Genomic DNA, 65,887 nt, shown 5'->3' on the forward strand with positions numbered 1-65,887 from the left:
AATTAGCAAGACACCCCCAAAAAAGGAGTGGTTCTGCAGGTGGTGACCACAGACCACTTCTCAGTTCCTATGCTTCCTGGCTGATGTTTTGGTCACTTTTGAATGCTGGCGGTGCTTTCACTCTAGTGGTAGCATGAGACGGAGTCTACAACCCACACAAGTGGCTCAGGTAGTGCAGCTCATCCAGGATGGCACATAAATGCGGGCTGTGGCAAGAAGGTTTGCTGTGTCTGTCAGCGTAGTGTCCAGAGCATGGAGGCGCTACCAGGAGACAGGCCAGTACATCAGGAGACGTGGAGGAGGCCGTAGGAGGGCAACAACCCAGCAGCAGGACCGCTACCTCCGCCTTTGTGCAAGGAGGAGCAGGAGGAGCACTGCCAGAGCCCTGCAAAATGACCTCCAGCATGCCACAAATGTGCATGTGTCTGCTCAAACGGTCAGAAACAGACTCCATGAGGGTGGTATGAGGGCCCGACGTCCACAGGTGGGGGTTGCGCTTACAGCCCAACACCGTGCAGGATGTTTGGCATTTGCCAGAGAACACCAAGATTGGCAAATTCGCCACTGGCGCCCTGTGCTCTTCACAGATGAAAGCAGGTTCACACTGAGCACATGTGACAGACGTGACAGAGTCTGGAGACGCCGTGGAGAACGTTCTGCTGCCTGCAACATCCTCCAGCATGACTGGTTTGGCGGTGGGTCAGTCATGGTGTGGGGTGGCATTTTTTGGGGGGGCCGCACAGCCCTCCATGTGCTCGCCAGAGGTAGCCTGACTGCCATTAGGTACCGAGATGAGATCCTCAGACCCCTTGTGAGACCATATGCTGGTGCGGTTGGCCCTGGGTTCCTCCTAATGCAAGACAATGCTAGACCTCATGTGGCTGGAGTGTGTCAGCAGTTCCTGCAAGAGGAAGGTATTGATGCTATGGACTGGCCCGTCCGTTCCCCAGACCTGAATCCAATTGAGCACATCTGGGACATCATGTCTCGCTCCATCCACCAATGCCACGTTGCACCACAGACTGTCCAGGAGTTGGTGGATGCTTTAGTCCAGGTCTGGGAAGAGATCCCTCAGGAGACCATCCACCACCTCATCAGGAGCATGCCCAGGCGTTGTAGGGAGGTCATACAGGCACGTGGAGGCCACACACACTACTGAGCCTCATTTTGACTTGTTTTAAGGACATTACATCAAAGTTGGATCAGCCTGTAGTGTGGTTTTCCACTTTAATTTTGAGTGTGACTCCAAATCCAGACCTCCATGTGTTGATACATTTGATTTCCATTGATCATTTTTGTGTGATTTTGTTGTCAGCAAATTCAACTATGTAAAGGAAAAAGTATTTAATAAGAATATTTCATTCATTCAGATCTAGGATGTGTTATTTTAGTGTTCCCTTTATTTTTTTGAGCAGTGTATATATATATACAAAAATTGGCCGATTAATCGGTATAGGCTTTTTTTGGTCCTTCAATAATTGGTATCGGTATCGGTGTTGAAAAATCATAATCGGTCGACCTCTAATCTACACACAATACCCCATAATGACAAAGTGAAAACAGGTTTTTAGACATTTTAGCAAATGCATTAAAAATAAGAAACGAAAATACCTTATTTACATAAGTATTCAGACCTTTTGCTATGAGACTCAAAATTGAGCTCAGTTGCATCCTGTTTCCAATGATCATCCATGAGAAGTTTCTACAACTTGATTGGAGTCCACCTGTGGTAAATTAAATTGATTGAACATGATTTGGAAAGGCACACACCTATCTATATTAGGTCCCACAGTTGACAGTGCATGTCAGAGCAAAAATCAAGCCTTGAGGTCGAAGTAATTGTCCGTAGGTCTCCGGCAAAGGATTGTGTCGAGGCACAGATCTGGGGAAGGGTACCAAAAAAATGTCTGCAGCATTGAATGTCCCCAAGAACACAGTGGCCTCCATCATCAAGAGTCTTCCTAGAGCTGGCCCGCCCAGCCAAACTGAGCAATCTGTTTAAGGGCTATTTTACCAAGGAGAGTGATGGAGTGCTGCATCAGATGACCTGGCATCCACAATCACCCGACCTCAACCCAACTGAGATGGTTTGGGATTAGTTGGACCGCAGAGTGAAGGAAAAGCAGCCAACAAGTGCTAAGCATATGTGGGAACTCATTCAAGACTGTTGGAAAAGCATTCCAGGTGAAGCTGGTTGAGAGAATGCCAAGAGTGTGCAAAGCTGTCATCAAGGCAAAGGGTGGCTACTTTGAAGAATCTAAAATCTAAAATATATTTTGATGTGTTTAACACTTTTTGGGTTACTACATGATTCCATATGTTTTATTTCATCGTTTTGATGTCTTCACTATTATTCAACAATGTAGAAAATAGTCAAAATAAATAAAAACCCTTGAATGAGTAGGTGTGTCCAAACTTTGACTGGTACTGTATACATTTCATAAAATGGTTTAATAACCCTGAACTAAATGACTTAATGCCACTACCATGATGGCTTACCTCATTATTCACTTATTTCAAGGGAAAAGGGAGAGAATATTTTTTCTAAAATAAAACAATTCTCCAACTACGCCATGTCTGCATATTTGTCCTCTCTTTCTTTTAAATAAACACAAAGACACTAGCCAAATATACTCTGCAGCTTGTCTAGAATTGCAGCAGCAAATATAGGCAGATTTCATGCCCTCAGCAAATTTCCCATTTTCTAATTCTGTTTTTGTTGAAGGTTTTAATCTAGAATGACTTAAAGGGGTTACCATTCTGTGAGATAACAACTTACACTTGGCCAGGAGTCAATATCCATTTTGGGAGACATGACTAGCGTGGAGGAATCTAACAGTGGCGCTGTAATGTATAAGGCCAGACGTACTGCAATTGAATTTCAAACCATTAACAAATTAAGCTATGACCTACTTGTTGCATTTTCCAGTGAATACTTGTGATAAATGCTAACTAATAAAAAAAATATTACCGTCAATCATCAATGGAGCTGGTTTCATTTTTGGGTTAGAAAAGTGTCCTTCTGGCCTCCCGAGTGGCGTAGCGGTCTAAGTCACTGCATCGCAGTGCTTGAGGCGTCACTACAGACCCGGGTTCGATCCCGGGCTGTGTCACAACCGTCCGTGACCGGGTGTCCCATAGAGCGGCACACAATTGGCCTAGTGTCGTCCGGGTTAGGGGAGGGTTTGGCCGGGGGGGGCTTTACTTGGCTCATTGCACTCTAGCGACTCCTTGTGGCGGGCCGGGCGCCTGCAGGCTGACTGCGCTCGTCAGTTGAACGGTGTTTCCTCTGACACATTGGTGCAGCTGGCTTCCGGGTTAAGCTGGCAGGTGTTAAGAAGCGTGGTTTGGTGGGTCATGTTTCGGGGGACACATGATTTGACCTTTGCCTCTCCTGAGCCCTTTGGGGAGTTGCAGTGATGAAACAAGATCGTAATTGGATCGCAATTGTATATCACAAAATTGGGGAGAAAAAGGGGGTAAAATACAACAACAAAAATTATACAAAAAAAAGTGTCCTTCTAGAGCTTAGTTTAAACAGAGAACCTAAATGAATGGGCCTGTGTGGTTTTTAAGGAAGCAGTGTGGCAGACAATTGGAAACATGACGTACATGGTGCAGAGGTTAAGCATAGGAAATACACAATCAGTGCCTTGTTCTGCATGACAAGCCATGGACACTCTGGGTATTTACGTCCAAGCCTAAATGGGATTGGTCTGGCTGAGGAGTGGTGGGGTTAGGGTTAGGGAGTTGGCGCATGGCTCTCTGTCTCTGAAGTTGATTTGTGAGAGCAGGGTTCAAGTTTAGCAGGGCCACTGCCCTGGTGTGTGGGTCAGGTTAGAAGGCGCCCTCCCCACTGTATGGAACAGCTCATTGAATTGGTCCTTTACCTGTTTGAGTGAGGCACCAGGACTGGAAATGTTGAAGCACTTTCACAGTTCAGGATAGGGAATAATACAATATGATAGTAATAATAACATACTGCAATCATACTGTATATTCAGGATAAACATTTACACATTTAAACATGTCCATTTATGTCAAACAGAATAGAAGAAAGTAGTCGACCCGATCTCTGCTCACCTTGTGACTGGGTGAACTTTTCAGCAGTCTGACTTTCTGCGACCTCGGTGGCAACCATGACGATGATGACAACAATGCAGGCCAAGGTCCTCCATAGTATTTCCATGGTTACTACAGCAAGCTTCAGTGCGGTTCCCAGGCCTCTGTCCCAACATGTCTTCTGCCCTCTGATGCCCCTCGCTCACCAATGGGACGCAGTGCACTCAAGGGCCATGGCAGCAGGATAGACCTCTAGAGACTGGACTGGAGAGCTCTGGACACACAGCCTCTCTGCTTCTATCTCTCTGGTAGAACCACGGTCAGGAGAAGATTCTGATAGAGAGACTGTCTCTGAGTACAGCAGCAGCAACAGCAGACTCTATAATGTACTGTGGCCTCTCTGTGGAAGAGAAACAGGTTAGTGTGAGGGGAGAGTGGGGAGGGAGAGAGAGAGAGCATGAGATCCACCTGACCCTAATGGCCCCCCTCTGACAACACAAATATATCTAGTCTGTAGTCAGTGCCTCATAAACAGCCATCTCCCACTGCGTCTTCAGCTAATCAATAATTTCTCCTGTCACAGGAAAACTGTGGCTGACAATCTGACGACTAGGGTTTGCAAGTCTTGACCTGGGGGCCACTGTGTCTATTTTTGTGGTCTGAAATGAGTTAAAGCAGAAAGGAAGACATTGATCTTTTAAAACGCTGTGCTTAGGCTGAGCAGGGTTGGAAGTGGGTGCTATGTCAGTGGCTGTGGCTGTGGAGGAAAATGACCCAATTTGAGAGAAGCAGCGGGTTTCTTCCACACTCACTCTGGGCCTAATGTGGCCTGGCCCCATAGAGGCAGACACACAGCGAGAATAGGCCATTAGCCACAGATCAGGCTTTTGTTGGGAGATCAAAATGGCCTTTGAAAAAGCAACATTGGTTATTATTACATTAAAACACTGAAGATTTCCTTTTCGCCATTGCACTTTGAAGTGTACAGAGGAGTTAAAAGCCTGGATGAAGAGGAGTCCTATTTACAGTAACATTGTGACTTTTGTTCCTAAGCCTTTTTGGCAATGTCATTGAGAGGCCCAAACCCAATCTTTGATACCGTTCCCTGCCACACTGCCCACCTCCCTCCCTCCATTCCCCCTCTATCGCTCTCTCAGTGTGTCTGAGTAAAGAACAGAGAGCAGACACACTGGCTCAGATGGGATGGCTGGCGGCAAACCAACTGTAGGCAAAGGTAATCGGAAGCAGATGGGAAATTATTTGGTGACGAGCGTGAGGGAACAAGTTGCTTGCCTCCTGACAAAAACATTACTAACAGGGAATTCAAAGCTCAAGGGGCTGAAAGAGAGATGGGAGAGAGTGTGCTGTTCAGTCCAGCTGGGAGAGCCATTCTTGAATACCAACACACTGGTTATGAATACGTGTAGGTGTGTGTGTTTGTATTTGTATGTGTAGGTGTGTATTTGTATTTGTGTGTGTGTGTATGTGTGTTTGGTTTTACTATCCTTGTTGGGACCAGAAGCCCTCACAAGGATAGTAAAACAAGGAAAGCTATTTTAGGGTTAGGTGTTAGGGTTAGGAGTTAGGGGTTAGGTTAAGGGTTAGGGAAAATATGATTTTGAATGAAAATGAATTGTTTGGTCCCCACAAGGATAGTAAAAAAAGTGTGTGTGTGAGAGAGAGGGAGAGGGGGGGGCAGCCGACACAGAGAAGTAAGTGGGATAGATGTATGCTTAATGTGCCTCTGGTTCCCTGAGTCCCAGTGCAGCAGTGCAGCAGTGCAGCAGTTCATGGTATAATACAGTCCTAAAACACTAAGGGGGCTTTGTGTTCCAACTTAAATGTGGAGCAACTGTAAACCCCTCTCCTCTCTCCATCTCCACAGCCCTCCCTTGCTCCCTCTCTTCGCCCCTTCCGACCCCTCCCTCCAGGCTTTTTTCAGTAATTTCCTGCTTGGCCAAACTCTCTTTTATTTTCATTACTTCTTGTTGGAGTCTAATTCTATTGTGGGGTTATTACACTTGCAGCAATATATCAAATGTGTCCATTAAAACTATTTCTCATCTTGTTTACTTAATCGGACCCCCTATGATTGCCTTTGTGTTTTTAAACAAGGCTACTTAAAAGCTTTACTGACTGTCTTCAAGTTCTCCCTACACTAACTAAATCCTTGCTCAGTTAGGAAACATAACAACAATTTGGTTGAATGGGGATTTTCACAATCTCTTGAAAGTGATTTTGTCATTTGTCTTTGGGGGTCTGTTTTGCAACAGTTTTCCTTTCAGAAAGATAATATTGATGTGTTAAGCTTTTCAACATATCTACTGCATTGGAAAAGGCAGTGACAAGTATGTTTTTGCAGACTATCTATAGTGATGCTGCCAGGAAGCGTCCAGACAGAATTTAAAATACTAAACAAACCCATATGACACGCTCAATGTAAAGGCTCTCAGTCTCTCTAAGAATCGCAGATGCTAAGTGTCCCCTGCTCAGCTCCTAACACCACCCTCACTGTGCTCCTCTGAAGAAACCACTATGATTGTCCACTCCCCCCCTCTCTCCTTTCTGATATCAGACTGACTCATCACTCCCTCATAGTATGTAATTTCTGAGTTATATTCAAGTAGGGGAGAGTGTGGCCTCGCCTCTTCACTATACTGTAAACACATCAACACTAAGTGAAAACTGGGAGCTCATGCAACACATAGCCTAGATACTTGTATCACCCTGACAGCAGTCATTCCCTCAGAAGTGGCTTCGAAAAGCAAGCTCAATTCACATGACTCCTCCATGTTAAGCCTTCCACAACAAACAACAGATGAGGTGATACAAATAATAGGGAGAATAAAGTAAGGGATCTGAGTCTAAACACTAGTGGCATTCCTCCTTCAATCCCCCCCCCCCCCCCAAAAAAAACTATCTGGAGGTGAAAAGTGTGAACATAAACAATTTGGCTTGTCAGACAGCCAAGGATGCGCACTCTGAAAATGAGCCGTAGTCTAAGACAATATTTTCTGAGAGCTGACTTCAGGTGAGCTGAGTCAGTCAGCAACTCTAGACCGTACAGAAGAGAGGCAGTTTAAGCATTGAGTTCTTGAGTTTCATATTTCTCATGCTACATACTCACAGACAAAGACAGACTACAGATTTGTCCATTCTCCTCAGTCAGTTGAGAGAGACCTAGGAACCTCACATGCAGCTCAAACACTGGGCAGACCTACCATGGTGAAGCTACTGGATGTGAAAGGCATTCACAATATGACCAAAACATCAATACGTTTTGTGACACAAATCCTTTCCATACATTTTTTTATTTAACCAAGCAACACCAACATTGGATTTTGTTACAAAAGATGCCACAAGCCTAATATCAGCACTAGTTCACTTCTGGGTCAGTCTCATAAATCTGATCATTGGCTGAGGAAGAAGAGCACTATGGGAGGGGGGGGGGGGGGGGGTATCTGTATGGACTGCTTGTACCAGATATACAACTCTATGTTCAATGTTCAATGAATCACTATGCAACTCCTTCAAGGTACTTGATTTGTGTTTTTTTTGTAAAATATTTGTTTGAGGTGTGTGTGTGCGTGTGTATGAGAGAGAGACAGAGAGAGTGACAGACAGACAGATATCACCCAAACACACAAATATTCATCAAACACTTTTAAACAGTGCAGTAGTTCACTGATGTCTTGAAGAATCCACTTCTGCCTATTCTTTCTCCAACTCTTGCAGGAGCATTGCTTGCTCCCTCGCCCGTCAGAAACCCTCATAAGACTATGGGCATGTGCCATGTGACACTACATGCTGCTGCTCCCAGGCATCAGACCAGCACCATCTCTCATCGCCCACAACCTATGGGTTCAGCTTTTCAAATAACAGTATCCATTTCACTCAACTATATGGGGAAAGTGTTTTGGATCCATGACAGTTTCTTCATTAAACTCAACGCAATTAAACAAAGAAATGACAACGACAATGGTGTTAATATACAATTCAAAATATTCTACTTTACTGAGAAATCAACCCCATCACAAAATATCATGGTCTGACTCTACCTGATAATTCCATGGTCATTTTCGAGTTGTGAAAAATTACTTTAAATAGCTGTAAAATCGATATGGAAGACTTCTAAAGAAGTCGTCAAGCATTTTTGCGGAATGGACTTTGCTCTCATAATTCAGCCTACAGAGAAGTGCACAATAGGTTAACGAAAGATGCGTTTAAAATAAGTTTAAAAATGAGAGTCCAGTACCTTTTTCATATCCCTGTCCAGGTTCACTATGGTTGCCTCTCAGGGTTTACGATGTCTTTCTCCTGTTCTCCTTTAAGACGTGTCAGTTGCCTTGAAAAGTTATGTCTGTATTGAGCCGAGGATCGTAGATGAGTGGACCTCTCCTGCTCCCAGGGTCCCACTGCCAAAGCGACGCGGTGGATGCCTGCTCGTTCGCCCGCTCTCACTTCTGCGTACTAGACCAGGAAGTGAAAATGGTAATGGTAGCGTCTATACGCACGGAGGAGCTACACCAAAGGTTTTTGGCTACAGAAAACAGAGGGGGCCCAATGTGATGTTTATAACACAACTACAACCAAACTTATGCAACAACATATAAAGACATACATGTTGTTCCAATGGACGTTTACAATATGATATTTCGATGAAAAAGTTCAGCTATACATCATGCTTGCAAGAAAAGCGACTTCCATAATAACCTGGTTTAAGAGACGGGAGAGAGGCTGGTTCTTATGGGAATTTTAATAAAAATAAACGTTTTATCAAAGACAACGTTATTTTTGATAAGCCAAATTCATTTTGTGAAAAACATTCTATAATATGTAGGATTTCCTACTTTCAGATTTTTCGAACTCACTTCTTCGTTTTCACTGGTGCAGTTTGCTATAGAACATTCACAGATTAAACACTGCAGAAACTCCGATTAGCTAGATAAAAGGATATGTTTTAATCGGAGTACTCATCAACTACGACTTTACCCAAAATAGGCCTATGGCATTTACATGACTAATGCAGGCATACATATAAACCCAGAATGAGGTTGCACTGTCAGGTCTGGTGTGGAGACGTTGCTGTAGTAGGTTCTATTTGACCTAGTAGTACCAGTGGGTTATTATGATGACAGTGTAGTTACCTGAATAGTTAAAGTAGAAGTTCACTTTATTTTAACCAAATTTCTATTTTTAATGTACATTTATCTGCAATGTATATTTGATCTGCAATGTAATGAAAAATATGAAAAATATCTGAATTGTAAATGTATCCGCAATGTAAATTTATCTGCAATGTTTTATTCCATTTCGCTGCACAGCTGGTAGGGGAAAACATTTGATTTGCACAGAGTGGATCATTGCATTACGAATAAAGTCAGAGTGACACAATTTCATGTGGACAACATCTAAAGACCTGCATCACTAAACTGGTTGCGTTGTAATTTCTAAAAGGAAGTATTTGGGTGTTTTTGGAGCCTTTGTTCATGTTTTTCTGTGCAACTGCAGAACAAGCATGAGGAGTATATCACTGGTAGGGTAAGTTTCTCAAAAACAATTAAGATCACAAAGATCTAGGCACTTCTATAATGCCATTAACATCAAAAATAGAGATTTGGTTCAAATATAGTGAACGTCTCCTTTAATCCAGACCGCCCTCTGTAGTTGATTTTGAGCATGGCCTTCTTCAAACTTTATTTTGTAAAGTATGGTAGGCAATGCATTGGCCCTGTTTTGAAATGTGGCCTCCAACATACAGTGCATTCGGAAAGCATTCAGACCCCTTTACATTTTCCACATTTTCCCTCATCAATCTACACACAATACGACATAATGACAAAGCGAAAACAAGGCAAAAAAACAAAACAGAAATACCTTATTTACATAACTATTCAGACCTTTTGCTATGAGACTCGAAATTGAGCTCAGGTGCATCCTGTTTCCATTGATCATTCTTGAGATGTTTCTACAACTTGAAACAACTTGAAACATGTGGTAAATTCAATTGATTGGACATGATTTGGAAAGGCACACACCTGTCTATATAAGGTCCCACAGTTGGCAATGCATGTCAGAGCAAAAACCAAGTCATGAGGTCGAAGGAATTTTTAAAATTGTATTTATTTATTTCACCTTTATTTAACCAGGTAGGCCAGTTGAGAACAAGTTCTCATTTACAACTGCTACCTGGTCAAGATAAAGCAAAGCAGTGCGACACAAACAACACAGAGTTACACATGGGATAAACGAACGTATAGTTAATAACACAATCGAAAAATCTAAATACAGTGTGTGCAAATGTAGTAAGATTAGGAAGTAAGGCAAGAAATAGGCCATAGTGGCGAAATAATTACAATTTAGCAATTAAACAATGGAGTGATGGATAGGGCAGAAGATGAATGTGCAAGTAGAGATACTGGGGTGCAAAAGAGCAAAACAATAAATAACAATATGGGGATGAGGTAGTTGGGTGGGCTATTTACAGACGGGCTGTGTACAGATAAACTGCTCTGACAGTTGATGCTTAAAGTTAGTGAGAGAGATATAAGACTCCAGCTTCAGTGATTTTTGCAATTTGTTCCAGTCATTGGCAGCAGAGAACTGGAAGGAAAGGCGGCCAAAGGGGAGTTGGCTTTGGGGATGACCAGTGAAATATACCTGCTATGGGTGGGTGCTGCTATGGTGACCAGTGAGCTGAGATTAGGCGGGGCTTTACCTAGCAAAGACTTATAGATGACCTGGAGCCAGTGGGTTTGGCGACGAATATGTAGTGAGGGCCAGCCAACGAGAGCATACAGGTCGCAGTGGTGGGTAATATATGGGGCTTTGGTGACAAAACGGATGGCACTGTGATAGACTACATTGAATTTGCTGAGTAGAGTGTTGGAGGCTATTTTGTAAATTACATCGCCGAAGTCAAGGATCGGTAGGATGGTCAGTTATACGAGGGTATGTTTGGCAGCATGAGTGAAGGATGCTTTGTTGTGGAATAGGAAGCCGATTCTAGATTTAATTTTGGATTGGAGATGCTTAATGTGAGTCTGGAAGGAGAGTTTACAGTCTAACCAGACACCTATGTATTTGTAGTTGTCCACATATTCTAGGTCAGAACCGTCCAGAGTAGTGATGCTAGACGGGCGGGTGCAGGCAGCGATCGGTTGAAGAGCATGCATTTAGTTTGACTTGCATTTAAGAGTAGTTGGAGGCCACGGAAGGAGTGTTGTATGGCATTGAAGCTCGTCTGGAGGTTTGTTAACACAGTGTCCAAAGAAGGGCCAGAAGTATACAGAATGATGTCATCTGTGTAGAGGTGGATCAGAGAATCACCAGCAGCAGAGCTCCAAGAGCTCCAAGAAAGGATTGTGTCGGGGCACAGATCTGGGGAAGGGTAGCAAAACATTTCGGCTGCATTGAAGATCCCCAAGAACACAGTGGCCTCCATCATTCTTAAATGGAAGAAGTTTGGAACCACGAAGACTCTTCCTGGAGCTGGCCGCCCGGCCAAACTGAGCAATCCTGGGCAGTGGGCCGGGAGGTGACCAGGAACCCGATGGTCACTCTGACAGAGCACCAGAGTTCCTCTGTGGAGATGGGAGAACCTTCCAGATGGACAACCATCTCTGCAGCACTCCATCAATCAGGCCTTTATGGTAGAGTGGCCAGAAGGAAGCCACTCCTCAGTAAAAGGCACATGACAGCCCGGTTGGATTTTGCCAAAAGGCACCTAAAGGACTCTCAGACCATGAGAAACAAGATTCTGTGGTCTGATGAAACCAAGATTGAACTCTTTGGCCTGAATGCCAAGCATCACGTCTGGAGGAAACCTGGCACCAGCCCTACGGTGAAGAACGGTGGTGGCAGCATCATGTTGTGGGGATGTTTTTCAGCAGCAGGGACTGGGAGACTAGTCAGGATCGATGGAAAGAGGAACTGCGCAAAGTACAGAGAGATCCTTGATGAAAACCTGCTCAGGACCTCAGACTGGGGTGAAGGTTCACCTTCCAACAGGACAACGACACTATGCACACACCCAAGACAATGCAGGAGTGGCTTCGGGACAAGTCTCTGAATGTCCTTGAGTGGCCCAGCCAGAGCCCATACTTGAACCCGATCGACAATCTCTGGAGAGACCTGAAAATAGCTGTGCAGTGACGCTCCCCATCCAACCTGACAGAGCTGGAGAGGATCTGCAGAGAAGAATGGGAGAAACTCCCAAAATACAGATGTTTCAAGCTGGTAGCGTCATACCCAAGAGGACTCAAGGCTGTAATCGCTGCCAAAGGTGCTTCAACAAAGTACTGAGTAAAGGGTCTGAATACTTATGTAAATGTGATATTTCACTTTTTTTGTTTTATATAAATTAGCAAAAATGTCTAAACCAATTTTTGCTTCATCATTATGGGGTATTGCGTGTAGATCGATGAGTGAAAAAACGAATTAATCAATTTTAGAATAAGGCTGTAACGTTAACAAAATGTGGAAAAAGTCAAGGGGTCTGAATACTTTCCGAATGCACTGTATTTGAATGTTCCATCTAACCATTAAAACCTCTGTCATAGCCTCACTGCTGGAAGGTCGTGGTGGCAGGCTACAGGTGGAGACAGAAGATTGGGGCTGCTGTTTCAGATGGCTGTATAGAGAACTGCTGTCACTTCATGTAGCTGAGGTAAGGATGTAGGTTAGTTTCTCTGTGAAGATTCCTGGACTGTATCGATCAACCGACATAGTTTTCCTGCACCCTCACACTATCACTGATGCCTCTGCTCTGTCACCAGACTCAGCTACTCTCTCTCTGAGGCCAACCTGTCTAGCTCTGACTTCTCTTCCCTTGGTTCCAGTGAAATAGTTTATGGTGAGTGCATCTTAAGTCAGTCCTGTGTTTTTTATATACTTATTTGCAATAGAATAAATAGGATTATATTTTTATATTTATATAACAAGGCTTTTGTCTTTCGGAGATGGAAAAAATCTAAAGTTGAAATGCTGTTACTTTAATCTACTTTGAAGTATACTAATACAATATTTTAGACTGAATTTATATCAATGATATATATAAAAGACTGTTCTGGAAATGTCTGTTCCCTTGTAACCAGTGCCTTGAACACATTTAAGTGTTAATACGTTTCTATTAGCAGAGTTTATGCTGTAACAAATGCTAAATGTGTTCACCACAGTGTGGCAAAGACATTCTAGCTGTGGCTTCAAAAGTAGAGATTATATTTATAAATAGTTGTTTTCATTGTGTATATGAATAGAAAGCCAAAAGGGGGTACGGTTTTCAAGTGGACACACCCAAGGGTTCTATGTGTGTTGTTTATTGCTTGTAACTTTCTATTTTATTTTGAGACTTGTTGGCACATGTAATCAGATAATTATTATAAAATAGATTACCAATACTGTGCTTTGTATGAAAATAAGGTGCTGTCTTTTTATATTATTTTTAAGAGACTCGTTCTCGTCTAGATGACAGACCAACCTTCTGTGACATGTACGGACCTACTGTAAACCAGTTGAACCAATGCAATGGAATATCTATAAAATACAACATGATTTGCCTGTTGAGATAGGTCCCTGGCTTAAACATGACTGGCTAAACTAGTGTCCTGAGGATCTGAGGACTTCTGGGCCCATGTGTAGCTCAACTCTTTACAGAGATGCCACAACCCAGATCACTGAGACTGATGCGTTGTCGTTCCAGGGAAAGAGTTAGGGTTTACAAATACTTAATTATACTCTTAGGTTTGGTCTTAAGCTCGACTGGCTAAATATAGTTGGATGAGGGGCCACTGTCAGAAACCCAACAAGGCAACAGTAAGCACTTTGCGGGTTGCATGTTCATAAAACAAAAGCAGGAAACAAAATTCAAAAAGCTTTATTTGAAATCGACAATAATCTTCTACGTAGGCCCATAGGAAAAATATGCGCATTGGAGTCTCTTCGATTTTCCATTGACGTAAGTAATTTATAAGGTAGCAGTCTGGCCCACTGACTTCATTTGTAAATTAACCTCTTACTAGAGACCTCCCATCATTTTAATGTAGACCTACGCTTGATGTTTGTAGGCCTATTTGTGTGGTTGTTTCTACAAAACACTGCAGGCGTTATTAAGCAACATGGTGTGGTTTATCTGTTCTAGAGGCCTAGAATTATAACAACATAAAGAATTGCTGCATTGAACACGTGTATATATTTGGACATGTTTTGATAAGCCTAACTTATTAGATGTTCGCCTGATTTAAAAAATGTTGTAGCCAAAGTAATGTAATGATTTAGGAATGTTTATGTTAGCGTAACTTACAAAACCGATACCCCTCCTGATATATAAAGTGTTTTGAATGATCATTTGAATCCAATTCAAAGACAAATAATAACCCACACTTTGTTTTATCTTACTATGATTATATTAAATACAAGGCAAATATGCATTATTATTGTTACAGTTCATGGCCATGAGCCAATGAACTAATTTAGCAACCCTGAGTCAACTGTTAATAGTTGATGAATGTCATGTCTTATAGCCAAACCAAAGACCCTCCATGTTATCCTCTGTGCCGCAGTGGATAGGGCATTCCATCTGTAGAGCTCACAGCCACTTGTACCTGCATTGGAAAAGCTGTGAGTCAGAACACAGGAGGGTTGCTATCTCCCCGCTCTTTAAAGCTACAGCCTTCAGCCTGCCGAGGCTGGTACTGTATGCCCTGTACTGGCTCAGCTGTTAACCACAACCAACCTCCAGGCAAAGCCCAGTATGAGAATACATGGCCTTCCATTGGAGAGTATAGACCTACAGCTGTTTTCGATGTGGTCCTAATGTCTGTTCTGAGGTGGAAGGAAAGCAAGATGAGGGAAGAGAATTGGGGTGTTCAAAAGCAAACAGCGTATTTATGCTCCAATTATTAAGTAGTGGTGAGACCTTTATGGTTTTGTCTGTGTTCACTCATAAATTCACGAAACTAGAAAATAAAATGTGGACATTTCCTAGTCAACAACTCTCTTGTTGACAATGCGTCTTCTTCTCTGACATTGGTTTTTATGCTTAACATCTTTCAATTTTCATGGTAACTGACTTTTATGGTTACTTTCAAGTACTTTATTCTGTCATTCAGGGTTTTAGCTGTTCAATTCAGCTCATATAATACCAGGATAAAAAGACAGGAAATAAAACTAAACACTAGTCAGTTCAGTGTGAGCCATTCACAACATGTAAAGACCACTGTCCTTTAACCGTGTGGTGAGGGGGGGGTTTGAAGTTCTCAGGCCATGGTGGAGTCTAAGTGCGTTGTGGCTCATTGCGGCTCTCTGTGGCTCTGTCTGTGTGTCCGCCGTGGATGTGGGCAGTCTGTCACAGGTACGCCCAGGAAACTGTGGTTGAATCACACTACACTTTTAAGCATAGACACAAGCTTCAGGTGATAGTCCTTACAATCTCCCCTTTTGACATACCCCCACCTCAGAGAATCATTTCACCAAGCACAGGACTTCAGATCGCTGAAACAAAAATCAAATTTTGGCCATGAAGAGTTCCCATAAGGAGCTAGTAATAATTGTGTAACATGTAATAAACTGAAGTTTAATTTTGGCAGGTCATTAACTGCAAAGCAAACCAAGGAAAACCCCCCTAACCTATGACTCACACCAACAGATTGGAAAGCATGTTAAGCTAAAGCTTTCTTTTTCCAAAATGGGGGTGTCAATTGAAAAGAAAAAGGGGAAGTTATATGACGACCGCAAATAGAAAACTACATCAAAGTATCACTATGTTAACTGATTCAATGCCTATCTTTATTTTGTCTACCAAGCTCCTTTTTGTAATTGTGTGTGATATGGTATCATGGTATCCATGTTTTGAAAGTTATCACGATACTCGTCTGTGTATTTCCCATCAACAGGCTTTTCTCGCTTGTTATCAAATAAAGCTAGCTCACAGTAGAACAGACACAAAATGCTGTGATACTAACCTGTAGTCTACACTTGGTTTATTTTACATTTCCTGATAGTCAGTTAAAAGCACAAGTTGGGGGCTTTACATCTGTTTGTTTTTGTATTTTCATTTATCTAAAAATTATATGTTGCCTTAATCTTCATGTAAATTAGTCACTAGTGTGTTGAAAAGCTTTGGAAACAGCAGCACCTGCTCAACGGAAGAGTGAGAAACTAAAGAGAGGTTGGAGAAGGAGGATGGGGGCGGTTGTCAACTTCCTGTTGTGGCTGCGCTTAACACCAGCCTGTGCCGGTGCAGAGAAACACACACTCCCTATCTCAATTACTGCACACTGAACAGCCCAACCACACAAATACCTCAGTTACTCATCTGGGTCCATAAGATGGAGGCTCAATGTGAGTTATGATAAAGGCTGAAGACTGTACCTCATCAACAACCTCAATTAGAAAAACACATATACTGTAATTTGAATATTGTTTTTTTAAGTAGTGGTCATCCATGATTATTTTCCATTCTCCTTATATAGATCTTCAACCAGGAGCCTCCAGCCATCTCCAACCCTTTTAACTGAGGAGTCTTCCCTCGTACTGCCTGAGGAGACAGAGACATGGCGACAGACCCTGCGGCAGAGCTGCCTTTCTTCTACGGCAGTATCAGTCGTTTGGAGGCTGAGGAGCACCTGAAGCTGGCAGGCATGGCCGACGGGCTGTTTCTGCTGCGCCAGTGTTTGCGGAGCCTGGGCGGCTACGTGGTCTCCCTGGTGTGGAACGTGGACTTCCACCACTACTCTGTGGAGAAACAGCTCAACAGCACCTACTGTATTGCAGGTGGAAAGCCCCACTGTGGTCCAGCGGAGCTCTGTGAGTTTTACAGTAAGGATTCAGATGGCCTGGTGTGCACCCTGAGGAAGCCCTGTCTGCGCTCCCCAGACAACCCCATCAGAGCAGGCGTCTTTGATAACCTGAGGGACAACATGCTGAGGGAGTATGTACGACAGACCTGGAACCTGGAGGTGAGGGTTGGCTAAATTACATTTGAGTAATTTCACAGACGCTGTTAACCAGAGCAACTATCACAGGAGAGGCAGCAGGGCCTGAAGTCACATAAACACTGTCTCTGATGTAGTTTCCTGTCTGACTTTGTGTCTGTGTTCAGGGGGAGGCCATGGAGCAGGCTATCATCAGCCAGGCTCCACAGCTGGAGAAGCTGATCGCCACCACCGCCCATGAGAGGATGCCCTGGTACCACAGCAAGATACCTCGTCAGGAAGGGGAGAGGCGGCTCTACTCCGGGGCACAGCCAGATGGAAAGTTCCTGTGAGTCATGAAATGCATTTTAGTCAAACACTACACAAAGGTTCTAAAAACACCCACAACATAGTTTGATTTGGGTTTTTATTAATCAGAGTCAGAGACAGGGAAGAGTCTGGCACCTTTGCCCTTTCTTTGATGTACGGAAAAACGGCCTACCATTACCAGATCCTACATGACAAATCAGGGAAGTACTCCATGCCAGAGGGAACCAAATTTGACACTGTGTGGCAGGTAGGCTGTTCTCTCTTCTCCAACAAATGAGTCCAAGTTTATTATGTCTGCTACCTAATGTTTAAGACAAAGATAGTTATCTTTCCCTGCCACTCTCCCTCCCTTCTGCAGCTGGTTGAGTATCTGAAGATGAAACCTGATGGGCTAGTGACAGTTCTGAGGGAACCGTGTGTGAACCGCAACAACACCAAACGTACTTAACCAACATTTTGTTGACAATCATCAAATTCTTCTTATTGTTTCACTAAACTTTGTCCCTCATGCCATTGAATTAATTTTCTTATTTCTCAAATCCATTTTCAGAGACTCCTGTTGTGCCCTCGGGGGTGAGTATCAAGAACATTTTCTAATTTCTCCATGGTAGATACTTTCTTTCCAATGTATTTATTGAGGCATCTGCTAAATGGCTTATTACTATTATTATTATATTACTATTAAATACAGTACATTTCTTTCAGAGGCGGCCCAGAACAAATGGATACACACCGCCACCTGGAGGTAGGTTAATAACATTACAACAGACACACATGGTCTTTCCACCAAAACCCACACATACACAAATCACTAAATTTGTCTTTAAGACATTTCCCTGTGGTTTTTCCCTTTCTTACAGTACCTCTGGGGGGCTCCAAGGAAATCAAGACTTCACCCCCCACAGACCGTCAGATGCTGCCCATGGACTGCAGTGAATTTGTCAACCCTTACCATGACCCCAATGACCTGAAGAAGTTCTTCATCAATAGGGATCAGCTGATGATTGACGAGGTGGAGCTCGGCTCGGGAAACTTTGGCTGTGTCAAGAAAGGAGTCTTCAAGACAAATAAGTGAGAGGGGGGTGACCTGCTTTTTGGATGAATCAAACCAGAACATCAGATCCTGAGTTTAGAACCTATAACGTCAGCCTAGAGCCATTTATAACAATTGATAACTACCTTTTAGGTCAGAAGTTTCTCATTATTTTTACTGACAAAATTATCTGATCAGGAAAAAATCTGGACCCCAGTTATAGGCTATAATTAGGAAAAACATGGGGCCCTATTCATAACACCAATAATTCCTGTGTGGTTCCAGGGGCCACACTGATGTGGCCATCAAGGTGCTGAAGAGTGAGAATGAGAAGCTGGTGAAAGATGAGATGATGAGGGAGGCGGAGATCATGCACCAGCTGAGTAACCCTTACATCGTCCGCATGCTGGGGCTCTGCCAGGCTGAGTGCCTGATGCTGGTGATGGAGATGGCTTCTGCTGGGCCACTCAACAAGTTCCTCTTCACCAATAAGTAAGGCCAATTATTTCACACGTGTAGTACAATATATACAGTTTCATAAGGCATGTTATTCTCTTAGTAGTGACATTGATCATAGAGAGTTACGGAAATGCCATTAATGATAGCACTACTAATACTCAAACAATACCATGACATACTGTAATTTCCCGAAAGGTTTATTTGAGTTCCCTTTCTGTCCTTTTACCTCTCAGGGATAAGGTCACAGTGGAGAACATTGTGGGGCTGATGCACCAGGTGTCTATGGGAATGAAGTACCTGGAGGAGAAGAACTTTGTGCACAGAGACCTGGCAGCTCGCAACGTCCTTCTGGTCAACCAACAGTTTGCCAAGATCAGTGACTTTGGTCTGTCCAAGGCTTTGGGTGCTGATGACAACTATTACAAGGTAGGAGTCTCTTGCACGTGTCATGTGCTATAATCTTGGTCTGTTTTATATAGTCAAATGCTGCAGTTCTTTATACATTATTCATGTGGTATGGTATGTGTGTGTGTGCGTGCGTGCATGGGTACATAGGCACGCACAGCAGGAAAATGGCCGCTGAAGTGGTATGCTCCAGAATGCATGAACTTCCACAAGTTCTCCAGCAAGAGTGATGTCTGGAGCTTTGGTGTCACCATGTGGGAAGCCTTTTCTTACGGAGGAAAACCATACAAGGTACAATCTGTACAGCACCTGCAAGACATATAACCACAATATAGTTAAATGTTTATACTGTATTATAAACTGGGTGGTTCGAGCCCTGAATGCTGATTGGGTGAAAGCCGTGGTATATCAGACCGTATACCACGGCTATGACAAAACATTTCTTTATACTGGTCTAATTACATTTGTTACCAGTTTATAATAGCAATAAGGCACCTCGGGGGTTTGTGGTATATGACCAATAAAGCACTGCTAAGGGTTGTATCCAGGCACTCCGTATTATGTCATGCATAAGAACAGCCCTTGGCCATATACCTCATCCCCTCGTGCTTTATTGCTTAAATAACAGCCTATAACACAGTGCTGTCTAGATTAACTTAATCTGGGTCTTCACCAAATATGATCAGAAAATGAAAGGTCCGGAGGTGATCAGTTTCATTGCCAGTGGGAGCCGGATGGAATGTCCGTCTGGATGTCCAGATAGAATGTATGCACTGATGAAGGACTGCTGGACATACAAGTAAGTGAGAAACTAGAGAACCATTAATTTTCACACCACATTTGAAGTAGGCTACTAGGCCACACCGCTGCCCATTTAAAAGTAGATGCATCACATCTAAAGTGTCTGACCTTTCTCTTCTCAGACACGAGGACCGGCCAGGCTTTGTGAAGGTGGAGGAGCGCATGCGAGTCTTTTATTACTCCATATCCAACAAAACTCCACCTGAGGTGACCGCAGACGCTGCTGAGCCTCTCAAGTAGACCAGGGACAACAGACGCTCGGTCCCCCCGCCATACAATGCATTCTTTGAGATAGACAAAGAGCTTCTTATGAACTAGTCTGGGCACTAGCTGACAGCTTCAGCAACAGGCAGCTACAGTAAACAGCTAAACAAGCCTTATGACACAAATGTGAGTTTGGAATTAAAGTCATTCTTGTGAGGATGCTCCTCTTCTGAAAGGTAGCTCAAGACTGCATAACCTGAGGTTTGGAATAGTTTGAAAGAAACGCTTCACAAAGAATTGGGCATTGTAAAATTGCATTTTGAAAGTGTAATGATTCCTTGAGAGTACTTATACTATAGGTCTAGTATGAATTATATTTAAGTGCTTCAGCTCTGTATACATTCCTTAATATGTCATGATTAAACATTTTCACAGAATATGGTGTATCTATATCAAGTAATTGGGAAAATAATTTGTGAATGAATTATGAAAAGTAAAAAGGCCAGAAACATCGGCTCAAACGGGAAATCTGCAGTTGCTACAGTACATCCATTTTTGGACTTATAAATGAATGATATGTACCCTTTGATTCTTGAACAATATATCTTATAAATTAATGATATATACCCTTTGATTCTTGAAGAATATATCTTGTAAATTCCTCATGAGCTTAGCTCAGCTGTCGTACCCAATCATAGCCAAAATATAAGCTTGTTTTACTCCAATTTTTGTAAACAAAGTAAATGTAAACAAACACTATATAGCCTCAAAACATGATTAAAACTATACTGAACAACAATATAAATGCAACATACAATAGTTTCAAAGATTTTACTGAGTTGCAGTTCATATAAGGCAATCAGTCAATTGAAATAAATTCATTAAGCCCTAATCTCTGGATTCCACATGACTGGGAACACGATATGCATCTGTTGGTCACAGATACTTTGGGGTGTGGATCAGCAAACCAGTCAGTATCTGGTGTGACCACCTCATGCAGCGCGACACATCTCCTTTGCATAGAGTTGATCAGGCTGTTGATTGTGGACTGTGGAATGTTGTTCCATTCCTCTTCAATGGCTGTGCGAAGTTGCTGGATATTGGAACTGGAACACGCAGTAGTACATGTCGATCCAGAGCATCCCAAACATGCTCAATGGGTGACATGTCTGGTGAGTATGCAGGCCATGGAAGAACTGGGACATTTTCTACTTCCAGAAGTTGTGTACAGATCCTTGCGACATGGGGCTGTGCATCACATGAGGTGATTGCAGCAGATGAATGGCATGACAATGGACCTCAGGACCTCATCCCGGTATCTCTGTGCATTCAAACTGCCATCGATAAAATGCAATTGCGTTCATTGTCCGTAGCTTATGCCTGCCCATACCATAACCCCAACGCCACCATGGAGCACTCTGTTCACAACGTTGACATCAGCAAACAGCTCACCCACACAACACAATCTGCCCGGCACAGTTGAAACTGGGATTCAACCGGGAAGAGCACACTTCCCCAGTGTGCCAGTGGCCATCGAAGTTGAGCATTTGTCCACTGAAGTCGGTTACGACACCAAACTGCGGTCAGGTCAAGACCCTGGTGTAGACGATGAGCACGCAGATGAGCTTCCCTGAGACGGTTTCTGACAGATTGGGCAGAAAGTCTTTGGTTGTGCAAACCCACAGTTTCATCAACTGTATGGGTGGCGGGTCTCAGACGATCCTGCAAGTGAAGAAACTGGATAGTCCTGGGCTGGAGGGATTACACATGGTCTGAGGTTGTAAGGCCGGTTGGACATACTGCCAAATTCTCTTAAACGATATTGGAAGCAGCTTATGGTAGAGAAATTAACATTCATTTCTCTGGCAACAGCACTGGTGGACATTCCTGCAGTCAGCATGCCAATTGCACGCCCCCTCAAAACTTGAGACATCTGTGGCAATGTGTTATGTTGTGTGACAAAACTACACATTTTAGTGGCCTTTTATTGTTCCCAGCACAAGGTGCACCTGTGTAATGACCATGCTGTTTAATCAGCTTCTTGTCAGGTGGGTGAATTGTCTTGGCAAATGAGAAATGCTCACTAACAGGGGTGTAAACAAATTTGTTCACAACATTTGAGAGAAATAAGCTTTTTGTGTGTATGAAACATTTCTGGGAAATTTTATTTCAGTTCATGAAACATGGGACCAACACTTTACATGTTGCTTTGATATTTTTGTTAAGTGTACTTTCCCCAAGTGAAGGTTCTTCTCCATGAAGTAACGATAGAAGTAGCTGATAACGGGCTACATAGACACTGATAAGACAATTCGAAGGGGGAAACACAGCATGTACATTTGAAGTCGGAAGTTTACATACACTTAGGTTGGAGTCATTAAAACTCATTTTTCAACCACTCCACACATTTCTTGTTAACAAACTATAGTTCTGGCAAGTCGTTTAGGACATCTACTTTGTGCATGACACAAGTAATTTTTCCAACAATTGTTTACAGACAGAATATTTCACTTATAATTGACTGTATCACAATTCCAGTGGGTCAGAAGTTTACACGCACTAAGTTGACTGTGCATTTAAACAGCTTGGAAAATTCCAGAAAATTATGTAATGGCTTTAGAAGCTTCTGATAGGCTAATTGACATAATTTGAGTCAATTGGAGGCATACCTGTGGATGTATTTCAAGGCCTACTTTCAAACTCAGTCCCTCTTTGCTTGACATCATGGGAAAATAAAAAGAAATCAGCCAAGACCTCAGAATATTTTTTGTAGACTTCCACAAGTCTGGTTCATCCTTGGGAGCAATTTCCAAACGCCTGAAGGTACCACGTTCATCTGTACAAACAATAGTACGCAAGTATAAACACCATGGGACCACGCAGCCATCACACCGCTCAGGAAGGAGATGCGTTCTGTCTCCTAGAGATGAATTTACTTTGGTGCGAAAAGTGCAAATCAATCCCAGAACAACAACAAAGAACCTTGTGAAGATGCAGGTACAAAGTATCTATATCCACAGTAAAACAAGTATTATATCGCCATAATCTGAAAGGCTACTCAGCAAGGAAGAAGCCACTGCTCCAAAACCGCCATAAAAAAGCCAGACTACGGTTTGCAACTGCACATGGGGACAAAGATCATACTTTTTTGAGAAATGTCCTCTGGTCTGATGAAACAAAAATAGAACTGTTTGGCCAAAATGACCATCGTTATGTTTGGAGGAAAAAGGGGGAGGCTTGCAAGCCGAAGAACACCATCCAAACCGTGAAGCACGGGGGTGGCAGCATCATGTTGTGGGGGTGCTTTGCTGCAGGAGGGACTGGTGCACTTCACAAAATAGATGGCTTCAGGAAAATTATGTAGATATATTGAAGTAACATCAAGACATCAGTCAGGAAGTTGAAGCTTGGTCGCAAATGGGTCTTCCAAATGGACAATGACCCCAAGCATCACAAAGCCCTGACCTCAATCCTATAGAACATTTGTGGGCAGAGCAAGGAGGCCTATAAACCCGACTCAGTTACACCAGCTCTGTCAGGAGGAATGGGTCAAAATTCACCCAACTTATTGTGGGAAGCTTGTGGAAGGCTACCTGAAACATTTGACCCAAGTTAAACAATTTAAAGGCAATGCTAGCAAATACTAATTCAGTGTATGTACATTTCTGACCCACTGGGAATGTGATGAAAGAAATAAAAGCTGAAATAAATCATTCTCTCTACTATTATTCTGACATTTTACATTCTTAAAATAAAGTGGTGATCCTAACTGACCTAAGATAGGGAATGTTTACTAGGATTAAATGTCAGGAATTGTGAAAAATTGTGTCATGCCCGTTGGAAGAAGTGGACCAAGGTGCAGCGTTGTGAGCGTACATTTTCTTTTATTATAGTAAATGTCGCCAATAAAACAAGAAAACAAAGAAACGACCGTGAAGCTTAACAGGGCATTAGTGCCACTAACAAAGATAACTACCCACAAATGCGAAAGGAAAAAAGTCTGCCTAAGTATGATTCCCAATCAGAGACAACGATAGACAGCTGCCTCTGATTGAGAACCACACCCGGCCAAACACAAAGAAATAGAAAACATAGAAATAAAGAAACTAGAATTCCCACCCTAGTCACACCCTGGCCTAACCAAAATAGAGAATAAAAGCCTCTATGGCCAGGGTGTGACAGTACCCCCCCCCCCCCCCCCCCCAAAGGTGTGGACTCCGGCCGCAAAACCTGACTCTAAAGGGGAGGGTCCGGGTGGGCTTCCTTTACAGCGGCGGCTCTGGTGCGGGACGTAGACCTCCCTCCATCTCTGGCTCCCCCCACTTTGGTGGCGTCTCTGGTGCGGGGACCCTCGTTGCGGGCCCTGGACTGGGGACCCTTGTTGCGGGCCCCGGACTGGAGACCGACGCTGGAGGCTCCGGACTGGAGGCCGTCGTTGGAGGCTCCAGACTGGGGGCCGTCGCTGGAGACTCCGGACTGGGGACCGTCGTTGGAGGCTCCGGACTGGGGACCGTCGCTGGAGGCGAGGAGTGTATCTTTTCTATAAAAGATTCTAAGAAGTGTTTTGTAAGCACTCTCAGAGAATTCATTTATAGACACTGAATTGATCTGAGAGTCAAAAAGGGCTATGGTGAAGCTCATATATAATTAAAGATGGACTTTATAATATAACTCTGACTTGTGTGTGGTTTGCTCTCTCATCATTGAGTAATACAGGAAATTACCACGACAGGTACAATTCAAGGAACCTCCAAAGAGACTGAAAATGTTCATCTCCACAAATCTTTACAGGAAACCTAGAGATTACTATTCCCAACTACAAAAGACTACTCCTTTTTTCTAAAAGTAAGAAATGCTATTCAAGAATTGACTGCATTTTTATTTCAAAAAATGCACTCAACAATATACTGGGTTAAAAAATACATGACATAGTGATATTTGATCATTCTCCTGTATCATGCTTAATTACACTGTAACGGGTGTCGTCGTCTGAAGAGGAAGAATCGGACCAAAGCGCAGCGTGGTAAGTGTTCATGACTTTTATTTAAACTGAACACGAGAACAAAATAACAAAACGAAACCGAAACAGTCCTGTCAGGTGCAGAAAACACTAAACAGAAAATAACTACCCACAAAACACAGGTGGGAAAATGCTACCTAAGTATGGTTCCCAATCAGAGACAACGATAGACAGCTGTCCCTGATTGAGAAACATACCCGGCCAAAACAAAGAAATACCAAAACATAGAAAAATGAACATAGAATGCCCACCCAAATCACACCCTGACCAAACCAAAATAGAGACATTAAAAAAAGGGCGTGACATACACCAATAGAAAATTCATTTAGTGACAGAATATGGAGAATGAACAGAGCACATCTTCAAGACCTGAAATGTATTAAATACGTAAACAAAAAAATAAAGACCTTCACCATTACAAATGTAGACATATAGGACAGAGAATAGCCGACCACCTAAATAATTTTGGATACTTTTAAGGCGTACGTTAGGGGAATGATAATCTCATACTCGGCAAAAGTTCAATCTGAGTTTGAAATTAAAATGAAAGAAACATTTTAAATAAATGACTATCTTAGAATAATACCATAAAAAATCTTTACATGGCAAAGAAGTATAATTTCTGAACTTAAGCAGGAGTATGATGTTTTACTTTTGAAGAGAGCCAAAAACTACAGGTTAAACTCAACTGAATCATACTATTTAATGGCAAATAAACCTGGTAAACATTTTGCAGCCCTCACAAAACGAATAAATGCCAAACCAGTTATAATTTTAAATGATAAGGACACAAATGCTTGAATTAGAAACAACAACTCTATTACCGGTAATAACAATTTAAAAGCTTCTATGAAAATCTACATAAATCAGAATTAAATAACAGTTTGACTGATCATACAGCCTTCTTAGACTCAATAACCCTGAACCAACTATCAGCAGACAAAAAAAAATCACACAAATTTGAAATCACACAAAAATAAATATGAGACACTGTTGAAGCATTCGCACGGAGAAAAGCACCAGGTATGGACGGCTTTCCCATATCATTTTATTTGAGTCAGTTTTTAATTGAGGGTTACTCAAATGACAACACACGTCACTCAATTCAGTGGTTCTAAGTTCCATGTATCATACAGTTATTTCAGTTATATTAAAACCAGGAAAATCCGGAGAGTCCCCTGCAGATTACAGACGCATAAATGTAATAAATTATGACAATAAAATAATTACAAAACTCAAAAGCAACACAATGGCAAAAGTCTTGATACATATTAATCAATCAGGGTTGGTTAAAAATAGACATTTACAAACAAATACAAGAACATGTTTCAGTATAATGCAATACACTAAAAAACAAGATATAGATTTATCAATAATGGCTGTTGATGCCGAAAAGGCTTTCAACCGACTTGAATTACCTTTTCTATTCAAAACCAAGTTTACATTTGAAATAATAGATTTTATAAAAATATTATATAAATTTCCTAAAGCTAAGCTATACACAAATAATACATTATCTGATTCATTTGCTTTAGAAAGGGGGACAAGACAGGGATTTCCTCTCTCACCCCTCCTGTTTGCAGTGGCAATTGAACTGCTTGCAGAAAGAATTAGACAGGAACCAAACGTAACAGGTATCAGTATTGGTAAACATGAATAAACTAACATTATTTGCAGACAATCTCCTGATATACCTGACAAATATTGATAACTGAATGACCCCCTTGTTAAACATATTTTCAGAAGGCTCTAAAATCTCAGCATATAAAATGAAGGTGGAAAAAATTAAATAATGGCAATAGGAAAAATTAAAATTATAACTAATGATCATGTAAGTGGAGCACAAAAAATATTCAATATTTAGGATGCTTAATAAGTGACAACAAACAAAGATAATTTTATCCCATTACTCAACATGAAAGCAGATCTAATTAAATGGAACAATATTCCCATAAATCTTACAGGTAGAATAAACCTCTTTAGAATGGCATGGCTCCCAAAGTTTCTATATTCTATATTTATTTTTCCTACCTAAGACATTATTTTAAAAGTGTACTTGACATAACAGACTTTATATGGGCAAATAAACTTCACAGAATAAAAAGCAAAGTTTTACATCTGGGTAGTTTTAACTTTCCAAACCTGTGACTTTATCAACTCACCCCCCAAGGCTTTACCTTGCGACATATTGTTAAATGCACTAAAGAGGAACAATGGGTACATATTGAAGATGTCATGCACATCCCCAGAACATTTTCACGTGTCTATTTTCAATCGATAAAGCTAAGAACATGAACAACTTCATAACACTATAACAATATGGAAGAAAATGAAACAGATTCTACTAGAACCAATATCACTCCTCTAAAAACACACACATATGGAACAATCCTTGGATATCTTTTCAGAATTAACTGATAAATTGGCCCACATGGGGAAAAAAACAAAGGCATAGAAACCGTAGATGACTTGGTAATAGGAAATACATTTATTTCCATGACAGAATTAAAAAGCCATTTTTGACTGACCAATGTAGACATTCTCAAATACATGCAACTTAATTAAATACAAAGAAAAACCTGTCAAGCTCACTTATATCTTGCTGTGAAACTGTGTGTGTGTGTCAGTGTACTGTGTTTCTATGTCCTGAATGTAAACACATTTTGCTTTCACAATTTAACATTTGTTAAACAGCACCCCCGGTAGGCTACTGCAACCAGGAAACTCGGAAATGTCCAACTTGCTAACAGACTGGCCCTAGTTATACACGTGCCGTGTACACCAGTAATCGAGTAAAACGTCCAAGTTTCCGAGGTCAGACTATCCTTGAACGCGGCACTAATATAAAACGAAAAACTGTATGTGCGCCTGCTTGGTCCGTGTAAAGTGACGTAAAATCAGAGGAAGTGCTTGTTATTTCTTTTTTTTTGGTAGGGAGGGGCTTATTTTAGTTGCCTAAGTAAAGACTTAGCGCTATGTTCAGAACTACTGACGTTATACATGACTTAAAATGTAGCCGTTGTTATACATTTAAAAACGATTAGCAAATTTTATTATATTCAAGAGAACACAGCAAGGGAAGGAACATTAAAGTGGAACAAGTAAGTGATAACGTTAGCCTATCTAAGTTTCGGGGGAAATTGGTTGCGTTTACGGTCAGCAATTTACTCCCATTATTTCTACGTTAAATTATATAATGAATAACATGTTTTAAGGAGTAGTTTGTGGTTACCTTTATCACGCGAAAAGCAAGAAGTGAGATTGTTATCCTTTTTTCTCTCGTGAATAAACTTGGCGCCCTCATCTTTGAAGCATCGTAGCATCAGCGCTCCGGCTACCGCTAGGATACATCATGGACTAAAGTTAGCTTCTATACTTAGTTTAACTTTTGCTCCTGACCACTTTTTCTGTCTGCTGGCTAGATATAGTCATATAAGTAACCTCAATATATGACATGGCGTTATTGTCTGAGGTCACTTCATAAAGTTGTGCAAGGTTGTACATGCTGTCTCGCTTGCATGAACCAGGCCTTAATGTATTGTGAAAAGTAGGAAATTACTCATATAGCTTGCAACAAATTGTAACTACATTCAAACAACCCTCACTTTTTGCAACGTGGTAACTAACTCTGTGACAATACTCACTTTGCAACATTGTAACTGATTGGAGTTATTCTTCTCGAAGTTGATGTTCAGGTTATGTTGGAGGACAGACTTCCTTGAATTTACCACTCTTTGGACAGCAATGTGTTACATATTTTGGTTAGTGAAATATGGTTTATTAATTTGATTAACTGATTAATCAAAAAACATTTAATTTTCAATAATGGATCGAGACACCACAAACACTTACACTATTATGCATTTGTATCAAACAACAGAACGAATGGTGATGCATATTTGTAAAATGTTACAGATTTATAAAAGCGCCACCAATAAATACATTGTGGGCCTACGTTGTTGGCATTGCAGCACCAGACTGAATACTGCACGTTACTGCTAAATTGGACAATATGGAATATATGTGAATCGAACACAAAATAATTTTTTCCTTCTCTCTGATTTGACCCTTCATCAGCCTCAGGACCAAAACCAGCTGCGAGACAAATACAACCATTGTATAACGGCTCCACTGTTGTTTATATCTCCTCGTTCTAACCAGTAAATCATTAATTAAGACATAAACAAACTGACACATGCAACAATGTCCATGGCCCTGAAGCAAGTCTTCAACAAGGAGAGGACATTCCGGCCGAAGCGTAAGTTTGAGCCCGGGACACAGCGCTTTGAGCTGCACAAGAAGGCCCAGGCGTCTCTGAATGCAGGCCTGGACCTGAAGCAGGCGGTGGCGTTGCCCCATGGAGAGGACCTTAATGACTGGGTGGCTGTTCACGTGGTGGATTTCTTCAACCGCATCAACCTCATCTACGGCACCATCAGCGACTCCTGCACCGACCAGACCTGCCCCATGATGTCCGGAGGGCCCAAGTATGAGTACCGCTGGCAGGACGAGCACAAGTACAAGAAGCCCACAGCCGTGCCAGCCCCAAAATACATGAGCCTGCTGATGGACTGGATCGAGGTACAGATCAACAACGAGCACATCTTCCCCACCAACGTCGGTATGTACGAAGAATGATAACTAGGTAGATGGGATCTGTTATTTGGCTATTCATGATGATGATAAATAGGTCTGAATCATCTTCATGGGCTGAATTCCTTGAGTTCTCTGTCATTATAAAGTGCAACAGCTGTATCAGTTAATCTACTATAATTCAGAAATTCTTAACCTTCCGTTCTTCACGTCCTCCCACCACACATAACTTGGCGTCTGACTAGCTGTAGAAACAGCCAAGCAATGACTTTAGAAATGGTCACACAATCTACAGTAGGGTATAAATAGGAATGCATGTGCACATGTCCCCAGGAATGCATTTTTAAAAAATGCTATTAGATTATTGTAAGAGGATAAACTGATAACTTAATCTATTCTTGATGGATGAAGGGAAATATGAATCCCCTGCCCTAGGGGTGGTAATTTCCAAGGCTCACATATCTCAATCAAGTGATACAAGCATGATCCTCCAGTACACAAGAAAATAACATCCCTCACTTGATTTACAAAAACATAGAATATTTATATCAATTATATTTGCACCCAATGTAATATTTAAAGTTGAGAATTAATCTGACAATTAAACTGAACCAACCACAGAGATGAGGTTGAGAGCATGACCACATTTGTGTTTACTTTACATGTCCCAGGAGGACACGTCTTAATCTTTTTTGCCATCTTATGTTTGGTTTTTGAAGGTACTCCCTTCCCAAAGACCTTCATGCAGGTAGCTAAGAAGATTTTGTCTCGCCTGTTCCGTGTGTTCGTCCACGTCTACATCCATCACTTTGATCGTGTGAACCAGATGGGTGCAGAGGCCCACGTCAACACCTGTTACAAGCACTTCTATTACTTTGTAACGGAGTTTAACCTCACAGACCACAAGGAGCTTGAGCCACTGGTGAGTGAGAAAAAATTATTGAATTGTCTATCTTGTAGGAAGGCGAGCAGAAATTGTAATTTTCATATATTTTCTTACATGTTTGTTTTGCAAAGGAAGCTGAAAGGAAGTTATGATGCCTATATTGCACCCTAGAATTGTGATGTTTACAAGCACATTTGTGTACTTTTGCTATCATAATGTTGGCATCACTCCTGCCCCTACAGAAAGAGATGACATCACAGATGTGCCACTAACGGAGCACCATTGACCACTTGACAAATTCCAGCTTGAAGACTAGTTCCGTCCATATAGAAGACTGAAACAGGAAACCAAATCTAAAATAGTCTTTATTTTTATAAACAAGTACAACAATCTTTTTTAACCATGTAGGTTTGTTTAACCAGGAACCTTGTAAGGCATTCTCTTCATTTTAATTTTTTGAAATTGAGCACAGTATTAAGAGATTTTACTTTTTTTTAAATATGAAGTTGAATCAGTCCTGTAATTTAGTTCTTGTTCTCTTATCTAAAATGAATATATGTTTGTTTGTACATATCTAAGATTGTAGTATGTGGCCACTGAGACATTAAATGTACTCAGTGTTCCTGCTCTAAACTGAGTGTCATATGTTTAATTATGAAATGGGTAGTTTTGATCCTGGATGCTGATTAGACGAACAGCGTTCGAAGCCGTGCAGTATTGTCATACATTGTTATTTTTCCGGAATATACATTCAAACTGGTATATTGTTTGTGTATTACATCTATTCAATGGTGTTGTTTTGTAAAATAACTGCGAACAAGGCCTGTGGAGTGAGGCCAATCAAGGTAGTAAAACAGTCATGCAGGTCTTATGTTAGTCCACTAGGTGGCGTAAGGAGCACATAAATACGGCTGGTGAAAGGCAGTGTTAAATACCCCATAACTCAAATGAAAAACATATCTGCCTACCTCAGTACCATGCAAATACAGTTTTAAGGACACCTTAGGGAATATAAGGTTACTTTTTAAGTTACGGTTGTCTGTTGGCGGTGATTGATCTGGACTAGCCCTACGTTTGAGTAAAAGCTTCTTTAAATAATATTCCAAACATAGTAGTCCTGAAGTGAACTGAATATGTTTCATCCAGGTGTGCTGATTGTTCACTGATCTCCTTTGTTAGTATTGTCCCAGTTTGAATAAGGAGAAATGAAATGAATGCCATATTGCAGGGTTGCCCAACTGTTGTTGGACCTAAAAGACTTAAAAACACCAACTCAGCACCTAGTCATTTTAATTCTGGAAATCTTTTCCAAAGTATTCCCACGCACAGTAAAGAGAGACCGTTGAAGTCGGAATTTAAATACACTTAGGTTGGAGTCATTAAAACCCGTTTTTCAACCACTGCACACATTTCTTGTTAACTTGCCAAATTTCTAGTTTGTTATCTACTTTGTGCATGACACAAGTCATTTTTCCAACAATTGTTTACAGACAGATTATTTCACTTATAATTGACTGTATCACAATTCCAGTGAGTCAGAAGTTTACATGCACTAAGTTGACTGTGCATTTAAACAGCTTGGAAAATTCCAGAAAATTATGTCATGGCTTTAGAAGCTTCTGATAGGCTAATTGACATCATTTGAGTCAATTGGAGGTGTACCTTTGGATGTATTTCAAGGTCTACCTTCAAACTCAGTGCCTCTTTGCTTGACATGGGAAAATCAAAAGCAATCAGCCAAGACCTCCGAAAAAAATTGTAGACCTCCACATGTTTGGTTCACCCTTGGGAGTAATTTCCAAATGCCTGAAGGTACCACGTTCATCTGTACAAACAATAGTACGCAAGTATAAACACCATGGGACCACGCAGCCGTCATACCGCTCAGGAAGGAGACGCGTTCTGTCTCCTAGAGATGAACGTACTTTGGTGTGAAAAGTGCAAATCAATCCCAGAACAACAGCAAAGGACCTTGTGAAGATGCTGGAGGAAAACAGTACAAAATGATCTTTCTCCACAGTAAAACGAGTCCTATATCGCCATAACCTGAAATGCCGCTCAGCAACCTGAATTGCCGCTCAGCAAGAAAGAAGACTGCTCCAAAACCGCCATAAAAAAGCCAGACTACGGTTTGCAACTGCACATGGAGACAAAGATTATACTTTTTGGAGGAATGTCCTCTGGTCTGATGAAACAAAAATATAACTGTTTGTCCATAATGACCATTATGTTTGGAGGAAAAAGGGAAGCTTGCAAGCCGAAGAACACCATCCCAACCGTGAAGCACGGGTGTGGCAGCATCATGTTTGCTGCACTTCACAAAAGAGATGGCATCATGAGGATGGAAAAGGATGTGGATATATTGAAGTAACATCTCAAGATATCAATCAGGAAGTTAAAGCTTGGTTGCAAATGGGTCTTCCGAATGAACAATGACCCCAAGCATACTTCCAAAGTTGTGGCAAAAGGGCTTAAGGACAACAAAGTCAAGGTATTGGAGTGGCCATCACAAAGCCCTGACCTCAATCCCATAGAAAATTTGTGGGCAGAAATGAAAAAGCGTGTGCAAGCAAGGAGGCCTACAAACCTGACTCACTTACGCCAGCTCTGTCAGGAGGAATGGGCCAAAATTCACCCAACTTATTGTGGGAAGCTTGTGGAAGGCTACCCAAAACGTTTGACCCAAGTTAAACAATTTAAAGGCAACGCTACCAAATACTAATTGAGTGTATGCAAACTTCTGACCCACTGGGAATGTGATGAAAGAAATAAAAGCTGAAATAAATCATTCTCTCTACTATTATTCTGACATTTCACATTCTTAAAATGAAGTGGTGATCCTAACTGACCTAAGGCAGGGAATCTTTACTAGGATTAAATATCTGTAATTGTGAAAAACTGAGTTTAAATGTATTTGGCTAAGGTGTATGTAAACTTCCGACTTCAACTGTACATGTGCAAGATGGCGTCGACAGATAGAGCAGCTCTGCTTCTAGCTCCTATATTTCTTTCAAGCATTTCGCTACACCCGCAATAACATCTGCTAAATGTGTATGTGACCAATAAAATATAATTTATGTGATCGTATACAAATGTATGCAAGGTTTAGAATTATAATTTTTTTGTCAAATGGTATATCTGTATGATCTTCTTGTGGTCAAATCGCTGTCTACAAATTATTTCTAATTACGTTCCGGACCTCTGACCATCTGCCAAAAATCGGCTTGCGGCTTAATCTAGTTAATGATCCCTGACAAGGGGTGGGCTGACCAATAATATACCCATTCAGTGCACATTTGAGCAATTGTACATTTCCCTGATGGGAATTTCGTGGAGAGGGTATTGGGTCGGCAAGCTGTATCATGTGTTGTCTCTGGTACCTACAACTTACTATAATAACATTTGATTTAGCTTAAAACGTGTAGTTCTTTTCAATAAGCTGTGCACCCACACCCACGATACATACACACATATACATTAGTGGGCATGTAGACCCCCCCTGAAAAAAACACAGACACACTTACATGTTTGTTTTGGTTTTAATTCCTCCACAGTTATTACTGTAGTTGAGGTCTATATGATGTAAGTACTTACTGCAAGTATGTTGTTTAAATTAATTAGTTATATCGCTATGTTGTGAGCTACTACACATTAAAAACGGTGTCAGTGTACAGACAGCTGGTTGTTAATGTATAGTGAGCGTTCTGATTCATGTCAGTCATACATCACTCAGGTGATTGGGAGTGAATGATTAGCCTGTTACAAGTGCTTAGCAAACTTTTGGAAAAAACTGTTTGATCTAATACAAAGTTATTTTACAGAAAACAAATTAAGAACAGACTTTCAACATGCTTATAGGGAAGGGCACTCAACATGCTCGGCAATGACACAAATGACTAATGACTGATAGAAGATTGTGGGGGCTGTTTTGTTACACTTCAGTGCAGCTGTTGATGTCATTGATCATTACCCATTGCTGAAAAAACATAGGTGTTATGGATTTGCATCCTCTGCCTTATTATGGATTGAGAGATACCTATCTAATAGATCTCAGAGGGTTTTCATCAATGGAAGCCTCTCATGCAAATTCAGTTGAGTGTGGTGTACTGCAGGGCAGCTGGCTAGGGCCATTATTGTTTTCTGTTTTTACAGATGACTCATCAGTATACACGTCCGCTGCAACAGTAAAATAAATAATTGAGACACTTAACACAGAGCTCCAGTCAGTTTTAGAATGGGTGACTAGCAATAGGCTGGTGCTAAATATCTACAAAAATGAAAAGCATAATTTTTGGGACAAATCACTCGCTCAACGCTAAACCTCGTTTAGATCTATTATTGAATAATGTGGTTATTGAACAAGTTGAGGAGACTAAACTGCTGGGTGTCACCCTAGATACAGTAGCAAGCTGTCAAGGTCAAAACATTTAGACTCAATGGTTGCTAAAATGGGAAGAGTTCTGTTCATAATATGGTGCTGCTCTGCCTTCTGGACATCTCAGTCGACCAGACAGGTCCTATAGGACCTAGTTTTGTTGCACCTGGACTACTGCCCAGCTGTGTGGTCATGTGTGGCAAAGAAGGACATAGGTAAATTGAAGTTGGTCTAAAACAAAGCAGCACGTATCACACTTAAATGTACACAAAGGGAAAGTGTCAGTAACATGCATGTCAGTCTCTCCTGGCTCAAAGTTGAGGAGAGATTGACTGCATCACTATTGGTATTTGTGCGAGGTATTGATGTGTTGAAGGTACCGAACTGTCTGTTCAAGCAGTTGACACACAGTTCGGACACTCATTGGTACAACACAAAACATGCAACCGGAAGGTCTCTTCACAGTGCCGAGGTCCAGAACAGAGGCTGGGAAACGCACAGTATTAAATAGAGCTATGACTACGTGGAACTCTCTGCCACCCCAGGTAACTCAAGCTAGCAATAAAACAAGTTTTAAAAAAACGGATAAAAGAACACCTTAGTGCACAAAGGGGACTGTAAAGAGATAGACATTTTATATATATTGTATTGTAATTTGCACTGTATATATTAGACCTAAATAGTATGTGTATGTAGTGATATGTAGGCTATGTGTAATATTTTGAATGTAAAATACCAAATTAATTTGTATGACTGTAGAACACAAAGTGCTATATAAATGCAATCCATTGTTATTGTCATCCTGTAAGCCACACCTCCTGAACTCAGCCAATCTGTGAACAGGCAGAAATATCCCCTCTAAAAGACTACCTACACTAGGATGTTATTGATTTTGAAACTCATTCATGTCCACTGAGGAATGAGGCTGCTACTGTTACCCTGTAGAAACAGTGTCCCTCCTCAGCCCCATGGTTTGTTTTCCAACCTAATTTGGGATTGTGTCATGTGGTCCTGGCACTATTGAGTAGCAGCACAGCCTTTTGCGTAATGTTCGCTGCAGTTTAAGGCCAAAGTTTATGGGGCAAAATAAACTGAGGGCCCAGGGAGAGGAAAGGAGAGAGAAAACACAGTCACACAAGATGTTCCTCCCCTCTGTAAAGGGTTGAAGCTGTAAAGGGAATTTCCAGGTGAAACAAAAAGGAGAGCAGTCGTTGGTAAAGTCAAACAAAAATCAACCTGGTTTAATACAAGTTGCAACAGGGAGACAACCTGCAGCATGGGAGCATAGAAAAATGTCTAACGAGCCATCTCTGAGCAGGCCATTATATCACATACATTCTGTAAACACATAACAAAAGACATAACACAAGGAAGTGAACCACAGTCTCACAGAATACAATAATAGCCCGTGTGTCCTCAGAACTGGCACCTTTAGACTGGTGCCAACAGCATCAGCAGATAGAACTGTCCATAACATTCAAGTCTAGTGACCATCAACCTTGCACAAACAGAATCATGTGTATTACAGAAAGAAAAAGTATATTACAATGTGTTAATAATCACTTAACTGATTGTGAACTTCATTCATCTTAAATGTCCCTTTACCCAAGCCCTACAAGGAAACTAGCACAAAGCATGCTTCTCATGGCAACTTTACAGTTGATAACAAATAGGTAAACAATAGAAAGAACATGACCTACAAGTATGGGTCATGGCAATAATTCAACATATTTTGCACAACCATTGAATTTGAACATATGAAATATTTTTAGTGTAGTATATGTAATTGATCATTTTTTAGAACTTGCTCAAGCTTGTTTTAAACATTGTGAGACAGCAATCCATTGCACATGACCAAAATAAATGGAATCACTCTTTTACTCATTGTGTCAATGTTGCTTAGGCTTAACTTGCTCTTGAAGCAACAGGGAAGATAATGCATTTGAAAATCCTCAGAGAGAGTTATTTCATTATCACTGCTGTGAGAGAACATTGATTGGCTGTGTATCACCTCAGCAGTTTCTGAAATGTGTCGATGCTAAGTCACGACTCACAAGATAGCATTGTACTTGGGGAGGACAAATATCACATGAATACACATTAGACATGGCGAAATATATAGAATTGCAAGAAAATGTACTTTGAAACTGCTAAACTTTCTCTGCACCTGTGACAAAATGTGTAGAATTGCAGGAAATAAACATGATGGGTGTGAACAATTTTTGTCATGAACAGTTCTTGTGCCCATAGAAATAGACGTGGGATGTTCCCCAATGCTGGAAGGGGGGGCTTGTGTGAAAATATTTGGGAACCCCTTTTTTAAATAATCCCACTCCTCACCAAAAATGTAAAAACGTTCCTAAACAACACTTGCACTTGACCCCTCCTAGCTCTGACTTTTCTGATAACTACTTTATTGAGGAAATGAGTACTTACTATACCTGTGATGTGTGGTTGTCCCACCTAGCTATTTTAAGAATAATGTACTAACTGTAAATTGCTCTGGATAAGTGTCTGCTAAATTACTAAAACGTAAAAAATGAAAGCAATCCACTCTCGCCCAGTTCCATTTCTGTCCCCTGTCCTTTCTCCTAAAACCAATCACTCAGATTTCTTATAACTAGTAATATCAGATCTGTGAAGGGTGAAGTAGACGAGACGGCGTTAGGAAAGAAGGAAGCTATATGAACTGAATTTGAATCAGACCTGTAAAATACACACGTCACCCCAGCCCATGTGATAAACTGTCTGTTGCTGTGTTTCGGGGCGAGTACTCAAATGACTGGATTATTCGAGAAATGGGCGGAGACAATCGTGAGGTTATAAATGCTTGTTGGGCTGCGATTCGTCCCACCTTCCACACACTCACGATCTGGCAAATCCTCGACCGTCGCTGCGGTTTAAACGAAAGCAGTGTGTCAAACAACGGTGTTTACGCTGGAGCTCTAAAAAAAGACAAGAGGGTAAATTAAACGTAGTTTGTCGACAAGAGGCTAGTTACTTTTGCTTGACGTCCTTTCTACTCGGCGTTATTCGAAATTAAAGCTTCTGGCGGTGGTTTATTGACAGCGTTAGCATAGCAAACGTTACAGTAACAGTTAACGTTAGCTATCTGTCTAGCCAAGTCGATTAGGTGACTTAAAATGTCACACCATATTGTTTCACGCTTATATTTTTTTGTCGGATGACGTTGGTATTTCATTATGGGTAGGATATTGATTTAATTGATTGATTTTAGCTAGCTAGTGGACTAACTGCGTATTCGTGTTACTGTGCAGTGTCCAGTGTGCACATACGTAGCCAGTGTTTTCTTCTAGTCTGACTAGTGTGTTCAATTAGCGTGTTTTTAATGTCAGACAACGGGCCATGCTGCGAAACTTGTTAACTATCGAAGTATTCTTAAATTATTTCACTTCTTGATCTTGATCTATGGCTTAGGCTATTATTGACCACTATTCCCGATTGTTGTCTAACGTTATGCTATACATGTTTTTAACACAGTGCTCCGGTTAAGCCCTGCATCTTGACCAGAGAACGCGGGGATCATTTGCTTCAGTCTGAAGAAATATTTTGTTTCGGGTCTGAGTACAATTTGATAGTACTTACATGCTGCAGCCGCCATCAGTCCTTCATAATAAGCTTTACTCGATGCAAAATGGTGCAAAATAAGATCACCGAAGTCACTGGATTCCATCGCTCTTTCAAGGTGAGTTAACGTTACTGTTTCTATTAGGTTGCGTTGGTTACAAGATGGAGAAGTGGGACTAGGCTGCATCTTGCAATATTTAACTACATCCTTCTATATTTAATGACATCTGTCTTCACATTTGGGTGACAAACGTGTGTCCTTACCACCAATGTTCACAGTTCACAAGTGCAAATATGGGTAATGACTGAGTTGTCTAGGGAACGGGTCTACTTGGACAATGTTAAATGGCACAATGTTAAATGGCACAACAGATTGAGTGAAATTTGGTTCAGATGCTGTTATTGGATATGAAGCCTTGGTACAAGTGGGCAGTGCACATCATTTTTCACTGGACACCTTATCAGCTGTGAAATTCTTAAATTGATTCCAATATTGTAGTGGATGCCATGAGACCATGGCCGCTGGAGCTAATGGGTTGATCATTTTATCATACAGTTTTATGTGTCATTTTGAATGCTGAACTGTTATTAGTTGAAATTCACACATGTGTTCTCATCTAGGGCCCAAATCCCTTTGCGGGTGACGAATTCACAAATGGTTCCCTCCTTAATTCAGACTTCAATTTTGATTTGTCAAATAGACATGGTAAGTGTGTTTCTTTGTTGTTTTTTTACTGAACACTTACTCCAAGAGGCCAATGTCAGCATCCTGGGACACCAACTCAGTAGTAGCATTTCCTATGTTAAGTAGCACCCTAGTATTCATACAGGTTTTTGTGATTGTGTAGATATTACCTCCAGCAAGCCTATTGACATCCCTGATGCCAAGAAGAGAAATAAGAAGAAAAAGCGTTGCAGGGCAACTGACAGCTTCTCTGGCCGATTTGAGGGTGAGTCATTTTCTTATCTCATCTAAAGGACAGATTCTCTAGATTATGGTACAACATATTTTGTCTGTTGAATTGTTTTAAATATAAATTTGTCCCACCAGATGTCTACAGCCTGCAGTCAGAGGTTCTTGGAGAGGGGGCTTATGCAAGAGTACAGACCTGCATCAACCTCATCACCAATAAGGAATATGCTGTCAAGGTAAGATGTTTCTCATGCTGCACAAGTTCTCAAAAAAGGAACCCCAATGTAATGTGTGCCTGAACATGTTAATGTCTTGAGTGGTTTGTTTCAAATTTGTGGATGAGGATGTTTTTAGGAATGGTTGAAAGCTCTCCCAGGATATTGCGACCCTCAGAGGATAATGTTTAAGTGTCACGCTCCTGACAAGGGCCTGTGACTGCTGTCATCTTACATTTCACTTCCTTGCTGCTTTGGCATGTGATCAATATGGAGATAACTGCACATGGTCACCTGATCATTAGCCCCACTGGGAGGAATTACTATGGAAATGTAGACCCTGAATTAATTTAATGGTTTTAGTGGTATAACCTATAGAAACACTTGAGGGTGTGGACTACATCAATGTCCTCTCTGGCATCTAAATTTGTAGCATGTATTCTTGGAAACTTGTTTGGGACATTGTTCAATTCCCTAGACAGATGTCGTCATGTTTGTTCTGTTCAGCCCTTTGAAACGGATGTCTGAGGCTCTCACTCAGTGTTGTGCTTCTGCTGTAGTTTTATGGGCACTGGGGGCCTAGCTACTGCTAGCACAAACTTCCCCTCAGTGTTTTTCTGACTCTGCCTGCCAATCCGAGCCAGCGGAAGGCTACATCCACCCCCTCTCTTTGCTCTCATTCGTCAGCCAGGCTCCTAGTAGTGAGAACATTGTGTACTAGCAGCAGTGCCAAAACATGGTATGGGTTATGACCTAGGGTGTTTACACTTTTTTTCTCTCTCGAATGTTCATTTTATTTTTTTTACAATAAAGGGATGTAGATAAAGTGTTTTGGATTAATGTGCCTTGCTGCTTTTTCTCTCTTGCCTTGAGCAAGTAAATGTTGTGAAATTCATTTTTGGCAGTTTTTCATTTTGCAGAAATATTGTAAGATTTAGTTTGTTCCATATTTTGTATGGATTCCTTGTATATTACTGAAAGACTGTTATTTTTGCATCCAGTATATTAATGGTATTTGTTCCCTTTCTAATTAACATACTGGTGTTAAATAGTTTACTATAGAGGAGTCCCTTGAGGAGGATTCTAGGGGGAGGGGCGTGGGAGAACCAATGACTCGAGGTCAGTTGGGTCTAGGAGGGGACTTCAACTGCCCAGATGTCCTTGCCAGACACCCCTCCCCCTCTAGACAGCTGGATGGGAGGCGGGGGCTCCTCGTGTTGCAATCCCAACAAAATCCAAAGCTGCAGGAAAACAAACTCAAAGGGGCCTGCTTGGCTAGCTGGCCCCTTTGAGTTTGGCGTCCTCTGGTCCTGCATAAGGAGTGCTCCTGGGCGTTCATACATCTGATTTACAAACCTGCAGTATGACTCAATGGGGCCCTCCTAAAGCCATGCTGCAGTTATTTATAGCCCCTGGAGGTGATGGGTGACTGTTTGCAACAGGACAGTAAAACCCCCACAACCCTCCAAGGACAAAGGGTGCTCACCCCCACAGCGTTAGCTCTTCATTTAGCTATCAATTTTTCCATTATCAGTTCATCGATACTGGTGTCTGCTCTGCTACATGTAGGCTACTCGTTGGTTGTGATCAGGAGAAACTCACTGGTTGGGTGCAGCGTCTTTTTAGAACAGTCCCTAGGCTTTGGGAACACAGGCCCCTAATCCTAGGCACTCATTGTGCTCTGACCCGGTGGGGTTCAATGGCAGCCCTAATCCAGCTAGCAGGAAGAGCTTCACGTACACCCTCAGACAATGAGAGGGTGGCTGGAAAATTCAGGCCTTTGCTTTTGGTGTCAGCAGTCTCCCTTGGCTGAGCAACAAGCTGGGCTGCCAGGCAGCAACCCGCAGCACTAGAACTATATTTAGTCATTGCTCTATTGTCAATACAACTCTTTGGGAACACTCTGCCCGTTGCTTTGTAATTTCATGGCACAAGCATGGAAGGTTGGAATATGGTATACATATGTATACAATATTTAGAGGTGTGCGGCCTTGATTCTCCACCCGTTGGCTCTCTGGGTGGGTAGGCACTTGGCAGACCCCAGAAGTAGGTTAACCCTTCATCCTAACTGTGCCTAAAGGTTGGAAGGTGAGAAAAGTGAACCTAAAGGCACAACGGTATATTTCCAGTCCTTACACAGTATATTAATAGGATTTTATACATGTGTGATTGTTACCCCAGCGGCCCTTAAGCCAGACTTCTCCATTCCAGATCATTGAGAAGAGACCTGGTCACAGCCGCAGTCGCGTCTTCAGGGAAGTGGAGATGCTGTACCAGTGCCAGGGTCACAGGTAAGATTACTGATTAGACGCACAACAACGGGGACTTCTGAATAATATATTTGAGTGGAAAGCAGCTTACCTCATTAGACCTTCATGGCACTGTAAATGAGCAATGCCCTGAGCAAAGTCTTGATAGTCATTCAATAAATAAATTCCTTGACTGATAAATCTTTTTAAGTAATAACTGTCGTGTGATTAGTTTTGACCAGTGTCCTGTTTCCTTCACTGCAGAAACATCCTGGAGCTGGTGGAGTTCTTTGAGGAGGAAGACAAGTTTTACTTGGTGTTTGAAATGCTGAGAGGAGGTGAGTGCTTCATACAGGGTTTAAAGGCTTTAAAAGTAATATGCACCATTTCCTTCTGCATGCGTCTCATATTGAATTTCTTAGTGGGTCTTAATTAGGGTGGCAAAATTCCTGCAGCTTTCTATAAATTCCCTGGTTTTCCAGAAATCCCGGTTAGAGGATTCCTGGAATAAGGGGGAAATCCGGTATCATGCAACCAGGATTTCTGGATAACCTTGGAATTTAATGAAAGTTACAGGAATTAAGCAACCCTCATCTTAATACAGGCCCTTTTAATACTTGCAATGTGATAGGGTTGAGCAGGGTAACAAGTGTGGCGTTAACCTGCAGGTACAGTCCTGGCTCACATTCACAGGAGACTACACTTCAGCGAGCAGGAAGCCTGCGTTGTGGTGCAGGACATCGCCAGCGCTCTGGATTTCCTGCATAACAAAGGTACGTCTGCTACAACCGGGTTGAGCCACAGACCAGGGCTTGCCTGGCAGGCCAAGGGGGTGGATGGGGTTTCATATGGGGACTGGGAAGGGCCTGGCGCTGGCATCTGGAGATGGGCTGGCTGGCATTTATCATGAGAGCTTTACAATGCAAGGCTAGCTGATCTGGTTTCAGCAGATAAAAGGCTCGGCCCACTAATCTAATGCTGGGTAGAATAACAAATGGTTCAAAGGTCTCATGTTCCCTCAACACCTGGGCTGTTAAGTGAAAGCCATGGTTCCCATTTGATCCCGAGCAGTGGCCCAGGCTGGTCATTTGACACATGCTAAAACACATGCCCACCCCTTCTGTCTATTGCCTAATTATACATGCATCAGAATGACTCTGTTTCATTTTTACAGGAATGGCACATAGAGATCTGAAGCCGGAGAACATCTTATGTGAGCATGCGGACAAAGTAAGTTTCCATTTTACAGGTGTCTGATTTGTAGATATCTGTAGCCACTAGTGTATTGGCCACTCTAATCTGGAAGTATGATTACGCAAGAAGGCCTGGGGGGGGGTGTATATGGCCAATATACCACGGCTAATGGCTGTTCTTAATGCCTGGCACAATGCAGAGTGCCTGTACACAACCCTCAGCTGTGGTATATTGGCCATATATCACAAACCCCCGAGATGCCTTACTGCTATAAACTGTTTACCAATGTAATTAGAGCAGTAAAAATTACTTGTGGTATATGGTCTGAATACCACGGCTGTCAGCCAATCAGCATTCAGGGCTCGATCCACCCAGTTTGATTGGCCATAAATCGCTTTCTGTCAATCACACTCAATGGAGCCGTAGCCCACAACCAGCACCCTGGTCAAATCTTTTGAGAAACAGTAGAATTGTTTTGTAACATTTTTCAAATCTACCCATTTCCCTTCCTTTACAGATTTCGCCTGTGAAGATCTGTGACTTTGACCTGGGTAGTGGGATCAAGCTAAACAGCGACAGCTCTCCCATCTCCACCCCAGAGCTCCTCACTCCAGTAAGTCTGTCTACTACACTCTGTTCAGCCAGTGTAGTTTTGACTCCATGTAAATAGGCCTGTGGCAATGCTTTGGGCAGGAAACAGAAATTCTATGGAAAGCAGAGGTGGTGTGACGATTGGGACATGGCACAGCAAAGCCCCAGTGAAAGCTTTCTTGTGCCGTTTTCTGAGGCAGGGTGGTTTTACAATTCTGCTCCCTATGTAGATTGGCTTTCCTGTACGGTATTGGACAAGCCCAGGTGGCGTCACTTGCAGGAAGCCCTCTCATTGGAAACCAGGGGAAGGTGTGCTGGTATCTAAGGACAAAGTTAACTGTTGGCTGGTTTCATTGTAATGATGGGGATTGACTCTCAGCCCATGTAATAACACATACACCTTTGGCACGCTCTCCTATCTGGCAGCTCCTTTGCTTAGGTATCTGAGAAGCACTTATCAGCTTCATTCAGATTCCTAAAAGTCTAATGTCCACATCCTGCTACTTATCAGTGGAAATGTTGAGGCACATGGGGCTAGGCTATGATGGGTTAAGGCAAAGTTTCATTAAAAATAAAAACTGCCTTTAAAACCTGACCGGCACAATGTTACTGGAATGCTTCAAATGTAAAGGGCAGCCATCCCATTCTGTGCCTCTCCTGTCAGAGGGAGATGGATGTGAGCAGGTGACCCAGATGACCAGGCTAGTTGGAGGGAGTAATGTAGGAGGTGGGGGATTTTGCATTGTAACCTGACCTAGCTTGGGTAGCCTGTTGGCAGGCCAGCCCTGGCCTGGACAATTTGTGGGTATTATAGTTTGGCCCATGTTGGAGACAGACAGGGCGGTGTGAGCGCTGAGTGGTCTCCCCCTCTGTGATCTTGGGTCTCAGCTCTCAGGGCAGTCTGAGGGTAGCCGTGTTTGCATCTCCCCCCTGTGTCCTCTGGTTTCAACAGACTGGTCTTTTATCAGAGATTGACCTGGCCCTGGGTCAGACTGACGGACCTCTTTAAATAAAGGTATTTTGTAATTCCTGTGTAAAGAACTAGATATAATATCCTTGAGGAGGCAAGGCTACAGGGAACAGATTGCGCATTTGCGCAGACTGTGAAGCCAAACCATGCTACAGTGTGTGGAAGTGGTTGAATGAGAAGCTTATTTTCCTTAACAGTAATTGGAACGAGACCATGTCTCCTGTCACTGATCCTCTGCTACATTCCCCTGGTAGCACTTGAGCTGTAACATGCAGAAACTGAAATAACATTGCCACCCACCCTGGTCTCTGCTCTTGCACTGTAATCTCCACCCACTTTCTCACCACATTTGTGCAAGCCTGCATTTCTCTTTGTATTCATAACACAAAAGCCCCATGTCTAACGGTTGTTCTAGTTAAATTGCCCTTGTGCCTACTAGCAACTGTGCTTTGATTGGCTGAGCCAAGGGGAGAGGGAAGGAGTGCGGGGGAGTGGTGTGTGTGTGCACTGCTCATGTGCCTCTCCCTTGTTTATCCTAGTCTCTGTTCAGGCCAATCTTATCTGATTTTCTTTCCTGACATACTTTTCCCCTTTTCCCTACATGCCTGCACTTAGTGTTATTCCACAATGTTTCGTAGTATTTACAGATGTTGTCATGTGCTTGAGTAAATTGAATTTGAAAGAAAGCCAGGGCTGCCCCCCCCCCCCCAAAAAAACAACCTTGGTCAACCAAGAGCCGTCCTGTTCTTTCAACCAATCGATTGTGTTAAGAACTACATATGGACTGAGCTTGTCTGATGCTTTAAGCACACTGATTAAATAATAAAGACACACATGACTTGTGCATGATGGTCACTGTTAAATAAAATGACAGCCTGTGACTGGCCCTTGTTTTAAAGAAGTCCGATGTGTGGATGACATTGTACTTATTGTGGAAACTACTGGAGTACAGGGAAAAATGAGGGTAAAGGCTCAAGTGTTGTGAGCATTGTGCCAAACAGTTGCTGTTAGATTACAATTTTTTTCTGACCATTTGGATCAATTTAAATACTAAAGTGTGCCAGTCTGTTCTAACAAATGTATAAAGCCTTTATTACAGTAGACTGAACAGTTTAATGCATTCTTGAATTGCGGTTTATTTATTGTTTAGACTAATTTGTCAAGTTAGTTTCATAAAAAATAAAAATAAATGCTCGATTGCATTTCAAAGCATGAATGATTGATTCAGTAGCCTATATATTGAAAAATGGGTCTAAGTAAAGGTATTAAGACTAAACAGGACACTCTTAGGCCTACAGCTTGACGGTGGTTATACAAGGATACTATACAAAGCCTATTAATGATATGTATTATAATGTCAACAACAAGGAGTTAAAGAAAAAGGATGGTATAGGAGCAAGTGCTGCATGTATGTGTTATGAGGTGATAGAATGCAATATTTTTCTGCCTGTTTGGAGCTGGGTAAACACTCAATTATAAATACCATTCTGTTCTAACATACATTTTTGTAAGGCAAGGGCTGTTTCCTCATTGCTGCCTCGTCTGAATTGTTCTCATCCCAATATCCTGGTTAACTTTGCTATTATGCACATAGCAATACAGGGAAAGGTGTCAATTTTAGTGCACTGAAGATTGTTTCAAAACCGGACAGGGAACATATCCAACATTGGAGAAAGTGCATTTGTTATAAAATATTAGATTATTGTGTTGCATCATAATTTGAAATACTGAAACCATATAATATTTCAGTATCACATCTTAGAGTGTACTGTGCCATCCCCTTGGCCTCCAATGGAATAGTCCACTGAGACGGGCACGAATCAGACAAATCCTGTGCACCATGGGATTTATTTTTATAAGCGCAAATAATCTCGGTTGCCAACAGCCTGTTGACTGTCCTATAGAAGTCCTATAGAAAGCACACTTAGGCAATGTTGTGGTTACTGTACTTGTAGCGGTTGAGCCTTAAGAGGGTTTACTTTCAGTGAATGGTCTCTTTTTTGAGAATCATGTTAAAGTGGTTTCCTGATAATTTAGTGGTGTAATCAGGTCTGCATGAGGCTGTGTGCACATACAGGCATGTGGTGTACATTGATGCTTCAATGTAACTTTGGGCTTCCTGATCAAACTCTCAAATGTGAGTTATAGATTTGTCATTCTAATTGAAAGCCAGTCTAAGAAGTGGTAGATCTGTTCTGTGCTCTATTTCTATGCTCCCTGTTTTCTGTCTTGATTTTGTACACCATCTGAAACACTATACAATGCTTTGTCACGAACTGAAATTAGGGAAATTTATTTTAACAAACTGGAAATTGGGCAGGAATTCTGTTTACTGCAGCTTTAAGGGGAATTCACAGGACTTTTCTGACGTTTGTCAGGCGCTGAGGTGCTAATGAAAGACCAGCGCCTCTTTCTGTAAGCTGTCAAGCAAAGGCAGCTGGGTTATGAGTTGACTGGTCATATGGTTAGGAAAGCTCCAGGTTGCGGTGATTTCTGCCAACAAATCCTCAATGTCGGCTGATTAGCCACCATCTCTGTCACCGCAGGCAGGATTAAAGAGTCGAAGACTGATGCAAGTCTTCATCCTGCTGGTGCAATACTATTGAAGTATATCTGCTGCTCTACAAATCAGTTGAGCAGAGCTCCCTCACCTTATCCCCTTTTGCTGTCCCATATCCTTGTCATGCCCAGAGCAGTCATAGGCTTGCTAGCTCAGGTTACTGGGCTTAGCCATGTTTTTTTTAAGGGGGCTCTGAAACACGAGTACCTTTTGATTATCATACTCCCATTCCTCCTCAAAAGCACCTTGGTGGACAAATATATTTTGTTCCATGATGCTAGGCAGGGCAAGCCCATTTTGGTGAGTTCTGATATCATCAAAATAAATCAATTGCAGTATGTTTTTGGAGTCATTCAGTATTTTTTTTTAACTTAAGTACTATACCATTGGAAATGTTCAATTTATATTCCTAAAACTTAAGTTGAAAATGATGTCACTGCTTCCTGTTGACGAAACATTTTGACAAATGGCCCAATGTCAACAGTTTCACTGTCCAATTCAATAACCAATATGCAGAAAGTTTATACATCTACATATGTGCATAATAATCATATTACTTGTATTTTTTTCAACGAGCACCGTATACACTGCACACTTACCAAAAACCCTGTTTTGGCAAGTCACTAATCAGCAAATAAAATTGAGCGGAAATCGGGTTGTACACGCTTTTGAAACTAACGCAACTAAAAAAAACGCATAACTGGAGATTTTTTTACATCACTGGTTAGAGCACAACCTGCAGGAGATGGTGAGCTACATTTTAGAGTGACGTATTTTGAATTGGGGTCGCCAAAACAGAACACGACACCCAGCAACTCATAACGATATCGCATTTAAATAATTTGCGTGAGAGGATGGAGGTGAGGTTGCATGTCCTGTTAACTAACGGCTCAAACCACACAATTACCACGTGGGAATGTGTTCAATCAATTTTCAATTTCAATCAATCAATTTTATTTTATATAGCCCTTCGTACATCAGCTAATATCTCGAAGTGCTGTACAGAAACCCAGCCTAAAACCCCAAACAGCTAGTAATGCAGGTGTAGAAGCACGGTGGCTAGGAAAAACTCCCTAGAAAGGCCAAAACCTAGGAAGAAACCTAGAGAGGAACCAGGCTATGAGGGGTGGCCAGTCCTCTTCTGGCTGTGCCGGGTGGAGATTATAACAGAACTATGCCAAGATGTTCAAAAATGTTCATAAGTGACAAGCATGGTCAAATAATAATCATGAATAATTTTCAGTTGGCTTTTCATAGCTGATCATTAAGAGTTGAAAAACAACAGGTCTGGGACAGGTGGCGGTTCCATAACCGCAGGCAGAACAGCTGAAACTGGAATAGCAGCAAGGCCAGGCGGACTGGGGACAGCAAGGAGTCACCACGGGCGGCAGTCCCGACGCATGGTCCTAGGGCCCAGGTCCTCCGAGAGAAAGAAAGAGAGAAGGAGAAAATTAGAGAGAGCCAAGATTTTCAAAATGTTCATAAATGACAAGCATGGTCAAATAATAATCAGGAATAAATCTGTTGGCTTTTCATAGCCGATCATTAAGAGTTGAAAACAGCAGGTCTGGGACAGGTAGGGGTTCCATAACCGCAGGCAGAACAGTTGAAACTGGAATAGCAGCAAGGCCAGGCGGACTGGGGACAGCAAGGAGTCACCACGGCCGGTAGTCCCGACGTATGGTCCTAGGGCTCAGGTCCTCCGAGAGAAAGAAAGAGAGAAGGAGAAAATTAGAGAGAGCCAAGATTTTCAAAATGTTCATAAATGACAAGCATGGTCAAATAATAATCAGGAATAAATCTGTTGGCTTTTCATAGCCGATCATTAAGAGTTGAAAACAGCAGGTCTGGGACAGGTAGGGGTTTCGTAACCGCAGGCAGAACAGTTGAAACTGGAATAGCAGCAAGGCCAGGCGGACTGGGGACAGCAAGGTGTCAGCATGCCCGGTAGTCCTGACGTATGGTCCTAGGGCTCAGGTTCTCAGAGAGAAAGAGAGAACGAGAGAATTAGAGAGCATACTTAAATTCACACAGGACACTGGATAAGACAGGAGAAGTACTCCAGGTATAACCAACTGACCCTAGCCCCCCGACACATAAACTACTGCAGCATAAATACTGGAGGCTGAGACAGGAGCGGTCAGGAGACACTGTGGCCCCATCCGAAGAAACCCCCGGACAGGGCCAAACAGGAAGGATATAACCCCACCCACTTTGCCAAAGCACAGCCCCCGCACCACTAGAGGGATATCCTCAACCACCAACTTACAATCCTGAGACAAGGCCGAGTATAGCCCACAAAGGTCTCCACCACAGCACAAACCAAGGGGGGGTCGCCAACCCAGACAGGAAGATCACGTCAGTGACTCAACCCACTCAAGTGACGCACCCCTCCTAGGGACGGCATGAAAGAGCACCAGTAAGCCAATGACTCAGCCCCTGTAATAGGGTTAGAGGCAGAGAATCCCAGTGGAGAGAGGGGAACCGGCCTGGCAGAGACAGCAAGGGCGGTTCGTTGCTCCAGAGCCTTTCCGTTCACCTTCACACTCCACACTCGTCACGTTAGACAATTTGTAGAAGACTGCTAGCTGCATTTTGAAGTGTTGCGTTTTGATTCAAGTATGTCGCCAATGCGGTAACGCAACACTGTTTTGGCTAAATCACTTCCATCAATCACGCTGAAATCAATAGAACAGGGCATACATTTGGTGTAGCACTGTTGAATCTAACACTATTTAAAGGCCACACGGAAACTTGGAATAAACTATACATGGTTGGTTACATAACTTGTAGAAAGCGTATCTATTTTATGTAGGATGTTCATTTCAGGAGGCTGCCATCACAGTAAAGTTAACAAAACACTTTCTCTTAACTTAACCAATCACGACACACCTTAACGTCGATCGGTGTCCCTTCCACAGGACAGTTGCGCTAACGTAGGCTAATGCGGATTAGCATGAGGTTGTAAGTAACAAGAGAATATCCTAGGACAGACATCTGATATTGGCAGGAGGCTTAAATTCTTGTTAATCTAACTGCACTGTCCAATTTACACTAGTTATTACAGTGAAAGAACCCCATGCTATTGTTTGAGGAGAGTGCACAACTTTGAACATGAAGTTATTAATAAACAAATTAGGCACTTTTGGGCAGTCTTGATACAACATTTTGAACAGAAATGCAATGGTTCATTGTATCAGTCTAACACTTAGCAAATACACTGATGCCATCTAGTGGCAAATCTAAATTGCACCTGGGCTGGAATAATACATTACGGCCTTTGCATTTCAAAGATGATGGCACAAAAAAATACAAATGGACAGTTTCTTTTACCAGATCTATTGTTATAATCTCCTACATTCCTTTCACATTTCCACAAACTTCAGTCTTTCCTTTCAAATGGTACCAAGAATATGCATATCCTTGCTTCAGGGCCTGAGTTACAGGCAGTTAGGCAGATTTGGGTATGTCATTTTAGGTGAAAATTGAGCCTTAGGAGGTTAAGATATCACTTGACAACTGTTGGCTGTTATTTAAGTGACAGTTTGACTGTCAAATCCATGTATTGGCGTGTGTGGCCAGCGACTTACACAGAATACCCTGAATTTTCCATGCCGTTTCATTAAATCCACATTCTAAGTGGTTCCAAGTCGTGCGCATCCCCGAGCGTGACACAATCAACAGAAACCGAAGATATTGATCTGGTTTGAGCTATCAAACTTATCCTCATGACTAAACTTTAATACTATCACCAATCTGCGTTAAAGGTGTGTAATTCCAATGTTATGGGGTGAAAATTCAAGCTTGCGTAAGGTAGTAACACAAACTGCCCACTTTAGGAAAATTGGTGTAATATACTTCATTCCTTAATTTAAAGGCAAAATAGTTAATATAAGGTAAGATAGTTTGAGAGTGGGAAACATACCATTACAACAATGACTTATTTTATCAATCAACCATTTAGAGTCAAATTCAGTTTACCTCAAACGGGGTGGTGTTGTCGGCAGCCAGCTCCTCCAGACATGACTACGGTGGTGGGGGTTGGAGGGGCTTGTGGCTCGCTGGCCACAGACAAGGCTTTGTCTGCGCTCAGATTCCTGCCCTGCAAATTGCATTACATAAGGGTGCAGCGGGATGGTGCTCACAAATCAACTTTTAGTCACATGTGCCAAATACAACGGGTGTAGACTTATTAAAAAACGTTTCTTTTTTTTAAAATTATGTTTTTAAATTGGATATCCGAAACAAATATTCTTGCAGTGAAGGCGCTCAACAACTACATACCAGTCATCCAACACTCATTCAGAGCGACACAGAAGCATCCAGGGTCAATGCCCTGCTCAAGGGCACGTTGACAGATCTCCCACCAGGCCAAAAACCGGAACCGAAACATTAAGACCCCCCCCCCCCCCTCCACAGTTCCCCAGTAGCAGTCCCTCAACCATTTGAGACCCCTCCCACAGCCCCCCCCCATGCACCAACAACCAGGAGAATGAATTTAAGAGAAAAAAGAAAGCCAAGAAACCACAAACAACGCAAAATAATAAAATGAATTCCTTTAAAACAAAGGACAACTAAAACCATAATAGCAATGCTGACTGTTTGCCTGACACTATTACATGTATGCGTTTATTTAAATGAGTGTATATGCATGTGTACAAATGCCTGCATGGCATCAGCCTCATGCACACCGGCATTAGTTATAAAAACACTGCCCCAGTGTCATTCAAACATACTTTTTTATTGTTTTAGTTTTTTTATCACTTGTATTAGGATGGTCAATTTCCTGCACAGCAACTCCACTCCCACTTGTCTCCAATTCCAACAAGTGTAGACATTACAGTGAAATGCTTACTTATGAGCCCCTAACCAACAGTGCAGTTAAAAAAAAATACGGATACGATTAAGAAGTAACAAGTAATTAAAGAGCAGCAGTAAAAAAAATAAGTGTGTATATATATATCACACACGGGGTGTGCCGGTAGTCAATGTGCAGGGGCACCGGTTAGTTGAGGTATGTAGAGTTAATTAAAGGGACTATGCATAGATGACAAGAGTGGGGGGGGTGGGCAATGCAAATAGTCTGGGTAGGCATTTGTTCAGGAGTCTTATGGCTTGGGGGTAGAAGCTGTTTAGAAGCCTCGTGGACCTAGACTTTGTGCTCAGCTACCGCTTACAGTGCTGTAGTAGAGCAGTCTGACTAGGGTGGCTGGAGTCTTTGACAATTTTTAGGGCCTTCCTCTGACACCGCCTGGTATATAGGTCCTGGATGGCAGGAAGCTTGGCTCCAGTGATGTACTGGGCCATTCGCACTACCCTCTGTAGTGCCTTGCGGTCGGAGGCCGAGCAGTTGCCATACCAGGCAGTGATGCGCTCGATGGTGCAGCTGTAGAACCTTTTGAGGACTGTTGTGAATGTTGACCTGTCTAAAGATCTTACTAACATCAGCGTGATTAGTCTTCCAGTACAGCTGGTGCTCTCATGCATGTTTCAGTGTTATTTCCCTCAAAGCGAGCATAGAAGTAGTTTAGCTCGTCCAGTAGGCTTGTCACTGGGCAGCTCTCGGCTTTGCTTCCCTTTGTAGTCTGTAATGGTTTGCAGGCCCTGCCACATCTGTCGAGTGTCGCAGCAGGTGTAGTACGACTCGATCTTAGTCCTGTATTGACGATTTGCCTGTTGATGGTTCGTCGGAGGACATAGCGGGAATTCTTATAAGCTTCCGGGTTAGGGTCCCGCTCCTTGAAAGCGGCAGCTCTAGCCTTTAGCTCAGTGTGGATGATGCCTGTAATCCATGGCTTCTAGTTGGGTTTGTACGTACGGTCACTGTTTTGAAACGACATCATCGATGCACATATTGATGAAGACTGATGTGGTGGACTCAATGCCATTGGAGGAATCCCGGCACATATTCCAGTCTGCTAGCAAAAGTCCTATAGCTTAGCATCTGCTTCATCTGACAAGAGGCTAGCTGTGTGCAAACAGACCCTCTCCTCGGACCGAGGAATGGGATTTTTTAAAAGGAACACAAGTCTGCTTCAAAACGGAGCTGTTTAGAGCCCTGGTGCTTTAGCAGGCTCTCATTCCATAGCATGTTTGATTTTTACCAGAGGGGTGCTTGGGTCTCCTTCAACCAGAGCACGTTTCATGATAAAACTAGCCTATCAGCAGTGTTAAGCTCTGAGCTCTGGGTTTTGTTTGTGGTCAGGTGATTCTAACACCACAGATTTAATCTGTTCAGAAATGTGTTTTTGACTCTAGTTCCTTGAAAGGTTAAGCAGAGTTTTGGCCCTACTGGAACTAAAACTAGAATCTTTCAAAAGCCTGCATTATTTTCCCAGGGGTTCATTTTCTCTGAAAGTAAGCCGAAGAGAAGGTCATTTGATCAGAGTAGGGCTAGCCAGCTCCTAAGGAATGTCTTTGTTCTCCTGTCCTGCAAAACCAGCAGTGACCCATATCTCTTCACCGTGTTATGGAAAGTATTAACCCCATTTGGTCATTTTGTTTGTCGGCGTTATGCAACTGTGCTTTCTTGGACTGCCCCCCCTGGCAATTGTCTTTTCCTAGCTCGGTGTTGGGCCTAGTTCCACAGGCAATCATGCTGACCCTGTAGCCTGCTCAGTCAGTCCACTGAGCTTTGAGTGCGAAGAACAGGCTGTCGCACAGGGCCCTAGTATTCACTCACTGCCCTACCCTACATCATTGCACATGTTCTCCATGCCTCCTTGCATTTTCCAAAGAACAAATTTTTTGGAAAGCAGGGGCACTTAAAGGACTCCATCAGTGTGGATAATCCTTCCCACTAGTGAGGAATGCCGCTGTCCAAAAACAGAACTTGTTCAGGGACATTGGACAGCATAGACTCACTTAACTTCTCACTGTACCCACAGCATTACACTCGGCTCTGTTTAACCGAAGCAGTAGCCTCAGGTGGGGCATTGACTGCTCCCAGCCCAGAGCTAACTAACCCTGCTGTCTCTGTCTGTTTCCTGCAGTGTGGCTCGGCAGAGTACATGGCTCCTGAAGTGGTGGAGGCCTTCAGTGAGGAGGCCACCAACTATGACAAGCGCTGTGACCTGTGGAGCCTGGGGGTCATCCTCTACATCCTGCTGAGCGGCTACCCGCCCTTTGTAGGCCGCTGCGGCAGCGACTGTGGCTGGGATATGGGAGAACCCTGCCACACATGCCAGGTAAGAAAGAAAGCCAAGGCCACCTCTGGCTGACCCAGATTCTCTTTCATTTGTTTAGTGTGCTTTCCAGAAACTGTATCCTGTTTAGGAGGAAGTGTAAGTATAATATTCCTAGGTGCACATTACAAATTTATAGCTGGGATCCCGTTAACGGGATCGATATGACAACAGCGAGTGAAAGTGCAGGGCGCCAAATTCAAAACAACAAATCTCATAATTAAAATTCCTCAGACATAAGTATTTTACACCATTTTAAAGAAACTTGTTGTTAATCCCACCACAGTGTACTATTTCAAAAAAGCTTTACGACGAAAGCACAACATATCATTGTTAGGTCAACGCAAAATCACAGAAAAACACAGCCATTTTTCCAGCCAAAGACAGGAGTCACAAAAAGCATAAATAGAGAATGAATCACTAACCTTTGATCTTCATCAGATGACACTAATAGGACTTCATGTTACACAATACATATGTTTTGTTCGATAAAGTTCATATTTATATCCAAAAACCTCAGTTTACATTGGCGCCATGTTCAGAAATGCCTCTAAAATATCCGGAGAAATTGCAGAGCCACATCAAATAACAGAAATACTCATCATAAACTTTGAAAGGTACATGTTTTACATAGAATTAAAGATACTTGTTCTTAATGCAACCGCTGTGTCAGATTTCAAAAAAGCTTTACGGCAAAAGCACAATATTCAATAATCTGAGAACAGCGTTCAGCCACAAAAGGATGCCATACAGTTACCCGCCAAATTGTGGATTCAAAAATAGCATTATAAATGTTCACTTAACTTTGCTGATCTTCGTCGGAATGCACTCCCACAAGAAATGTTTGTTTTGTTCGGTAATGTCCATTTATGTCCAAATAGCTACTTTTGTCAGCGATTTTGGTTAACAAATCCAAAGTCACGAAGCGTGTTACCAAAAGCAGACGAAATGTCAAAAAGTTCTGTAATAGTCAGAAACATGTCAAACGATGTATTGAATCAATCTTTAGGATGTTTTTAACATCTTCAATGTTCCAACCGGAGAATTCCATTGTCTTCAGAAGTGCGATGGAACAGAGCTCCCTCATGTGAACGCGCATGGTCAGCTGATGGCAGACCTTACTCATTCCCCTCTCCTTCATCCCCACTTCACAGTAGAAGCATCAGACAAGGTTCTAAAGACTGACATCTAGTGGAAGCCGTAGGAAGTGCAATATGACCCATATCCCACATATCCCACATTCGATAGGCGATGAGTTGAAAACCTACAAACCTCATATTTCCCACTTCCTGTTTGGATTTTCTCAGGTTTTTGCCTGCCATATGAGTTCTGTTATACTCAGACATCATTCAAACAGTTTTAGAAACTTCAGTGTTTTCTATCCAAATCTACTAATAATATGTATATATTAGCAACTGGGACTGAGCAGGCATTTTCCTCTGGGCACCTTTTCATCCAAGCTACTCAATACTGCCCCTGCAGCCATAAGAAGTTAATGCAACCGCTGTGTCAGATTTAAAAAAACTTTACGGAAAAAGCCCCCCATGCTATAATCTGAGTACAGCGCTCAGAGCCCAAAACAACCATAAAGATATCCGCCATGTTGTGGAGTCAACAGATGTCAGAATAGCATTATAAATATTCACTTTGATGATAATCAGAATGCACTCCCAGGAATCCCAGTTCTACAAATGTTTGATTTGTTCCATAAAGTCCATGTATGTCCAAATACCTTGTTTTTGTTCGCGTTCAGTACACAATCCAAACTCACGATGCGCGGGCAGGTCCAGGCAAAAGTTCAGACAAGTCATATTACAGTTTGTAGAAACATGTCAAACGAAGTATAGAATCAATCTTTAGGATGTTCTTAACAAATCTTCAATAATGTTCCAACTGGAGAATTCCTTTGTCTTCAGAAATGCAATAGAACACAAGCTAACTCTCTCACGTGAACATGCACGGTCAGCTCTTGGCACTCTGCCAGACCACTGACTCAAAGAGCCCTCATTCCCCCCTCCTTCACAGAAGCATCAAACAAGGTTCTAAAGACTGTTGACATCTAGTGGAAGCCTTAGGAAGTGCAAACTGACCAATATCCCACTATCTTCGATAGGCAAAGAGTTGAAAACCTACAAACCTCAGATTTCCCACTTCCTGGTTGGATTGTTTCTCAGGTTTTTGCCTGCCATCTGTTATACTCACAGACATCATTCAAACAGTTTTAGAAACTTCAGTGGTTTCTATCCAAATCTACTAATAATATGCATATATTAGCAACTGGGCATGAGTAGCAGGCAGTTTACTCTGGGCACCTTATTCATCCAAGCTACTCAATATTGCCCCCAGCCATAAGAAGTTAACAAGACACTGACTTGTGCACAATTGTGAAATTCAAGCTCTGAGTTTCCCTACTATGTGATGGTAATGAAAGCTCTTTATCCCTAGAACATGTTGTTCGAGAGTATCCAGGAAGGGAAGTATGAGTTTCCAGAGAAGGACTGGGCTCACATCTCCTCAAGTGCCAAAGACCTGATCTCCAAACTTCTTGTTAGAGATGCCAAGAATCGCCTGAGTGCCGGCCAGGTTCTGCAGCACCCCTGGGTGCAGGGGGTAAGTCTCGCTCTCTATACCCCCCCCAGGCTCCTTAAACTCTATGTACATTTCAGTGGGTAGAATGGGTGGGGTTTCTTTTGTCTAACCACCTGCTAAAACATTTTATTTTTAGGGATTCTCTGACACACTGCCAACATCCATCCTACCTCAAAGGTGAGTTAATCTTTGAGTCCCTGAGGGATATGGGCTATGTTCTTCAGTATAGTGCATCCTGATCGCCTCCATTATAAGAAAGTACAACTAGTGTAACTAAAATGTCAACTTCTGCGTTAAGTTTTTTGTTTGGTTGCTCCTTCTACACTTTCAGGAACAGTGCCAAGGACCTGACGTTCTTTGCTGGCAAGGCAGTGGCCATGAACCGGCAGCTGGCTGAGCAGGCTGTGATGGCGGAGCAGCAGCAGCTTGACGAGGCTCCCACTGTCATCACAGCCAGCTCCACTTCCATGCACCTCTCCCCTCCATCCAACTCCAAGCTGGCAAAGCGCAGGCAGAGCCTGCTAAAGACGGGGCCTGTCTCTGCCTCCGAGCTCTGCCAGCTCCTCGCCCCCCTCGTCATTACATCATCTGCCTGAATCACCGCCTTTGACCATCCGCACCCACTGATTCAGATTTCCAGATGACCGCTCAGCCTGGCCCCTGCCTCGCCCTGGCCCCAACTCAACCACACTTACTGACTGCAGGCATGTCCCCCTCTTTAACAGGAGAGACCGCTGCCATGCCTGGCTCCTAAAGTATATTTCGGAGCGTAAAGATGCAGAGCCGGCAGCCCAAACGCACATCCCCAAAATTCCTGATCAGCGCAGCTCCACGTATGCGTCCTCTATTAATTGAAATGTGATGGCAGTTGGAGAAATGGCTTGAGCTGCGCTGAGAATTAGAAAAGTACAACACTGCTGTGTACACTTTGGACTCTGTTAAATGCTTCACTGCCTTCTGCACCATAGCAGCACTTGTAAAGCACATTAGCCAGGGCCTGCATACATGGCACGTCCAGGCTGAGGGGCTACTGGGCCTTCTAGGGATTTTAGGGGGGGGGGGGATCTTCAAGCTGTTTTTCTTTTGAGTCTATGGCAGAACGGTTGAACCAAGCTCAGACACCAAAGGACTACCTGTTGTGCTGCTTCCACATGTTACAACTGGATCCACTGTGAATGAAGTTTATCTGGGATGTTCTCCATGTCTGAATGTCCCATCAGCAGATGCATACACGCTGATGCAATGGCAAACATGAAGGGTTTTACATGTGGAGGTATTCAGTGGAAAGAGTTCAGAAGGCTGGAAGCCAATGCTGCCAGTGTCTGGTGCAGTCCATTGTTTGGATAAATTCCTCTTCAACTGAGCCTCCTCTGTAGAAGGTCTAAGCCCACAGTACAAAAGGTTGTGGCTGTGCCCATGAGCCTCTAGTACCAGAGAATGTATCTATAACCAGCCCTTATTATGCTACAATGCCTACCAATGCAGTTTCATAAATGAAATGATTTATGCCAAACTACCAATCGCCATGCATCATTCAATTTTCATGTACTTTTTCTGATATCAGGGAATTCCTCCTGAATTTCTACAATGCAATAGGGGTTGAATTAAATGTTGCGCCTGCCTCTGCAAAAGTTGCTTTATGCACTAACCTAAAGTTCTTGGCACACGCAACTCATTTGATACCAGAACATGAACTGGGTTGGCCTGATGCTACCCTCAATAAACATGGAGCAGAAAAATAGCAAATTTGGTTCCCCATGCGAAAGCTTCCCATGCCAAATTGTGTACTAAGTGTTGTCATCAAACCATAAGATGTATTAATGTAAACATCTTTAGTTATTTGACTGCTGTGTAAAGTAATTATGCCATGGCTGTCATAATAATCTGTCTAGTTTAGCGGCGTTAGAAACGCTAATTTTAGCCGACATGACTTGGCTAATGTATTTGGATTTGTTCAGGGTTTAATCAGGCTTTTCTGTTAAGAGGTTAACCTGCTATTGACCTCTAATGTGACACCCTCAGAATGACTGCATCACAACTGCAAAAACCTAATTTTGGGAGAAATAATTTGCATTAAACATGGTGAAGGAGACAATGGAAAAGTCTAAATGGAATAGCATTCCAGAAAAGTCTTCCGAGGACATGTAGCTGTATTAATGAGTTATTTAAAAAGTTAACTATTTTATGTTTAACTCCATGTTAATGTTTAACTGTGCCACTTTTTATTTTTACATTAGTTTTTAAGCTTTTATTTTTTTATGTCAACCTCATGCAGGTGCTGTTCAGGTGGAACACCAGATGTTCCTTTTTTAAGATTCCTTTTTTTAAAGTGCGAGATGGGGAAGTTTCTATTTTGTTATCTGGAGCAAAATTAATGCCCAGTGAAGGTTATTTTAATGTTATTTTGTACTGCGAAAGTGTTGGCAACAATCTGTTTGGAAACAAGTTTGGCTGTTAGGAAATTGACAAATTATATTAGTGATGGGTTCAAGACACTGTAGCCAATGCCAAAGAGGCTAAAAGTCATAAACAAGTGACAACGTGCGTGTTCTCATCACCAAGGAGTACAACGACTAAACTCATGAATGTCCATTTAGTGTTACAACCGCTGCAGTTTGGTAATCTTGGAAGAAATGGCTCCCTTAGTGTCAAAAGGCCCATTATGCTGATTCATGGGACACTGATTGTAATCTTTTTAAGAATCCTTTCTACCAATGTATGTTTCTGGGGTTTTATGTCTTATAGTAAGACTTACTTGAATTTGTATATGCAGCTGTTCTTTGTTTGGGGAAACTAACTTGCTATCAAGAACAAAAGCATTAAGCTGCGTAAGGCATTTTTTGGGTTGTGAAAATGCCTATTCAATTGACTTTCTGCCTGCCTTTAAAAAATCAGACAAGTGTCTCCCTATTTTGTTAGGGTTGTGATTCTCCGAAATGCACAGATGTAGTACTTACATCTACGGTGTGTTCTTAGTCATAACCATTTCTACTTTTCCCCAATGCAGTAGTTTTGGACTGCCTTTTATTTGGGGAGAATCGATAGAAGCAATCCCTTATTTTTTTTACATTTCAAAATGATCTTGCAACGATGTGTAAAATGAGACGTTCAACTGGACAGTCATAATCCACTTCCCCACTATTTGAATGGTGCCCACAGGCAATGCATTTAAGATTTTAACAATAACATTGGAACATTTGTATAAATATTTCAGTTCGAGGGAGGTAACGTAAATGTTTTTCTACGTGGTTCTCTACTCAAGCCTTCTCTTCGGAGTTGTTGCCCCTTGTTTTTAACTCTTTTGTCCCAGCCCAAAATATTAACAGGATTTTAATTTTTACAAATCATACTTCTGAGACATTTTAATTGAAATAAGCACTTTACTGTAACATGGGACTGATTTGCAGTTCACGCAAAGAAACATGACGTGAAGAATTTTTGTATTGTTTTTTTTCTAAATACAATAAATTGCTTTGAACAGAAGTATTTTCCAATTATTCTGCTATTTGTCTTAGAAATGGTTAGAAGCCTTGGGGCCAGTTCAAGGATGTAACTGCTGAACCATTCCAACATGTTTTCACTTAACTGGTACAATCACCATAGTTTTACTCTGCCAGTTCATCGCTTGGCAAAGGGCTAAGTCTTGATCTATTCTACTGTAAATGGCACTCAGATACAAAGAGTAAAGGACACGTGCTCTTTGCTTGGGGGCAGTTAAGGGATATTTACTAGCAACCTAGTCACATGTAATTGGTTTGGTCCGGAGTCGGAGGTGTTAAGGAGTCATGACTGTCTATACACAAGGTAAGTGATGCAACTCGCTGCAAGCGCTGCCACCATGTTTCCCCAGGAGATCTGGCAGTGTTGCTTATCAACACCGGGGCTGGGGACACTGAATGCCTGCTAATACTCGGCACACTAGTCAAATGCTCAATTTGATACTGCAATTTTCCATTTGCTCAACAATGTAGAAAAGGAATGTCAACTGAAGTCCTATGATGTCTTGTATTCCATAAAATGCACTACTAACCGATTGCGCAAACATCACCAGGGATTTCAAGGAAATTATGCAATGTTATTTTGCTTGGCGCCGAGTTATATCTGGCTCGGTACGCCAGTGTCAGAGCATTGCTCAAATCCTGAGTCTTCCCCCTAGTGTTGACTTCATAAAACTACTCCAGCTCACCTAAAAAATATTGCACACAACCAAATGGGTATTTATTTGATATGTGGGTCAAAATAAACTAATCAAACCTGTGGAGCAAAATCACTTCTCCCTTCAGGACTGCTGTGGGAGTTGTTCTGGTGTTTATTACTAATTTCTGTGAGGACGTTGACGACATCGGCTCCACAGGGACATCCTTAGCCTTGGAAGCTGCTGGAGGTTTTTGGCCACAGCCTCAGGAACCTCAAATGCCTTCAGAGTCCATTATCAGTTTTGGGTAACCCCAGTTCTTGTTAGCTTTCTTTTTGCCCTCAATCCCCTTTCTGTTCGTCAATCAAAAATGGCATGTCACTCGTCACTACCTCAATGTCATGCTTTGGGAAACCCTGCTGGGATCCATTTTTGGTGCCTTGGGTATGAGGGCATTAATAGATTCCTGCACCACCAGAGGCATTTTTTTCCGTTTGATGTGGAACTCTAGCTTGTCTCATTTCTTTGATAAGTGCCTTAGAACAATTCAATTCAAACTCTACCTCTGACACTTCCTTAGGCTGAGGAGTTTCTTTGGGTGTGATCAGTTCCATGGACTTGCTGAAGATGGTAGGTGCTCCCAATGCATTTGCTAAATGTTTCAGGTTAATCTCAAGAAGTTTAATGGATGCCTTTCTCATTAATAAAATATTTTTCACTCTGGGTATAGGGATGCGCATACCTGGTCTGACTAGCTTCTTTACCAACCTCTTTGGAGGAACCCTTCCCTGTGGCATAGACAAACTGATTTCCAGGCACTTTGCTCTTCAGTTCGATTTCAAATTTGGTCCTGGGATAAGCTGTGCTAACTTCCAACGCATCAGGTTGAGTGGCTGTATCTATGACAAGAACGCTACTACATACACTTTCCTCAGTAGAATAATCATCAGACCCACTTGATGCTGCAGAGAGGGATTTCTCCCCCTCTGTTTCTTGTCTCAGTGATGTTACTGTTATTGGCCCTATCTCATCCTGAAGTTGTTGGCAGGTGATCAGAGGCTGGGAAATTGTTTCAGCGTTACTGTCTATAATCAGATTTCCGTTGTCCATACTCTTATATCTCTGACACTTAGCGCCTTCTGACCTAAAGGCTTTTATATACTTCAAAGCAAGCTTGGGAAGAGCCCACTGCTTTTTTATCACTTTATACTTCACATGACACTCAAGTCTGTTCCTTACCTCCTGGGGGAGGAATGGGGTTTCTACACCATGGAAATCCAACTGAGCTGGCTGTGGTGTGACCGGAGTGACTTCCTCGGCTGCCGTCTTCTCCAGGGAGTCTGAGTAGAGTAGGCACTCCCAGTAGGTGGTGTAGTCGGTTTTGCTTCAGTCATCTCAAGGAAATCAGTTGTTTCCTCTCCAATCATACGGATTAAAAATGATCTTGGCTTGGGATATGCAAAAATATGGACAAAACATTGAGGACGAGGAGTCTTCACCAACCCTGGACATAATTTCGAACCTAAGGGCTTGCTAGATGTTCTAGTCTCCATCTTTTCCCGTTTCAGATCTTTCTGACCATTGATTGCCACCTGGGATATAAGAGTAGTGTTTTTTTAAATGTGGTCTTTGCGTTGACGTGCTGGTTGGGATCTGTAACTTTGTCACATACCATTGGTTGATGATTTTCCTCTTCAACAATGAAAATAATTTCAGGAATCCACTTTGTGGCCTGCTTCAGTGTTTCTGGGAGTAGCATCCCAATAACTCGAACCAACAATATGGCACGTCTCCATAACCTGCGTATGATCTTTCGGCGGATGCTGTGCTCTAGATTGTGCCTCCCTTGAATTTTTACTGACAGTGGGTTATTCAACTCTGACCTGCCAGCAGGACCTTTGTTAGTAGAGGATGGCTCATCCTTAGAAACCACTGGTGTAGTATGGACTGTTTCACTCATCTCAGACACAAGAGTGGATAGATTGGATGTTGAGCTGAAGGAGGACCAGGAGGTAAATGAGCTGATAGAATCAGATGACCCCATAATGTTCAGAGGCCAAACGCTGTACTCAGTCTCACTGCTGGTGGCGGTGTCGTTTCTGGACTCTGGAGTGTCCACTCTGATGTTGACGCACCTGTCACCATCATTGTTGCACAGGTGCATAGACCTACACTGTTTGCAGTCAGACGGTAACTCGACATGACGTTTGGAGTAAAATAAAGGTTTTCTCTTCGTTTCCAGTTCACTGGCCCTGTCGTAGAAAAAGTCATATTCATTGTCGTATTCAGAGTCACATTTAGCAGCAGGGCTATAATCTGGGCTGGAGTCAAGATAGGAATCTGGAGGCTGCCTCCGCCGTGGCTTCCTCTGTCTTCTGCTCCACAGCTGACCTTGTGCACAGTGTTCTCCGGATAATCATCCAGTTCATTCACATGGTCTAAGCAGCTACTGTATAGAGTGTAGCTCTGGGTGGTCAAATCCTTCAGCATGTCCCTTGTGAGAAAAGATACCACTGATATTAATTTTAAAAAACACAAGAAATGTATGAAATTCCTCAAGTGTTGGCTAGAGCACACACACACTCTCGCTCGATTGCTCGCTCACACACACACACACACACATGAGGCTGGTGGGAGGGACTATAGGAGGATGGACTCATTGTAATGTCTGGAATATAATAAATAGAATGAGCCCAACGTGTGGTTTCCATACAGTACCAGTCAAAAGTTTGGACACCTACTCATTCAAGGGTTTTTCTTTATTTATACTATTTTCTACATTGGAGAATAATAGTGAAGACCTCAAAACGATGAAATAACACATGGAATCATGTAGTAACCAAAAAAGTCTAAAACAAATAAAAAAATAATTAAGATTTGAGATTCTTCAAAGTAGCCACCCTTTGCCTTGACAGCTTTGCACACCCATGGCAGTCTCTAAACCAGCTTCACCTGGAATGCTTTTCCAACAGTCTTGAAGGAGTTCCCACATATGCTGAGCACTTGTTGGCTGCTTTTCCTTCACTCTGCGGTCTAACGCATCCCAAATCATCTCAATTGGGTTAATGGTCTGGTGATTGTGAAGGCCATCTGATGCAGCACTCCATCACTCTCCTTATTGGTCAAATAGCGCTTACACAGTCTGGAGGTGTGTTGGATCATTGTCCTGTTGAAAAACAAATTATAGTCCCACTAAGCTCAAACCAGATGGGATGGCGTATTGCTGCAGAATGCTGTGGCCTTGAATTCTAAATAAATAACTTAGTGTCACCAGCAAAGCACCATTACACCTCTTCCTCCATGCTTCATGGTGGGAACCACACATGCGGAGATCATCCGTTCACCTACTCTGCGTCTCACAAAAACACAGCAGTTGGAACCAAAAATCTAAAATTTGGACTCATCAGACCAAAGGACAGATTTCCACAAGTCTAATGTCCATTGCGCATGTTTCTTGGCCCAAGCAAGTCTCTTTTTCTTATTGGTGTCCTTTAGTAGTGGTTTCTTTGCAGCAATTCGACATTGAAGGCCTGATTCACGCAGTCTCCTCTGAACAGTTGATGTTGAGATGTGTCTGTTACTTGAACTCAGTTAAGCATTTATTTGGGCGGCAATTTCTGAGGCTGGCAACTCTAATGAACTTATCCTCTGCAGCAGAGGTAACTCTGGGTCTTCCATTCCTGTGGTGGTCCTCATGAGAGCCAGTTTCATCATAGCTTGATGATTTTTGCGACTGCACTTGAAGAAACTTTCAAAGTTCTTGAAATTGTCCGCATTGACTGACCTTCATGTCTTAAAGTAATGATGGACTGCCGTTTCTCTTTGCTTATTTTGTCGTTTCTCTTGCCATAATATGGACTTGGTCTTTTACCAAATAGGGCTATCTTCTGTATACCACCCCTACATTTTTTACATTTACATTTTAGTCATTTAGCAGACGCTCTTATCCAGAGCGACTTACAGTAGAGTGCATACATTTTTATTACATTTTACATACTGAGACAAGGATATCCCTACCGGCCAAACCCTCCCTAACCCGGACGACGCTATGCCAATTGTGCGTCGCCCCACGGACCTCCCGGTTGCGGCCGGCTGCGACAGAGCCTGGGCGCGAACCCAGAGACTCTGGTGGCGCAGCTAGCACTGCGATGCAGTGCCCTAGACCACTGCGCCACCCGGGAGACCCCTACATTGTCACAACACAACTGATTGTCTTAAATGGATTAAGAATGAAATAAACTCCACAAAATAACATTTAAAAAGGCACACCTGTTAATTGAAATGCATTCAGGGTGACTACCTCACGAACCTGGTTAAGAGAATGCCAAGAGTGTTGCAAAGCTGTCATCAAGGCAAAGGGTGGCTAATTTGAAGAATATCAAACATAAACAATATTTTGATTTGTTTACCACTTTTTTGGTTACTACATGATTCTATCTGTAGCACGCGCTCCAGCAGGTATATCTCTCTTGTCACCCCCAAAGCCAATTCCTCCTTTGGCCGGTTCTCTGCTGCCAATGACTGGAACGAACTACAAAAATCTCTGAAACTGGAAACACTTATCTCCCTCACTAGCTTTAAGCACCAGCTGTCAGAGCAGCTCACAGATTACTGCACCTG

At 42.3% G+C, this 65,887-nt stretch overlaps 4 protein-coding genes across 6 annotated transcripts in view; 3 read left to right on the forward strand and 1 right to left on the reverse strand.

Moving 5' to 3' along the window:
• LOC120052486 (A disintegrin and metalloproteinase with thrombospondin motifs 10-like) overlaps window positions 1–8,462 on the reverse strand; it is a 61,680-nt gene extending 53,218 nt beyond the window's left edge. Inside the window, exons 1-2 of the mRNA XM_038999423.1 lie at window positions 8,318–8,462; window positions 4,084–4,462 (exon numbers count right to left, since the gene is read on the reverse strand). Coding sequence (XP_038855351.1) covers window positions 4,084–4,189 — 106 coding nt within the window. The 5' untranslated portion in view covers window positions 4,190–4,462; window positions 8,318–8,462. The remainder of the gene's footprint in view (window positions 1–4,083; window positions 4,463–8,317) is intronic.
• An 8,077-nt stretch (window positions 8,463–16,539) lies between these two features.
• Window positions 16,540–20,557, forward strand: LOC120051818 (tyrosine-protein kinase ZAP-70-like). The gene is made up of 12 exons (XM_038998702.1): window positions 16,540–17,018; window positions 17,162–17,322; window positions 17,412–17,550; window positions 17,662–17,743; window positions 17,854–17,876; window positions 18,009–18,048; window positions 18,164–18,374; window positions 18,622–18,828; window positions 19,029–19,221; window positions 19,351–19,491; window positions 19,887–19,999; window positions 20,124–20,557. The coding sequence occupies exons 1-12, from the start codon at window positions 16,614–16,616 to the stop codon at window positions 20,239–20,241; spliced, it is 1,833 nt and encodes a 610-aa protein (XP_038854630.1). The 5' UTR covers window positions 16,540–16,613; the 3' UTR covers window positions 20,242–20,557.
• A 7,596-nt stretch (window positions 20,558–28,153) lies between these two features.
• On the forward strand, window positions 28,154–31,464 carry LOC120052487 (MOB kinase activator 3A-like). Of its 2 annotated transcripts, XM_038999425.1 has the most exons (5): window positions 28,154–28,326; window positions 28,910–28,986; window positions 29,303–29,846; window positions 30,538–30,740; window positions 30,947–31,464. In XM_038999425.1, the coding sequence occupies exons 3-5, from the start codon at window positions 29,429–29,431 to the stop codon at window positions 30,974–30,976; spliced, it is 651 nt and encodes a 216-aa protein (XP_038855353.1). In that variant the 5' UTR covers window positions 28,154–28,326; window positions 28,910–28,986; window positions 29,303–29,428; the 3' UTR covers window positions 30,977–31,464. The 2 variants fall into 2 exon arrangements, with proteins under 2 accessions (XP_038855353.1, XP_038855352.1); XM_038999424.1 differs by lacking the exon at window positions 28,910–28,986.
• A 6,444-nt stretch (window positions 31,465–37,908) lies between these two features.
• On the forward strand, window positions 37,909–60,615 carry LOC120052488 (MAP kinase-interacting serine/threonine-protein kinase 2-like). Of its 2 annotated transcripts, none has more exons than XM_038999426.1 (14): window positions 37,909–38,042; window positions 38,581–38,785; window positions 39,289–39,373; window positions 39,516–39,617; window positions 39,719–39,816; window positions 41,977–42,086; window positions 42,309–42,382; window positions 42,713–42,817; window positions 43,219–43,274; window positions 43,756–43,851; window positions 54,352–54,546; window positions 56,989–57,153; window positions 57,269–57,309; window positions 57,464–60,615. In XM_038999426.1, exons 2-14 carry the CDS (start codon window positions 38,735–38,737, stop codon window positions 57,726–57,728), a joined length of 1,443 nt encoding a protein of 480 aa, XP_038855354.1. In that variant the 5' UTR covers window positions 37,909–38,042; window positions 38,581–38,734; the 3' UTR covers window positions 57,729–60,615. The 2 variants fall into 2 exon arrangements, with proteins under 2 accessions (XP_038855354.1, XP_038855355.1); XM_038999427.1 differs by having other exon boundaries at window positions 42,007–42,086.
• Window positions 60,616–65,887: the final 5,272 nt, after the last annotated feature.

This window comes from Salvelinus namaycush, chromosome 8, assembly GCF_016432855.1.
Source record: "Salvelinus namaycush isolate Seneca chromosome 8, SaNama_1.0, whole genome shotgun sequence".
NCBI classification, from domain to species: domain Eukaryota; kingdom Metazoa; phylum Chordata; class Actinopteri; order Salmoniformes; family Salmonidae; genus Salvelinus; species Salvelinus namaycush.

Excerpts from the sequence above, each read along its gene's own strand:
- LOC120051818 (XM_038998702.1), top strand. The coding sequence starts at position 16,614 with ATGGCGACAGACCCTGCGGCAGAGCTGCCTTTCTTCTACGGCAGTATC. Across the intron at positions 17,551-17,661 it reads AATTTGACACTGTGTGGCAG|CTGGTTGAGTATCTGAAGAT; the intron begins GTAGGCTGTTCT and ends TCCCTTCTGCAG. Across the intron at positions 19,222-19,350 it reads CTGATGACAACTATTACAAG|GCACGCACAGCAGGAAAATG; the intron begins GTAGGAGTCTCT and ends ATGGGTACATAG.
- LOC120052487 (XM_038999425.1), top strand. The coding sequence starts at position 29,429 with ATGTCCATGGCCCTGAAGCAAGTCTTCAACAAGGAGAGGACATTCCGG. Across the intron at positions 29,847-30,537 it reads CATCTTCCCCACCAACGTCG|GTACTCCCTTCCCAAAGACC; the intron begins GTATGTACGAAG and ends TGGTTTTTGAAG. Across the intron at positions 30,741-30,946 it reads ACAAGGAGCTTGAGCCACTG|AAAGAGATGACATCACAGAT; the intron begins GTGAGTGAGAAA and ends CTGCCCCTACAG.
- LOC120052488 (XM_038999426.1), top strand. The coding sequence starts at position 38,735 with ATGGTGCAAAATAAGATCACCGAAGTCACTGGATTCCATCGCTCTTTC. Across the intron at positions 42,087-42,308 it reads TACCAGTGCCAGGGTCACAG|AAACATCCTGGAGCTGGTGG; the intron begins GTAAGATTACTG and ends CCTTCACTGCAG. Across the intron at positions 57,310-57,463 it reads ACATCCATCCTACCTCAAAG|GAACAGTGCCAAGGACCTGA; the intron begins GTGAGTTAATCT and ends CTACACTTTCAG.